The 70,012-nt window shown below is 39.9% G+C and overlaps 8 protein-coding genes across 13 annotated transcripts in view; 4 read left to right on the top strand and 4 right to left on the bottom strand.

Annotated features, from left to right (window-relative positions):
• Anne (polyamine-transporting ATPase anne boleyn) overlaps positions 1-8,711 on the top strand; it is a 14,467-nt gene extending 5,756 nt beyond the window's left edge. The window contains exons 1-11 of one of the 2 annotated variants that reach the window (XM_077404262.1): positions 1-1,599; positions 2,022-2,106; positions 2,198-2,425; positions 2,508-2,632; positions 2,712-2,868; positions 2,967-3,171; positions 3,248-3,586; positions 3,664-4,615; positions 4,729-5,248; positions 5,334-5,515; positions 5,640-8,711. The exon at positions 1-1,599 is cut by the window's left edge and continues 1,041 nt beyond it. In XM_077404262.1, the coding sequence (XP_077260388.1) occupies positions 1,476-1,599; positions 2,022-2,106; positions 2,198-2,425; positions 2,508-2,632; positions 2,712-2,868; positions 2,967-3,171; positions 3,248-3,586; positions 3,664-4,615; positions 4,729-5,248; positions 5,334-5,515; positions 5,640-7,066 (4,344 nt within the window). In that variant the 5' untranslated portion in view covers positions 1-1,475 and the 3' untranslated portion in view covers positions 7,067-8,711. The remainder of the gene's footprint in view (positions 1,600-2,021; positions 2,107-2,197; positions 2,426-2,507; positions 2,633-2,711; positions 2,869-2,966; positions 3,172-3,247; positions 3,587-3,663; positions 4,616-4,728; positions 5,249-5,333; positions 5,516-5,639) is intronic. The other variant, XM_077404263.1, reaches the window with a different exon arrangement.
• A 44-nt stretch (positions 8,712-8,755) lies between these two features.
• LOC143896397 (venom protease) lies at positions 8,756-22,000 on the bottom strand. Of its 2 annotated transcripts, XM_077404264.1 has the most exons (10): positions 20,837-22,000; positions 15,186-15,679; positions 14,350-14,394; positions 12,819-13,070; positions 10,818-10,906; positions 10,653-10,738; positions 10,389-10,526; positions 10,124-10,260; positions 9,721-9,878; positions 8,756-9,583 (listed from the first exon to the last, which is right to left on the bottom strand). In XM_077404264.1, the coding sequence occupies exons 2-10, from the start codon at positions 15,670-15,672 to the stop codon at positions 9,425-9,427; spliced, it is 1,551 nt and encodes a 516-aa protein (XP_077260390.1). In that variant the 5' UTR covers positions 15,673-15,679; positions 20,837-22,000; the 3' UTR covers positions 8,756-9,424. The 2 variants fall into 2 exon arrangements, with proteins under 2 accessions (XP_077260390.1, XP_077260391.1); XM_077404265.1 differs by lacking the exon at positions 12,819-13,070.
• A 5,369-nt stretch (positions 22,001-27,369) lies between these two features.
• Positions 27,370-28,270, top strand: LOC143896159 (CDGSH iron-sulfur domain-containing protein 3, mitochondrial). 2 transcript variants are annotated; one of them, XM_077403758.1, is made up of 2 exons: positions 27,370-27,583; positions 27,803-28,270. In XM_077403758.1, the coding sequence occupies exons 1-2, from the start codon at positions 27,524-27,526 to the stop codon at positions 28,154-28,156; spliced, it is 414 nt and encodes a 137-aa protein (XP_077259884.1). In that variant the 5' UTR covers positions 27,370-27,523; the 3' UTR covers positions 28,157-28,270. The 2 variants fall into 2 exon arrangements, with proteins under 2 accessions (XP_077259884.1, XP_077259886.1); XM_077403760.1 differs by having other exon boundaries at positions 27,537-27,675.
• A 126-nt stretch (positions 28,271-28,396) lies between these two features.
• Positions 28,397-30,362, top strand: LOC143896158 (C-type lectin mannose-binding isoform). 2 transcript variants are annotated; one of them, XM_077403756.1, is made up of 4 exons: positions 28,397-28,961; positions 29,187-29,303; positions 29,478-29,705; positions 29,814-30,362. In XM_077403756.1, exons 1-4 carry the CDS (start codon positions 28,715-28,717, stop codon positions 30,038-30,040), a joined length of 819 nt encoding a protein of 272 aa, XP_077259882.1. In that variant the 5' UTR covers positions 28,397-28,714; the 3' UTR covers positions 30,041-30,362. The 2 variants fall into 2 exon arrangements, with proteins under 2 accessions (XP_077259882.1, XP_077259883.1); XM_077403757.1 differs by lacking the exon at positions 29,187-29,303.
• Positions 30,363-30,502: 140 nt separating this feature from the next.
• LOC143896156 (uncharacterized) lies at positions 30,503-37,284 on the bottom strand. 2 transcript variants are annotated; one of them, XM_077403755.1, is made up of 9 exons: positions 37,002-37,284; positions 36,612-36,810; positions 36,114-36,527; positions 35,788-36,016; positions 35,328-35,689; positions 35,137-35,241; positions 34,946-35,043; positions 34,674-34,854; positions 30,503-34,576 (listed from the first exon to the last, which is right to left on the bottom strand). In XM_077403755.1, exons 2-9 carry the CDS (start codon positions 36,768-36,770, stop codon positions 34,469-34,471), a joined length of 1,656 nt encoding a protein of 551 aa, XP_077259881.1. In that variant the 5' UTR covers positions 36,771-36,810; positions 37,002-37,284; the 3' UTR covers positions 30,503-34,468. The 2 variants fall into 2 exon arrangements, with proteins under 2 accessions (XP_077259881.1, XP_077259880.1); XM_077403754.1 differs by having other exon boundaries at positions 35,328-35,707; positions 37,002-37,282.
• A 4,718-nt stretch (positions 37,285-42,002) lies between these two features.
• LOC143896384 (ras-related protein Rab-8A-like) lies at positions 42,003-46,854 on the bottom strand. Its single transcript, XM_077404237.1, has 5 exons — positions 46,490-46,854; positions 45,353-45,413; positions 44,965-45,103; positions 44,375-44,578; positions 42,003-44,113 (listed from the first exon to the last, which is right to left on the bottom strand). Exons 1-5 carry the CDS (start codon positions 46,611-46,613, stop codon positions 44,015-44,017), a joined length of 627 nt encoding a protein of 208 aa, XP_077260363.1. The 5' UTR covers positions 46,614-46,854; the 3' UTR covers positions 42,003-44,014.
• Positions 46,855-47,172: 318 nt separating this feature from the next.
• On the bottom strand, positions 47,173-50,868 carry LOC143896383 (uncharacterized). The gene is made up of 3 exons (XM_077404236.1): positions 49,410-50,868; positions 48,872-49,317; positions 47,173-48,807 (listed from the first exon to the last, which is right to left on the bottom strand). The coding sequence occupies exons 1-3, from the start codon at positions 49,699-49,701 to the stop codon at positions 48,643-48,645; spliced, it is 903 nt and encodes a 300-aa protein (XP_077260362.1). The 5' UTR covers positions 49,702-50,868; the 3' UTR covers positions 47,173-48,642.
• Positions 50,869-51,363: 495 nt separating this feature from the next.
• Positions 51,364-53,095, top strand: LOC143896385 (ciliary microtubule-associated protein 2). The gene is made up of 5 exons (XM_077404238.1): positions 51,364-51,708; positions 51,903-52,047; positions 52,138-52,220; positions 52,434-52,581; positions 52,698-53,095. Exons 1-5 carry the CDS (start codon positions 51,501-51,503, stop codon positions 53,005-53,007), a joined length of 894 nt encoding a protein of 297 aa, XP_077260364.1. The 5' UTR covers positions 51,364-51,500; the 3' UTR covers positions 53,008-53,095.
• Positions 53,096-70,012: the final 16,917 nt, after the last annotated feature.

Raw genomic sequence — 70,012 nt, forward strand, 5'->3', positions numbered from 1 at the left:
TCGTTGACGTAATTCGCGATCTATTAATAGATCGGTGATTTCGGGAAATCTTAGAATGCACCGATTCTAATAGTATTGCGCAATTCTCATTCGTATTGATTGGTTTGATCGAAGAGGAGAACTTAGTCACGCGCTAAGCGAGCTGATATCGAGTGTATCCAGTAATCTCGTCTACTTAAAAAAAGCTGAGACTCGTGCGTTTCTCGCGGGGGAAAATTCCAGCGTAGTGCGCGTGTAAAAAACCGCGAGCTGTCGCAATCTTTCTGCCGATCGAGATATCCCGACGGCAACCCCGGATACTCCTATAACCCGTAATGTATTTGCGATCGCGCCAACGAGCAGCACAAGGGAGGCACGAGCACATAAGAGAGGCGGTAGGAGCTGGTGTAGCGGCCGCGTGCGGTCGCAGAGATCACGGATCGTCGTCTTCGAGGGCCAAAGGTGGAACGCAGAAAATAGCGGCGAGCCGTTACCGCGATCTAGCGTTAGCACCGCAGCCGCAACCGCGGCCGCTACGGAGCGGCTCCGCAGATAGGGGCGCTTTGGACCTGGTGTACCTGAAACGCGGTATGAGCGAGGGTGAACGAGCGGCGATCACGCCACGAATCGGCTGGCGAAAGCTCACCGACCCTGGCGACTGACACGAATCCAAGAAGCCGAGGGCAGGTCCGAAGCGATAGCACCAACTACCGCTATTCGCTCATCAGCATCCTCGTTCTCCTGCCACTCTCTCGACGACCGACATCGGTCTATGGTTCTGGCACAGCCACGAGACGGCTTTCAGAGTCCGTAGGACGTCGTCGTCGTCGTCGTCGTCGTCATCGTCATTGTCGCATCTCCCGTGCCAGCTTGATGCCGGCCAGATGCCGGATAACGCACCGCTAAGACCCGCTGCGAGGACCTTGAAGAGGGATCCCGAAATGGCGGGCAATCGGTGTCGGTAGCAGACGGGGTTAACGTTCCGAAGAGCGCAAAAACGTTCAAACGGCACCCAGCTCCTAGCTCACCGATCATCTTCGGCATTCTCTCCCTCTTCCCCTTCGTCTTCGTGTTTCAATGTCCCGGCTGAATTTTTAATCATAGCTCATAACGAAACTCTGTCTCACATCGAGCGATCCGAGGTAGCCTCGAGGAGCGCCCGTATACAGACAATAATTCGTTAGGTACTAAGGCTAGTGTTAAATTACAATACGTAGTAAAAAGGACAGAGCAGATAAAGGGAAACAAAGGAGGCAGGAGTCAAGAGAGAGTCCAACGGAAAAATTCTTCAATAATTACATCTAACAATTACGATTCTCAAAAGAATTATAGAGAGGACACTCAAAAGAGAAAAAAATAAAGATAAAGATAAAGATATAGAAAAACAGATACCCCGCATCGCACTTATCAAAGGTAGAATTCCGTTCGTTCAAGAATTTTAGTCCAGTTTCCCTTGAATCGCCTTTCGGTTGAGCTGCATTTTCTTAATCGCGAGGATGCCGCCTACGCCGAACAAGTTAAACCTGAGCTTTACCAGAAATGCTTACAGTGTTTTCGGTAGTCGCAGCGCAGCTACCGCGAACGAGCATCAGCGCGAGCAAAAGACGGAATTGCTGGAGGGTAAGGAACACAAGAAAGAAATATCTCTATCGTATTCTCCAAATTATTTATCACATTCTTCGTTTACCGACAAAATTCGTTTCGTGGTCATTGATACTGCTCGACATTAAATAAACGCGTTGTCCCATTCTACCTCGCTACTTTACCGCGATTATCCTCGACGATGACCGCACAATTTCCATTCTCTCTCATTCCCCTCGTGATTTGACGAGATCGGAGTTATAAAGGCCACGAGCGGCATCGTTGTCGTCAGAAACTCGGCACATTCTGCACGCGCCTCACATCGCATCATTAACAACAAACAGAATCTTACGAAACGTCGCGGAGAAAGCGTTACCCGGACAAAGTTCGCGATTGGTGAACGTTCAGGACGATCGGCATGCGAATGACCCCTCGTTGTAACGATATTGACGTCATTTCAGGTACTAGAGCCAACGGCCTTCTACATTTGAAGAATGGCGTTGATTACATCAATCCCGGTGAAGAGGACCAGATGGAAATTTACGGGTAGGTCACTCATATCGCGTATGCACATAATCGTAGGTGAATTCTCCTTGAATTTCGTAATCCACTTAATTTCCGCTCATTATCGTTACAGTTATAGACGAAACCGCATGCGGACCGTTATTATCTGGTTCCTGATTATCATTACCGGAGGCTTCCTGAGGCTGATATTCCATTGGGTGCCACGTCTCATGCTTTTGGCCACTCATACCAAGTGCTCTTTGGAAGAAGCGGAAACCGTTTTGTTGATCGAAAAGTTTCAAGGAAAACACACGAGTCATTACGTGAAGAAGTTGAGGATTTTGACCGCTCAGGAGATTATGTTAGTAATCTTTTCAATGCATCTTGTAAACGTCAACACCATCAACGAAATCGATATCGTTAGTTATTATTTTATTCCACAGTAATAAATCTTTCCAAGAGGAATCTCTAATCGATGAAGCATGGGACGGCAGTGTAATAACCGCCAGAGAGGAGAAGGAAACCTGCCCGATGTTGTCCGTGCATCTTTCCGGGGGTCAATTCAAACGTGAGTGAATCAGTATATGCTTCTTGAGATCTGTGCGTTTCAAATGTAGGATATTTTTATCGCGAAAAAATATTTTTAGAGGTGCCATCCATAACCATCTTCAATTGCAAGAAGTTGACCTACGTTTGGGACCCGGAAAGATCGGAATTCTTGAAACTGCGTGGCCTCGACACCGACGTTCTTACGTCCACGTTACATCAAGCACAAGGTCTCAGTTCTCAGGAGCAGTACATGAGGTAAAAAAGTCGAACAATTCCAACGTTTTTTAACGGGAACTCGGCGTCATAACGCATCAATTATGATAATTAATTAACTGGACGATTTACATCGACAGGCGCAACGTTTACGGCAACAACGAGATCGTGATTCCCGTGAAAAGCATATTCACGTTACTCTGCCTCGAGGTGCTCAATCCGTTCTACGTCTTCCAGCTATTTAGTTTTTGTCTGTGGATCGCAGACGACTATTATTACTATGCCATGGTCATTCTCACGATGTCAAGCGCCGGAATTATAATGGCAGTCTTCCAGACGCGACGAGTGAGTCACTTCTCCTTTTTTTTTCTAGTTGTTATTTCGTGTCATGATTAAACTTATCGAATTTTGTTCTTCTTAGAATCAGCATAATTTGCGCTCGACGGTGCATTCGTCCGATGTCGCCACGGTCATGCGAGATCGTACGACCAGTCAAACCGCAATAGTGCCGACCGAACGTTTGGTACCCGGTGACGTCTTGGTCATTCCATCTCATGGATGCCTAATGCCATGCGATGCCGTGCTGTTGACCGGCAACTGTATCCTCAACGAGTCCATGCTGACGGGAGAATCTGTACCTGTCACAAAAACGCCAGTTCCTTCTTCCAACGATGTGATATATAATACCAAAGAACATGCTAGGCATACGCTTTTCTGCGGTACCAGAATTATACAGACAAGATACTACGGTAGTGAGAAGGTAAACTTTACAGATATATTTTTTATTTTTATATTTTAGTTTTTTGCTAAATGTAAATAATTGTGCTGTGACATTAGGTATTGGCTGTGGTCATCAGGACAGGTTTCAATACCAGCAAAGGAGATCTTGTGCGATCCATCATGTATCCTCCGCCCGTGGATTTCAAGTTTGAACAGGACTCGTATAAATTCGTTATATTGTTAGCGTGCATAGCCAGCATCGGCGTCGTTTACACAATCGTGACGAAAATAATGAGAGGCGTTCACGGCAGTCATATTACTCTGGAAGCATTAGATCTCATCACTATTGTAGTGCCACCGGCATTACCAGCTGCCATGACGGTCGGACGTCTCGTAGCACAACGTAGATTGCAAAATAATAAAATATACTGCACGAGCCCGAGAACGATTAACGTGTCAGGATCCATCGATTGCATTTGCTTCGACAAGACTGGAACGTTGACCGAAGACGGTCTGGATATGTGGGGTGTGGTGAGCGTATCTGACGGAAAGTTTCAGTTGCCTGTCAAGGACATCGCTAGTCTGTCGTTGTCCGAGGTTCTTATCGGCATGGTTACATGCCACGGAATCACGATAATCGACAACCAATTGGTAGGAGACCCGCTCGATCTGAAAATGTTTGAATCCACTGGTTGGACGCTGGAGGAACCTGATGTATCCGACACATCTAAATTCTCCATGCTTTTTCCGACGATCGTTAGGCCAGCAAAGGACTCCAAGCTTCTCAAGAAACTGCCCAACGATTTGGGCGGTACGCTCAGTCGACAAAACTCCGTGTCTTCCGACGTAATGGACGGAATATCTCTCAGCAACCTCCACGACGCTACGTTCGGTGATTCTTCGACGGAACTGGAACAAGGACTGGAAGTGGGAATTGTCCGGCAATTTCCCTTTACATCGAGTCTTCAGAGGATGAGCGTGATCACCAGGACATTGGGCGCCAATCATTATGAACTTTATTGCAAGGGTAGTCCAGAGATGATCCTCAGTCTCTCAAGAGCAGAATCTAGTAAGTTTTTACGATTGCATAATTCAGTGTAATTTTAATTAGTTATCTAATTTTATTATTTTAATTTTATTAAAATAATGATATCTTTACTTGTTTTTTTTTTTTTTTTTTAGTTCCTTCAGATTTCGCGGCCGTTCTACAAGAATACACGTCCGAGGGATATCGAGTAATCGCCCTCGCGCACAAATCTCTGAACCGTCTTCCGTATGCCAAAGTGCAACGCATAAGTCGTGAAGCCGCCGAGATTGATTTGACATTCTTGGCGCTTATAATTATGGAGAACCGACTAAAACCCGAAACCTCGCCAGTGATCGCCGAACTGAACACCGCTTGCATCAAGACGGTGATGGTGACGGGCGATAATATGTTGACCGCACTCTCTGTGGCTAGAGATTGCGATATTGTGAAGCCAGGCACGCCGGTTGTCGCCGTCTCGACGAATCAGCAGAATCAGCTGAAACCGCAAATCTATTTCACGAAGAGCGATAGTCAACCATCACCGACTTCACCGAACGGTCAGCCCGATCTCAGCGAAATGACCGATTTGAACAGCGTGGTTAGCTTGGAAACCGTCGAGAGCGGCTCTTTCGGCAACACCAAGTTGGAGGACGATATCAATTATTTATCGGACGAGTAAGTATTTTCCAGCATCGCGAGATCTATTAAAATAAATATATATAGGTAATAATAAAACTTACGATTTATCTGATAATTGCAGTGTACAATACCTAAAGAATAAATACGTATTTGCATTGACGGGAAAAACGTGGGCGTTGATGAAGCAGTATTACCCAGAACTAATACCCAAAGTGGTCACCCGCGGTGCCATTTTCGCAAGAATGTCGCCCGATCAGAAGCAGCAGTTAATTCAAGAACTACAGTCCTTAGGATACTACGTTGGTAAGTGCGAACATAAAAGAAAGCCTATGTTCAAAAGTACAACGCACCTTTAATGGAACGACAAATAAATGTGATAACTCGCAATAAATCTGAATAATCTGATACAAGATTTCTTTTTCCGCAGCCATGGTGGGAGATGGTGCTAACGATTGTGGCGCGTTGAAAGCTGCGCACACCGGGATATCCTTATCGGACACGGAATCTTCCGTCGCATCGCCCTTCACCAGTCGCGAGACCAACATCTCCAGTGTTCTAACGGTGATACGCGAGGGTCGCGCCGCGCTGGTGACCTCCTTTGGCATTTTCAAATACATGGCTTCCTACTCGCTCACTCAATTTATCTCGGTGATGCTCCTCTACAGCATTGAGTCCAACTTGACGGACATCGAGTTTCTGTACATCGATCTCTTCATCATTTCCATATTCGCTTTCTTCTTCGGTCGCACCGGGGCCTATGAGGGCCCGTTGGTGAAAATGGCGCCGCTCAACAGCCTCATTAGCACATCGCCGATACTCAGTTTGATCACCCAACTTCTGATCGTCGCGATTTTCCAATACACAAGTCTCTGGCATCTGCGTCAGATGCCATGGTTCGTGCCATTCAACCCAACCGCAACTGAGGATAAGGATGACGTGGGTTGCATGGAAAATTACACGGTCTTCATCGTCAGTTCTATGCAGTACATCATTCTGGCGGTAGCGTTCTCCAAAGGACCACCGTACAGAAAGTCTCTCTTCACCAATTACGGCCTACTCACCTCCTTCGTTTTCCTTAGTCTCTTCTCCATTTATCTCGCGATATGTCCCTTCGAATGGCTAACTACGTGGTTCCAGCTCGTTCTGCCCAACGATCTGGGCTTCCGTTTCGTTCTGGTTGGCTATGGCGTGGTAAATTTCGTGATTGCGTTACTGATTGAGTATCTCTTTGTGGAATACCTTGTGTTCGGCAAGTTGCGCTATCGCTGGCACGACGTGGATAAATCTCGACGGAAGTTCCTAGCCATCGAACGAGACATGGCGCGCGATTCCAAGTGGCCGCCGATTTCCCAGGAGCCACTTCCGGAAGTAGCGCCGAATTTATTAATTCGGCAGAATGTCACCGAGATCAAAATTGAGAAACGGATCACCGAGTCATGCCTTCCCGCCGATACGAGCTTCATGAATACCTCGCCGATTTGCGCCGGTTTCAAACACTTCGGCTCCGCCCGCGAAGTTACTCTCAATCCCAGATCCCTCTTCGACGATTGTCGAAACACGGTGTCGATGCAGACGGTGCCGTGCTTCGAGGACAAGGACTTGTCGACGAAACAACCGGATGCGGAAACTAAAGTAAAACGACGACACAACTCGGAATCGGCAAATGGCATCAATCGCTACGAGAAACCCTACATGAATCACAATACCAATCCCATTGCCACGCTTCCCAGAAATCCTAACGCAACCCCTCAACCGCAGAAGCTGAGAGACTTCAAGGATGTCTTAGTGCACAAGAGCGACGATCGAGTGTCCAACACCAAGAACGTGCTTGAATTAGATATCCTGCCGTCCTGAGGTTCAAAGCACTCGAAAGATCGGTCGAGAGGTAGCTGAGTACCTTGAAATCAATCCAATAGCTAATTAATTCAGAATATTATTCAATCTTCATTTCTAATCGACGCATTTAGGGCATCGAAGCGATAATTACGATCGATATGAGGCATAATCTGAAAAGCCCGGATCTTTGACACAGCAATTTCGTGTTTTAAATGCCTGCTGCTCCTGTAATCTCAATTTTCGATAAGCTCTCCTTCCATCCGGTATTTGTGATAGCCAGAATACGTATTTGATATCAATTATGATGATAATTCGTTTTATGTAAGAAGTGAATGGCGCCCGACTTGAATTTCATACTTGATCAGGCGATTTCTGTGAGTCGATGTGTTTAGTCAGTACAATAGTATCCACGACTTCGGGATTAGTGACGTTACTTAAACTATGTAGGAATAAACCGGACATTAGAACGGCTTAAAGCTGTTTAGTCATTACTTGCGATCTCTCGCTATTTAATTAGACTTTATTATTTCATTATTCTTTTGTAGAACAGCTCCTCTTTCGCTTGGGGAAGTAATTATAATATTTAATATGTAATTTCTAATTTGTTGCATATTTGCGTATGTGTAATTTATTAGATACATTTATCAATATGTAATTTATATAATTATTATTTAATTTCCTAATCGTATAAATCGCTTTCTAACTTAGGATTATTTATATTTCGACTCAGGCCAGGGTTCCTTTTGACCCATTCCTCCTTTATGCCCTAGTCCTCTTCCTCCTTTCTTTCATTAGAATCCGGAAGCAGAAAAGTATTATTGTTATTTATCTTCGAAAACGAGAAATTGTAAATTGTATATTGTATATTGTATGATATGCAAAGCAGAATCCTCTGGACGGAGCGTAGGGTATTATGTTTTAAAGATCTAAATGTTTACGACAACATTTAGCGCACGATCTTAAAGTGAAGCGTGAACTTCGAGAATAAGTCAGCGTAATAATATCTTTTTTCACTATATACAATTCGAACAAATACTTAAGCTAACTTGCAATTTAATCCTCCAAAGTACGTTTAGCTGGCGCACGAAATTGACATTAACTATCTGGCCGCTATTTCCCGACTTGTTTCCCCGATGCATTTTTTATAGCCCCGAGTTTTATTTTTATTTATTCAAATAGCATGATTGTACATAAGTAATTTATAGCGCATAACATATGCGCATTGCATTTTAAGAAACGATAAGATTCGAGAAATAATTAGGAATGATGATTGTGGCTCAATGTGATTGCGAAATTGATTCGTTGCTAATATTGTTAAACGTTTATCTCGAAAGTCATTCCACGATGAAAAATTTGACTTGAACTAGAGATGATGTTGTGCGAGGAGTTTGGTGACATATTTAGGCGTATTACATTAAGTAATGGAATTATCTTGAATATTATGCGACGTTATAAAATAGGCTAAACCGACAGCGATAAACTATTGTCGCTACTCGGAGCCGATTACGTACTGTTAAACAACTAGGTATATCAAGATAAAAAAATATGTACTTACAAAATATGCGCAACGGATATAGATACTTAATTGCGTTGGTTTATCTACAACGCTATATAGTTCGTGTTGAAAAGTAGCGGTTTTCAAATAAAATATGTTTTTAATGTAGACACTGTTTATTCATTTCATCGTTGCTTTTTCTGTAGCGTAATGAAAAAGAATCACAGTGACATTAAAATAAGTTATTTTATATTATATCTATTACTTTGGTAATATAGTCTCAAATTATAATTGTAATATTATACATATAATTATTATAGACTTAGTTAAGAATATTGAAATTGTTTGAAAAAAATAATGCAATCAATAATAAAATCAAAAACAAAGTATTTATTAAGCGCAAATTCATACGCATATCATACACGCTTAATTTACAATACACATTCACAACATTATAATTACAACACACTTGCGCCACCCGCTTGTGTCAATAGAGGTACTTATATAATATCGTATTACACTTAATAGGGAACGTCAAGCCTTTACTCACTTTCGAAACAATATTAACGGAAACACACGAAATCGCTTATTACGAAAACGTCTACGACACGTGAATTTCACCCTAAATTACTTTTACATTCCCATAAAATAAAATGGCTTTAATTTCGCTAGACATGGTCCGTTCTCTCGAAGTCAATTAAAATTAATTCCTTTCGTTAAACGCTTTTGTCTTCGTGTCACACTGATTTCTCAAGCGTGATTTAGACCTCGGAAATCATTTCCCGACACGAAGGATGCCCGAACTTTGTGTCATTCAAAAGTTCGCGGCTCAAAATTCTCAAGATCCTTCTGAGAATAATTCTCCCGCGGTTGAGGACGCGCTACGAATTTATGACATATGTAATCCAGTCAACGGTCTTGGCTACGCGATGATAGATCCCCGGTTGACCTGGTTGCGCGCAGGAGTAACCTGCGGAGACGATGCCGATAAGATACCATCGACCAGTTTTCTCCAACATCAACGGACCTCCACTATCACCCTGAAAATTAAATGGTTTTCTCATACTCCTGAGAAAACATGCTGGAGAAGAAGAGACAGAAGAAGAAGAGAAACAAGGGAACGGAACGACGATTCATCGTTCAAACAGTACACACCCACGATGATGAAATCGCTTACCTGACACGAATCTTTACCGCCGCCACGGTAACCGGCACACATCATCTCGTCATAAATGACGACGTTGATGCCATTGGATCGATGCCACCGCTCGCAGAGGCGATTATCGATCACGGGCACGTCTACAGCCTGCAACGTCTTGGGTCGCAATCTAGAACCTAAATAAAGTAATTCGTATAATGAGATAAATAGCTGACAAAGCAAATTAATATTAGAGTTGAGTGTAGGATACTTATTTTTCCATTCAAATTTTATGTATGCGTATGACTCAATGTTTGTTATATTAATATTGCAAGAAATCATATATTCTGGTAATTGGATCCAGAATTTATAAGGCGAGAGATGAAATTTAAAATTATTAACGGATAAGTATAACACAATTTTTTCACAAGTAAAACGCTACCTGCTTGTAAAGCACCCCATCCCGCGGCCCAACCATATTGTCCCAGAAAATCTTCGTTTTTCTCCGGTAGACATATAGGCGCTATATGAGGCATGTAGTGTACCGGTCGATCCAATCGAAGCACAGCCACATCGAACCTGATAAACAACAAAGAATATGGGAGATGTGAAATCGCGACAAAGTTTACTCTATTTAACGCTGACAGATGTGCATTCGAAGTATTCATATTTTATTTATAATAAACTAGTAACACATGCGAACGTACCTGTCCGCCTGTGGCGTGAATTTGAAGTAAGGGTGTACTCTGATCTCTCGAACCCCAAAAGTATAAGCTGGCAGAGATTCACTCGCGGAATTCACCACATAATCGCCGAGAGTGACCTGGACTTGTCGCGCCGACGCTCTGACATTCAAAAAATGTATTAAATATTCTAATTAGCATCGACTTATATATATATATATATTTACAGCTTAATAATTGAATGTATGTAAAACAAACATATATGCAGATAGATTATTTCTCACTCACTTCGCAACACAGTGCCCAGCGGTGACAACGTGAAACCGATTGACCAAAGTACCGCCGCATCTACTGGAACCGATCCGTATGTACGCCTATTAAAACAAGAAATTAATTTTAACGATAAGTTCGAAAGCCAAGCGAATGGAATCTAGCATTGCCATCGTGTCTGACCTGCCACGGGAAACTGCCAAAGCCGGCGTCGTCGCCGCCGACAATCCTCCTTTGCGCGATTTGTTTCGAGACGACCGGTATGCCGCAACCTGCAAAACGCAATTGCCTGGATTCGCATGCAATTAAAGTGTCGCTGTTATAATTATATATAGCGTGGCTGTCGGGTCTAATTATTTGACGTGACGAATTGCGCTAGAGTTGCCAAATTTTCGTTTCTGAAATAGAACGTAGGTGTCAAGTAAATTAATTCCGGAAAAACGGTAGAACTCTTGTAGAGACAGCAATTGTAGTAAAATAATGCTTATATATGAAGTAGTTAATCGCAAAGCCAGTTTTTGGCGACAAATAAAACAAATAAGAATCCTCAATTATTCTATGTGTACAGAACATCTGGCAATCCTGACTGTGTGCCGCAACCTGTGATTACAATAACGCACAATGACGCTTAAGCGCAGTTCCATAACAATCAACGCCTTTGGAGTCGAACACGCGAACTGTCGAAGGGGTATGCATGCGACAGCGACAAAAAAGTTTCTTCTCCGTTCTTCTCTTGCCGAAATTGGACTTGGAGTAATACGATGATTTTTTTAATAGCTTCTTCTATCCGATTTCAATGTTGGACCCTGGCCTGCATTGCTCGTAACCAAAAGTAATTTCAACGTAATTGAGTAACTCTCAGCGTTACATTGATCACTTACTCAAACATTACCCGACAGATAAAAGAAAAACATTATTCATGATTGTTCATACAACCCCTTAAGTCAAAGCAGTTGATAAAAAAATTTTCGATAAGAGCATATATATATATATAAGCGTAGATTGATATATAATATATTATAAAATCAATAGTTTGAAATTACTTTCCTTGACAATTATAATGACAATTATTATGATAATTATTTTACGTAACCACATACATGTGTAAACATGCGACACCGTTATTTCTTGAATCAAAATCTTTTAGATTCGTTAGATTACTTGAAACTACAAAGGATATTACAAAGATGTTTTTTTTTATTATAATTAGTCGCTGACAAATTCATGCGCTTATTAGTGTATCGTTTTATATAAAATGATCCCTTATGAAAAACGGTTGTTGACGAATGCAGTGAAGCGTTTTATCACGTAGATTATGAGAAAGAGACGGAGCACGGATTGCCAAAGTTTTATGAGCCGATGGCGATGCAGAAAAACGCGTTTCACCATTTAGAAAATTAATCCATGAACGACGACAGCTGTTATGATATCTACATCCATTCGCCTGCTGCACTTTCTACCAATTTCAAGAGTTTGTATTATCCCTTTGTAAGAATTGATCTACGATTTCTATCGTGTAGCTGCTCATTCATTAATTCAGCAAGGATAGTATAATACTTCTTCGTTGAAGCGGACACTTGATTTTGACAAGACCGTTTTTATCTCGTGGCGAAAAATGCAAAGGGACCGTGATCAAGGAAACGGGCATTCATAATCGTTAATAGGCATTTATGGGAATTTAGACGGATAATTGTGCGGAAAACACAATGTTACGATACTGATAAAAATCATTTTCGGACAACCATGCATGGGAAGATAGAAATTCATGCGATTTTATTTAATATGTTTGGACTGTATATCACGTGCATGCAAATCAAGAAAACGGAGAAGGCCAAAGAAACATAAAATATGTGTATGTCAAAGAAGAAAGAATTGTGATATTAAAAGAAAAGAAGAGATTCAAGACGATAAATGGGAAGCATCCGGTAAGGAAACTGTGCAATTTCTCGGGTGATAAACGGTGTGCGAAGAAGAAGTGGGACCGAGTGCGTGCTTGGAATACACGCGAATGTGCGAAGTGTGTGAAATAATCTTGAAATAATTAATGAAGAAAAAAACAATCGACAGGAAATTGGTGGAAGGTCGAAAGAAAAAAAAGAGAAAAATAAAGAGACAAAGTAGATGTCATGCTTTCAAGTGCGGTGCTAGAGTACGGACGGCATGCTTTTCGAAGGAAGGACTTACGATCGTCGCTGGCGGTCTCCGTGTACAAATCCAGCGGAAGCGGCCGAGATTGATCTCTAGGCGACTCGATCAGGTTATAATCAGTGAGAGCTTTAGGGTCTTTCCGCTGACAACACGCGTACATAATGCCGCCGCAGCTGCCGTCCAATAGGCCAGCAGTCATCCAGCACATAAGAAAAAATTCGCAGCTCCGTCCGTCCGCGCACAATGTATCGTCGCCTTTCCACAGCGGTCTTTTTTGTTGGCGCGTCTCTGCAGAAAATATGGAAACTCTTCTCTCTCTCTCTCTCTTCCGCGACTGTCAAGTTACGTAGGTACTTAATCGTCCTGAGCGACTGTCGAGCTACTTATGAGCGGCGCGACCGCATTTCCGTCCGGTCGAAGAGGAAATAAGATTCGCAGTTCGCAAGAAGATTCGCAGAAAGACATCATTGTGGTTACTAATCTAATATCAATCTATTTAACTGTATTAGCCGAAAACAGAAACGGTTCCAATAGAAAATTCTTCTCACAATCAGAGACATTGTTAAAAATTAAAAAATTATCAATATTAATTAATTAACTATAGACATAATTGTAACTATTATATATTAATACACTTTGAATAACACGTGTAACCCTAATGCTAGTACAAAAAATTGAAACTCTTTACAGAATGCAAATCTTTCTGATCAAGTTTCTACTCCAATTACTAATGCTCAATGCAATTATAAATTAGTAATAATAGAAGAAAAGAGGTCGTCGCTCTTCTTACTTCGCCGATTACTCCAAGTCTAACTTCGAAAGATGAAATAACCGCGAGTTAAAATCCAGGAACTGGTTTAAAGCTAGCATCGTAGCAAATCAAAATAATATATATTACAATTTTAACCATTTGATCCTTACTTTAATTAAAGACCATATTTTAAATTAAATTTGCATAAATTATTTGAAGAATATAATTTTGGAAAATCTAAGAACATATATCTATTTTTATTCCAGCAGGATCATTGTAGTTAAAATCGTCACATAAAGATTACTATATAGAATTGTAGCTCCATCCGATCAAAAATAGAGTATTGAATAGAAAAGGATTAAACCAATTTTGCTGGAATCTATTAGGATAAAACTGTTCAAGGTAAGTGTAAAAAAATATCGACATGGTAATATTAACCGTTTCTCCGACAGACTTTCTATAGAGAAACATTTGGGCAATCGTAAAAGGACCTCGTACCAATTCAGCGTGACAACGATCTACCGTCCGGCGGCAAAGCGCGACGTCGACGATGTCGTAACGATTTCCGTGTCTTGGACCACGACGGAAGTCGTCGACTGTAATGGAAATAAGTTTCGCGCACCATTAAGAAGACGTTGCGCGACTAAACCGTCCGATTTTTACGAGTTTACGCGAGAGGACGAAGTTACCAAGGCGATCAAGTAAACCGACAACAAAGCAGAAATCGCGAACTTGTGGAAGGCATCGAAAAATTCCAGAAGTAACGTCATTACGGCTAATTCGAATTTTGTGATTCCGCTGACAAGTTGCACGTACCTGTTTCCAATCTGGGGTAATCATCCGGCGTCTGTTTCCGGAGATCTGAAATAAAGATAAGATGCTATTCTGGAAAAGCGCAATTATCGTAAAACGAAAGAAAAAACTGTTTCCTACGAAAAAATAAAACCGTTCAATTTTAGTAAAAAAAATGCATAAAAATCTCGCATAGAATCTGCATATATATATATATATAATAAGGATCGAATTAATGATTTAAAATTAGAAAAAAATATTGACACAAGAATTAATTAACTCCATTCATAGCTGTTTAAGATTTAAAAAATACCGTCTGATATTTTATGTACACGCGCGCGGTCACTATTTATAATAATAAATTAGCGATTATTACGGTTTGTTGCGCTGGCATTACACATCTTATGCGCTTATATGCTCGCGAGTTAGTTCACTCGCTCGCGCCGCGAGATAAGTGTCGGTTCGTTTACAATTGAAATGCTTCGAAAGTTTCATATAATACCTCATTTGCATTTGCACGCTTCTCTAAACACTTCAAAGCGCCGATGAAGCGCTATTTGCACACAACAAACCGAATTACAGAAGCGACGGGATTACACGAGCGCTCGAAGAAAATGAAAAAAGTAAAAGGAAAATGTATTTATTTTGCATTCAAAAAATAATGAGCAGCAATAAATACAAGCCTGAAACGTTTCAATATGTCTAAGTATAAGTTTCTAACCCATAATTTCTAATACTGCATTTAAAGTATCGAGAACATGATTTGACATGCACGATTTTAAACTATTTAAATATTAGAAATTATGCGCAATTTATAGTTTACCAATAAGTTATAATAGAGATAAAAAATATAATCTTACCTCTGATGTCATCTTCGAAATCTGGCAGCTGATTAGATTGCTGGAAAAAAGATGCCGCGCCACCTCCGATCGGCGGTAGGAAATCGTTGTCGCGAAATATCAATCGCGGCGTCCGATGGGACATCACCGGTCTATTGTAATCGACGATCGTGGGAGTTCCCCAAAGAGATTTGTGCTGCCTCCACGAACTGGGGAATTGAGCCTGAGGAACGAAACGCGCGACCGGATGCGGCGACCCAAGGTTCCTGCCGTGGGGTGATATCGGACCATTCTCGAGGAGATAAGTAGATCCCGTCGGATATCGCACGTATCTCCGCCGGCGAATTGCCACGAACCCGGTACGATTGGATCTCCCCCCATCTCTTCGCACGTCGATAGCCGAGAAATCGGAGTTCCTGAAGCGCCGCACCTCGCTCGCCATCAAGCTCGAAAAAAGACTCAGGACGACTGCAGCGAAAAGCCAATGACGCGGCCTCGATGCACCCATCGTTTTACTGAAGGATTAGAAATTATTGCTCAAGATCAAGTGCTCATTAAAATTTAAAAATTAAATAACATAATGCGCATAATATAAATTATTATTTATAAAAGGATTTATTGTAACAAGATGTATTTTGCATATATTTTATATTTCTAAACGGTATCAGGTAAGAGACGCGCGTCTGAGCGATCTTTCCGTATGCTATAATATTTGAATCCTAGACAATCTGTCACTACTCAATTCAGAACCGAGGATTTTCTCCTCGGAGTTTCACGAGTCGTTAATCATCATCGGGCGCCATATTAGAACTGATTCCCAGCGAAAAGAAATGCACATCACTCGAACTCGCAGCCAAGTGGAATTGTCGATGATTCTGGTCCAACTTCGAGGAATGCCACGCTACTCGTACCCACATAATTATCGGTTCACACAAATAGTGGTTTCGCGGTGAATCGAAGAACTTTCTTTTGGCACTGAACCGTCCATGAACACATGTTCTCGTTTATGAAGCGATAAAAATGATGTAGAGGTAGATATAACGTGGGATGTTTTTAGAAGATGAGAATTTTTAGGGATTATTTTTCTTTTCTATTTACTGATACTTTTTTTTTTTACTAAGCTTCTCAAAAATATAATCTACAATCGCTCGTAACGAAAAGTGTCTTCAACCTTCAACATCTTAGCAAAGAATGAACCATTATTTCTTTTAAATTTAGATTCTGTTATCTGCAATTTAGAGTTGACAACTAGATCTTATATGACTCAACGCTTGGAGGCAAACGAAACAAAGTGGAAAACAACTTCCGCGTGAATTCCTCTTGACAGGACGGGGACGAAATCCAGTTTGCGTCACGCTCCTTCGTAACGAGTGAAAGTAAAGAGGTTCATCCGGAACCAAAGATCATGGCATTTATACACGAGGAAGATTCATCAAACGTGCTTAAATTCACCAATATCTCTATCGAATGAAACTATCGCCTACGAACGGCATTAGCGAGAGAAAACGACGTGCTAAAAAAAACTTTAGCAAGGCTTCCTCGTACATTAAGGCTTCCTCTAAGGCCTGAAACTCTGTTTTTAACCGCTCATGTAATTAAAACATTAGTGCATTAGCTTCTTAAAAAATAATTAATTTTGTATTACTTAAATAATCAGTAGATTCTTATATTATATAAGGATAAAAATATAATAAATAGATTTTTTTCAGATAGATTCTTTCAAAAACCAAATTTTCACGCGCCTTTGATTGATATTGATTGATCGTTACCTCATGTTTGGCAGACAAATCGAGAGCAGCTATCAAACCGTTAGAAATATTAAAAATAAAAATAAAAGGGGAAGGATATAATTGTTCATTAAATAATCTTGATGGACGGCCTTGCCGGGCCAGGGCCAATCGTGGCAGAAAAGATGAACGGTTCGATGTGTTAGTAGGTCATTGGCTCTACGTCGCGTGGATCCACCAGAAGTGAAAGTATACGTCTTGCGTGCACGACAGTGTGAAGTTCACGTTCACGCAGTGCCATCCGCCGCCCCGACGACGGAAGTTACAAATCGCTGCTCACATCGTTCTTCAAAACCTCCCACCTTTTGTTCCCTCTACTTATTCCCTTATTTGTTCCCTGCGAAACGCCACGCGAATGCACGCGAATCCGTTGCACACAATGATTTTCACCGTGAAAGTGTTCGATTACTATAACGTGATCCCCTTTGCCCAGATCTTTAACTTGCGTTTTCCCGACATTGTTGTTTTTCTTTCTCTCGCGAATTACAGATAACGAAATGCTATGATTTTCTTTTTAGATTTCCAGCTCCGTCAAGCGTATCTCAATGGATGTAAAAGACAGATAAAAGTGTATTAAATTGTGAAATCGAGCTGTAATGTTGAACACGCATTCTGTGTATACTGACATATTATATACGTTATACTTCTTTTCTCTCTCGATGCTAAATACTTTGTTAATAATTTAGTTAAATTTGATTTTGTTAATATTAATATTGTTACTTCACCTTTTAATTCATTAAAGATTAAAGACGTGCAATTAATTTTTGCAACAGTTAATAAAATCGCTAATTCTATATCATCAGTTGTTTACCGCGTCCGTTTTCAGCTGTCAGTGAAAGCACGTATGTATATGCAAGCACCCACATGGATCGGATCTCCGATCACATCCCTTTTCTTTTCCCGTGCGGTCCACGCGCAGCCCGCGCGATGCGGCATATCGAATTCCGTATGTGAATCAACGTTAAAAACACGAAGACCTATCACTTTCTCCTGGCGTCGCGCAGGAGCTCGCCATTACTTTCGCCCAAATCGAAGGATACTTAATTATTCTCTCGTGCGCGTTCCGCTGAGCTAGGATCGGTTACAATTTTTCTTCGACGCATCGCGTACACCCTAATAGCTAACAACAATAGAATCGGCCAAGCATTACGGAAAAAAGCTTTGCACGCGCCGCCGAGCCACGACGATAATGTCGACGATAATACACATAACGCATCCGGAATTATATAATATAAAACTAAATAGTATCGCATCTCGCGCTGAAAAATGAAGCGCATTACATCGTGCGCGCGTTATTAAGCGTATCAGTGGTATCTATTACCGGCGCGGAATTAATTTTCCGTATAATGTAATGCATAAGAGAATAATTCGGAATTTGGTATCGAAAAATATTATATTTCAAAATTGTGTATTTTATATATACTTCAATAAGTACTCTAATCATTACACGCGTACCTATCTAATGAAAATCATATAGCCGAGGTTCTCCATAATAATAGCAATAATACGCAATGTTGGAATTTACAGTTATTTAAGTACGTTTCCAGGATCATTTCACTTGTCACTTGTCGCTCTAATTTTGCCATAATTTTTTTTCTTATAAATCAACAATTATCAAACTGTCATATTTAATTACCATTTAGATAATAGCTAACTCTTAATGTTGCTGATAATATACTCTAGCTGTATAAAATGTAGACCAAGCTTCAACCTTCAAATTCGCGTATATCGAGTGGAAGGATTCCTTATCTAGCAATCGCTCATTCGTTGCTGTAATCGCACCGGATATAGCATATGTGGCAGCTTTTGTTCTTTTTCGTCTTTTCTCTGCCGAAGCAAAAGCAGGTTGAGAAACCGCAGGTAAAAACCTTGAACGGACCCCGATATAACCCGATATAGATATTCGAAATTCGTCTTTGTGCTTAATGTGTTTCGAAAACACATCCGAGTTTCCTTTCGGAGGATAGAAACCGGTTTCTTCTCCGAAGAAATCTTGACGTCGCAACTGCTGATCTTATTCACGGCCTTGAAAAGAGTAAGCATTTTCGCGGTCTAATTCACCGATATCATTCGTGACGAACACTTTCCATTGTGTAACGAATCTTTTCTCGTTAGCGGCTTCGTTTCTGGGCCGTTTTCAGGCTCGGAGATGATGGATGTGCAATAACAACGAGCAATTGCTTTTCAGCGAACAATTATGTAAAAACCGCGTACGCGAAAGGAGAAAAATCAAAACAACGATTAATCGAAATATTTCTATCAGTTGTTTGCTTTGTGGAAAACTGCAAGATATATACTTATACTTGCTATCACGACGCGACGCTTAGAATAGTTAAATGACGTGAGTTAAAAGCCTACTCGTCCAACGACTCTTCGGAGCCCACGTTTCTCTCTTCAGACTTCTATTAAATTCTGTTACGTAAACCACGAGAAGTGTTTGGGCAACGCGTGTACAACGGTACCGAAGCGTGCATCCTCAATGCGACGTCGCGTTTCATTTTGAGAAAGAACGGAAGTACTTTCACTGCCTACGAGGATGGCAGTTTAAAAAACCTTCTCTGAGGCGCCACGTGACGCGAAATTCGTGCTTTAAACCGGCGATCACGCGCTCTTGCAAAACCGTGTCTTCTTTCCGAAATCAGCGAAAAACTTTCTTTTCGTATAAAATTAAGGAAAATGTACTGCTCTCGTGACTGTTTGTCGACCGCCATTTTGTAGCTTTGGAACAAATATCTGTATAAATCGTGTTAATTAATGCAATTGCTTGATAAAGTTGGAGTATGCAGGTGAAATCTCCGCGCGGGAGATTTCAATATAGACAATCCAGTCACGCAAAATCAATTATTTAATTATAAGAAGATATACTTTTTTAAAACCAATTTTAATATAATTACGAATTATCTAAAATTGATCTTCAATTGAAGCATTCTTTTCTTAACAGCCTTCTATTATTAAGCCTATTATTAAGAAACCACTAATATAACGATTATTAAACTTAATGATCATATTATGTTGAAATCCAAGTTGAGAATCTGGCACCGATTGCTTCCATGCATCAAAATCACCGCACGCACCGGCTTGCGCTTTTCGCTTAACACACTTTTTATACGTAAGAAACGGCTGATAGCCTCTCTTTGAAAAGATAGGTGCTCTCCGCGAAGCCGATCTTGCTTTCTCCCCGCTTTTATATAGTAACTGCCGTTTAATCACACATTAAGCTTAATGAAACAAAACGAAACTGAGCATTCCGTTCTGCGTGCCTTCATCCATCGCGCCGATTTAGACAATAAATCGAATAAATTTGATCTGCTTTGAAATGTGTTCTCTGTGTATGCGATTTATCGTTCGTACAATTAAGCGCGCGAAGAAACGCCCCGGGAGAAAGTTTTCATTTTCGAAATTGAGTTAATCACTTTATGCGGACCAACTTGTATTGTTAAAAAAAAAAGAAAACACATGTGTTTCTGATCGTGAGATAGATCTTTCAGTACGTTGGGCTATGTGTTTTAGAAAACACCTGCCTCTAATACTGTTTCTCCGTGATAATATACTATACATTATAATGAACTATACGATCTCAAATAAACCTTAAATTACATCTTGTTACAAAAGTGCACAATCTTTTCTCCTTCAAATTGTTTTCTCTCTGCTAAATAAGTAATATTCCCCTGCTCCAGTTTTAAGAAGTATTTTCTAATCTTCACACCAAAGCTACAGGGTTCATTAAATTTTGTTTCTGTCTAATTCATGCGAACTATTCCCAGATTCCGCGCGTATTTTTTTTTTTTTACATCAGCGTTTTAAGATTAGAAAATAGAAAACGCGAGAAATAAAATAGACCAGTCTACGAGAGGGGGAGACAAATCGGCGTGAGACTGCACTCACCGATTCACCAAACGTGACCTTCCCGGATTTCTCCTCGGCTGATCGAAGCAATGCGAGCGATTTCTCAAGGGGAACCCACCAGGGCACTACTCCTGCCGCCCTCTCTTCTGCGACCTCTTCGTCTGCCTCGTATGACCGAGGTAGTCCTCAGCACCATAACACAATTGAAGGTACCGTCGCGACGGGTGGCTGTTTCGAAGAATATCACCGCGAGATATTCTTCGTCGTTGATTATCCCCCAATTCCACGATCACGTCTCACGAAACGCCCGTGCACTCGCGATTTATATATCCAGAATAGCGAGGACCAACTGACGAGAATCTGAGGTTGTACTTCCGAAACTACTACGAGAAGCTAACTTCGCGTATTCGCGCGTTATCGCAATGCGATAAGGTCTTGTCACTTCGGTGACTAACGAGGTTGCCTCGGCTAAATCTTCAGAATGCCGTCTAGGTTCTTCACAGATCGGGGTTCCCGTCAAACTTTGAGATTCCCCTTTTCCATATCTTCAAAATGCCGCCGTCGCGAGTATGCCTCTTTCATTTTTTCTTCACTTGCACTTGCTTTCGACAGACAACCGATCCTATCTTCCACATCGGAGATTTTTCAATCTTTCTTTAACGGGAAAATCCAACACTTCGTGGACGACCGATGGAGCGTGTCGATTACCACAGGGTGGCGAAGCTCCACGCCGTGTGGAGGGCTCGCACCATGTCTCTATCCTCTCTCGTCGAGGGGCCCCGAAGAACGCCTGCTCGCCTGCTCGTCGTCGGTGTCTGCCGGCACCGCTACGTCTGCTCTCACTTTCTCCGTCGAGTAGTTTCATTTCGGTACGTAAAACTCTCTCGCAGCGTTTCCCCACTATGCGTACGAGGCGACAGCCACCGACGCCGCCATCAATCCTTGGCATTCGAGTTAAAAAAAAAAAGACTGACCGATGCTCACGGGTAGGACTCGCGATTGTCCTTCGATATATATATGATCCAGAATGATTATTTCCCTATCCACACAGCAAAATATATCGCCAAGATACCTAAAAGATATCTGAAGATATGAGAATATCCCAGAGACATCTCCAAGATTATAAAAACCCAGGATTATTATTTTATCTCAGATATGATATCTGATTTTGCATATATATCGGATATCTATGCCTCATTTAAAAGCAGATATGTTATATACAACCCAAATAGCAAGAAAAAAAGAAGAATTCTTTTTAAATTCTCGATTTATAAAATTAAGGTATATGTTCACATATATTCATATATAAAGATGATAATGCATTTGATAATGCATGATAATGCATTCGCCTGTTGCACCGCATTAAAAGTTCAAAAAATAATACATCTCTGATTCGTAATATTTCTCCACGCTTTATACTAGGTCGCTGTGAATATTTAGGAAGCAGATCAAGACAATTAACTGCAGTCGAGAATGTTTTGAGAATGAGCGTTGTTTTACTGACCATTGTTTTACTGAAAAAGAGCATGAAAAAGAGGAAACTTGAATTTGGGTGTTACAAATAAAGTCTCGTTCTTATTATACATATTTAATAATGCAATTTAGTAATTGCATGCACCACGTTCTTCAGATTGATAGATTAATAGTCTAATTAAGATAATTAATAAAACATTCGCACGATCTGAGTTAATGCTATTTAAATCTCTAGTGGAATTGTTTTGTAAAGTCGATTTAAGATTTTAGACAAATCCTTAACTCGTTGAGGCCGACAATTCAATCATATTAGAAAAAAGAAGGTGCCGTTTCATTCGAGATATTCCCGTTCTCGCGAATTTACGATGGGCATCGGGAAATCGTTGCGCGGTAAATTATTATTTAAGCGGTGGAGAAAGTCGGTGACAAGTTGAAGAAAGGCGATGGGACAATTACAATAAGATTATTTTTCGGAGCAGTGCTCTGATGTGCTATTGTCATGCTTGGATTCGCACGGAGACGAATTGCGATTATCTCAAGAACTTTGCGATCGACGAACGATGACAAACAGTCTTAATCACTTTTGAGATCGGCCTCCGTCAATTATCATAACATTCCTGCGCGCTGATCGTGTAAATTACGGATCTCGTGGATCCGTTTCGGTAATATTGCGATTGCAAGAACGTAAGACGAGAATGTGGCAATCAATTTTTTTTTTTAACGACGAGTTAGTCCCATAAAAAAACCGAGAAAGTGACATTTTATGATAAAAATGTGTGCGCGTTGATTCATCAGTTGATTCATCGATATATATACGATAACTTTAGAATCTCAGACAATTTTTCTAATTGTAAGTCAAAGAATCGTGGCGATATCTGACTTATAGAGTTGCTGCAAAAAATTAACGCACGTATTAGCAATATAAAATAGAAAAATCATACTATAAAAACTTGTACGGTTTATGTGTATATAAACGTTAAAAATTTATGCAAATTATATTCTAGCTGAAAACGAAAGTAAGCGATGCTACATACGTCATGTACGTGTTATTAGCTCCTTTCTCCTTTTTGACACCTCCGACCTCCGACTAAGACATTGAATTATATTTTGTTACATGAACTAACTCTTTGTGTAAACGATCCAGCTGACCACAGCAAGCTTGAAATGTCTATACATCCGCATTAGTGAGAGTGACAACATAAACCATTAAATATGCGAGATCGAGTTCTAGCGAAGTGATAAATTTCCTATTGCTCGTAATTAGAAATTTCATTTCAATTCTATCTTTTTGCTGTAACATTTCAACTTTTAATTAATTTTTAATGTCGCCAAATATACGATGCTTTTCGTGTGCTTGCTTTAACACAACATAAAAATAAATGTATTATTTGAATCTAATTAATGAGGCTCGTGAGCAGTGAATTGCATCCATTAAAAAGGAAAATCGGCATGAAGAATGTGCTGAATTAAAATCGAAAGTGTTCTTCGACTAGATTCTGTCGTAGAGAGCGACTCGCGACTGGGAATGTACGCAAGGTGTGCAAGAACTTGGTCGAAACCGGAGAGTACGATCGCGAAATCATCGATGCTTCTTTTATTTGTCTAGATAAGTCGCCTTATAGCACCCGCTTCTAGAGTCAACCAAGTATAACTTTCTCCGTGAACTTCGAAAGTCCGGTGTATCCATCGCGTTTATCGCGACTCCGCGACAGGTTCACGAACAAATTATGTCTCTCACCGCCGGAAGTTGGAGAGTTTCTTCTTCTTCTTCTCTTCTTTAGATATCACTCTCTATAACGATTATTACCCCGCGCGGAAAGAGAAATTTAGATCTTTCAGAGTTGCATGTTTGTAATATGTAATAATTAAGTAAACAAGCTGGAATATCAAAACGTTTATCTTTTATTTTTAAACTTGTCTAAAAGCAATTATAGTATTTTTTTAAGTAAAATGCCTGATGTACTTAGAAATGTTTTAGGTATATATTATTTTGTAATTGGAATTATATCGGATCGCATGCAATCCACAACTCCTAAAAGATCGATGCACAAATTGTTAGCTGTTTCAGACGCGTGCAAATTTGTGAATTAATATATAGGGAAATATTAATATAAAGAAAAGAAAAAAAAAGGAAAAACAGGATCATGTATTATTGTGCAACGTTAAAGGAAGCCCAAGATACCATCAGGATGTAATTAGGCGACGGTGCGACATTGCACATCAGTCTTTTGCGCATACATGACATGCCCAGGCAACTATTGTGACGTGAATAGATAAACATCGATGGAATGTAATGGCTAACGCACGTCAGTAATATTAACCGGAGGAACATTGCGAAAATGATGCGTGCAGGCTAAAAGAATGACGTCGTAAGTACAACACACGTCATTACACTGATGTATTGGCGAGCATTGAGTAACGAGTTTATCTAATAAGCAATCATTTCCGCAGAGAGAAAAAAAGATAGACGACGAATGCGGTTGTATCCTCTGTCGAAATCGAGGATGTATATTTGACGAACTTATGATGCGATAAGCGATAAGCTCGTTAGCAACTTTGTTGCGCGTCATTATAGAATAGAATCTATGTTGCGGACGATAAGCGCGTATATCTTTAAAACCGGATATAAATGGTGACCAACCACTCACGATCGCATGATATCAAAAATATAAAAAAATTCTTATTAAAAAAAAAAATCAATTTATCATACTCATACATTTTAAATCCATTATTTATCGCTTATTATGAAGAGCAATAACATAACATAATTTTGTTAATGACTAAGAATTAATAAAGATCAGAGTATGAAAAGTTAAAAAGCGTAACATTACTTTATATTCGAGATACATTAGGTAAGTTTAATTCTAGGAATCAAGCTTATGAAAAGAAAATCTTCTTTATCTCAAAAATCGTAAAACAATCGTCTTAAGTGGCTACTACTGTATGCGCAACACATAAGAGTGACGTTAATTAGAGCGATTTAAAAGGAATCTGCATGTAATCTTCCTCGTAAAAGGAAAATGTGTTATTATGAGTAGACTCCTCCCTCGTATTTGCTCCAATAATTTGCAAGGCTTATTGCTTCATAAATGATGTATTAACTCTGTTAGAAACTCCGTAAAATATTGTGCATCGTGCGTTAAATGTAATATTGAACACGTACGGGTGATCTCTTAAATAAAGTACTAAAGCGAATTGCTCTTAATATGATATCAAACGGTTAACTAATCTCTCTCTCAGATCTGCTTTATTTCCATCTTAGTTTTTGTTTTACTACATTGATTTCTCCTCTTGTATATCATAATAAATTAGAATTTAATTTAAAGTAATTTTGTAGAATGTAAATAATCTTTTAATGAGACGAGGGAGTCAAGATGAAACTCCAATCCTCTAATGCATCGCTAGTCACACTAACTTCCTTTCGCGACCCATATAGATCGGCTTGGCGAGTACAATATGTACGGCGAATGTACACAGCCGCGTATATCGACGCAAGTGTATACGCAAGTGTACATCTCTATGCGCGAAAGGGACTTTACTTTCTCAAGCACGCGACCGGCGTCACTCCATCGGCAGCTCCTCTTACTTTCTCTCCCGCACGTTTTAAAAGTAGGTCCCAAATAGGATTAAGCGATCTTTGAAGAGTCTTATACCACTCGATCCGCTACTTGTGTTGCACGGCGCTTTGCCTGCGGTGTGCCGCTAATTATATAAACAAATTGATAAAAATTGATATAAAAGTTACGACTGATGTGAAAGCGCGATGTGCAATCTGTGGTTACTTAACCGCAGTGTTATCTCTGTGACTGATAATTCTTTCGCACTTGTTAATAAATTTAATTTAAAACCCATCTTTTTTCTCAGGAAAAACTTAATTAAAAAAATCAACACATTAACATTTTCCATATTGAGTATTCTACGTATTTTTGGTTGTGTTGATTAATTTCTACTCGAACGCGGTCTCTTTCCGATACTCATCGCTCGTTACCACGCATTTATCGTCGGCTTTCTAATCGATAGACGCGTGAATCTCGGAGGGATAACTATGGTGTTCGCTCCACTTACGTCTTCACGGCGTCGTGAATGGTCAATTACCCTCGCAAATGCATCTCGCGGCGGTGCATTCATAAAATGCAAACTACTTCTCTTATCTTCGTTCTACTACATAAAGGCAGGCCGTTTCTGTGTCTTCGCGCACATCTTTTTAGCATGTTACTCGTTTATTTTGTTATGTTACATTCGCCTTTTTCGCGAGCACGAGAATGTCGGATTGGCTCATTCGATATATGCCGCTTAATTAAGATAATAACAAGTTGAGATCTACATCGTAATCCAGTTTTATTGGCCGTTTGACTTGGATTAAATATTTGCCTCTAATTGCATTTACGTGCGCCACGCGATCGCCGTGCGATGTAAAATTTTATATAATGCGGTCTCAGAAGTATAAGTCTCTTTTTTTTCTTTTATACTTGTCGCTTCTCATACATGTATGTACTTGTCCTCCTCACTTTCAACGAAAGTGAATGGGACGCGACGACGTTTCTAATCGGCCAATTTGCATCAAAAGCTACTTGCGCGTAATCGAATGTTATAGCTCCAGTATCAGTATAACGATCGTAAATGTCACGAGATGAGTTAGAGATTGATATGTAGATCAGTATATGTAAATTCATAATTTCACTCATGTGTATATATATGCGTGCAATAAGATAAAATTCACTAAATTAATCCGCTTGATCACATTATTGCATGATTTTCTCACTTTCTTATAAGATTTATTTAGCTTTTATTTGCAATAGTGAATTGTTAAGAAATTCAAAAATTTCACAATAAAAAAATTATCGCGAATTTTTATTACTTCTATTCTAAATCAACAATTAAATATTGGGTTCTTGCTCTCGAAATTTAACATTATTTAAATATTTAAAAATACTGACATTTGCAATCTTAGGATTCTCTCTAGTGGTAAACTTCATCATGGTCGATAATGTTGATATTCTTCTTTACTTGCTGAATAACTTGTGGGCTACGCAGTATAGTAGTATGCTCATTGATGCTGGATGGAGAGGGCACAACCAGACAAAAAAAAAAAAAAAAAAAAAAAGAAAACACGTTGCTGCAGCTGATAGTGCTCCGCTCGGCAACGTGGTCGGCGTTCGGGCGTTGTTGATTTGATACTCTCTTGAGTGCGATTGTTGCTCTCAGTTTAGTGCGTGTTGCTACGCTCAAAAGTGACTAACGTAATTCAACGAAATGAGCGTACTAAATCGATTTTCGCGACTCCCACGTCCGAGCGGTTTCTATCACAAAAATGTACGTCGTCGATATGACAAACAAACTTCTGCTTTATTGTTCGCCTTTAACCTTCTCCCTAACCTGAACTAATGTTCGTAAACAATGATACGGTAAAATTATGATGACCTAGCTGTTGAAATCGACCTAACAATCTAGCTCGAAATTATAGGCCTCTTCTAGAGGAAGTAAAATAAAATTTGCTTCGCTCTTAGCTCGGCATTTTCTCAAATGTTCCAGGTCTCTCGCTTTTGCACAAAAACCGACGGTCCACCGATACCCACGAATGCCCTGAAGGATACGTACAGTGCCAATCAACAATCTGGAACCGGAGTGATATACGACAAAAAGCCATTTAGAATACACCTCCAAGCTGGCAAGAATTACACGTGGTGTCTCTGCGGACGAAGCAGAAACCAGCCGTTCTGCGACGGCACGCACAGAGACATTTTCCTCAAGATAAAGCTCAGACCTATACGTTTCACTGTTTCGGAGACTAAGGAATATTGGCTGTGCAACTGCAAGCAGACGTCGAACCGACCTTTCTGCGACGGCACGCACAAAAGGCAGGACATACAGGAGACGAGAACATAAAAGACGTGAAACTGTACTGTTGATATAGCATCATGAAAATTTCGAGATAAAGATTACTTTTATGATATGCCATGCCGTTTGTAGATATCTCGAGTCGTTTATATAATATACATACACATCTTTGTAATTATTATTGTTACAGGAATACGTTTCGTTATTAATAAAAATATCTTAGATATCACAAACAAAAATAATATTCTGTTTCTAAAAATAATCCTATTTCATTTCTTAGAAAATAATGCTTGACCAAACTGATGAAATAAAAAAATATATAGGACAAACGTATAAATTGAAGAAGTAAATTATTAGAAAATAGTAGACATCGAGGTTGAACCGCGATATCGCTTTTGTTTTATCTTTTACTATGCACGACTTCAATGCTTCCACAATTGCACAATTATCTTGTCCGATTGATGTGTACTTCCGAAGTCGGAAATACGTAACATTTGCATTTCCATCGTCAGAAAGAAAATGCAGAACGCGCGTTACATCAGTCGCAGTGCGTCCACGGTGCTCCCCGAAATAATTAATCGTATTCCCTTTTAAAATATTTACGAAATGCCAAGCGTTAACTTGATATTGTTTTTATTCGTTATATGTGCAGCGTATTCATTTATCTACTGCGATCACTGCTGCTTAATCAATCGCCACGAGTTACCGCAATACGATCTAATAATGAACAATTCGTGCTCGAGTCAACCGATCATATCGCGAAGGATAGTCTCCAACGTGAGCGACTGCGCAAAATTCGCCGCGTCGAAGAAAGCCCTCGCCTTCAATTTTATTTCCTCGAGAAACCGCACCGGTACGCGAATGGCAAACATTTAAACGTAATTGCGACGTGTAATTATGATCATTTCACGTGATAGGCCCTCATGATTATAGCGGAACGTATAATGCGAATTACAAGTGCAACTGTGCTGTAAAACGCGGTGTAATTAGTCGGTTCAATTAACGTGATTAATTCAACGTACGTTTCGTGTAATTTCCCTGGCGTATATTCTTATGACGTTTCTTTACTGACACGCAGGTGGGCGAGAAAACTCGTGTCAAGCTCTCCAATGTCCCGAAGATTACAATATGACCACCCTCGTGCCTACCCCAAATTGCAATTATTACAGCATGTACCACATTTTATCTCCGCCCGGTAAATGCAATTTTAATTATTCACATCAGAGCCCGCGTAAAGATCATGCCATGAAATTTGTCCATTAACACACACAAACCATATTAAATGTTATATATATACGCGCCCGCGAATTTATTTTTCGAACCGTAAGCTCTTTCGACGTGTTAGTAATTAAATATTATTTACTTTCAGTGAATGCCACGATGGAGTGTATTCCCAAAGCGGGAATGTTCATGCTCTCGTCCGAAAGTCTGAATTATACGGAGGCACGAAGTTTCTGCCAGACGCAAAACGCATCGCTCGCGCACATAATTAGCGAGGAGCGCACAGAAGGCCTCGGCAAATTCGTGTCACATAATCTTACCAGATTCGTGGGTCTGAGCAGCGAAAACAAGGAGAGAATTTGGAAGAACGAATTCGGTAATTCGTGACCACATATATGTCTTGCTTGCAGCGAGATAATCTTTCAAGCCGCATACCGAAAGATATCTCGACAGAAAACTCTGAAAAATATATGATTTTTAACAGGCGAGTCCTTGTCTTGCTTCGACTATCGAGCATGGGGCGAGGGGGAACCGTCGTATTCGAAGGGCTGTGTCGCTCTCACAAAGTCGCCTGCCAAAAACTCGCTGCCCTTCTGGAAAGTGATACCTTGTCGCGCATCGCTGCCTTTTATCTGCGAACTCTCGCCGTTGTCTCCGGAAGAATCGTCGAAGCAGCGTCGTAAAACTCATAAAAATCATCGTCGCACATAATACGATTGTATTAAATGCAATTATACATTAAGAAAAAATAACAATTGTACATTGACATAAAAATAAACTTACGCGAACGCAAATCATTAACTTTTATTAAAGAAACTCTTACCTCGATCTGAACGACTATTGAAGTAGAAACAAGAAGTATACTTGTTATCATATGTGGCGTAGCAGGCATTATGCCTAACTAATTAACAATTTTGTATCTGTGACGCTTGAAAAGGACCTAAACCCAAGGTCGAAACTTAGCGTTCTGTTAAATAAAGTTGGCCAGTTGGGTCGAATTAAGTATACCAAAGTTGAATTTTATCATATTATTATATGTATAGGATTAACTCAAATCAATTCTCACCGTCTTTAATTCCCACATACAATACGGACCATTCTTGTTCTGCTTTTGTATTGCGGAGATATCATTTAGCAGTGAGTGATAAGGTCGGAATGAAGGCAGACATTAAATATGTATAGAGATTTTAATGTAGGATTACAGGACTCCAGCATTGCGTATATAGAGAGTGACTTCACTCTCCGATGGCTTTATTTACAGGTACGATTGTTAATCCGAAGTATGCACGGTTGGACACGTTGACAAAGGAGGGGAAAATATATTTATATAACTCTCACTCGATCGCGCTGCGCTTACACATGTATATGTACATAATAGGCCTAACGTTAATAACATTAAAAATCGTTTCGCTCGGGTCGTTAACTCCAGTCTCCTTACGTTCTAGAGCATGCTTTCTACAGGGATATCACTTAGCAACTATGCAGCCAAGACAGCTGTACGCTGCCGCATGCGTCCGACGCTTTTCGACAGGACATTCATCGAGAACAAGCGTGATATAAAAGTGATCTCGATAAGATTCGATGTCGAACAACACGCAATCAGAAATAAGTCTGCCATTATATTAGTCTTAACAACCTCATTAGCGATATTTATTCGCCATAGCGCCGTACATAGTGATAGATCGAAAGAGAGAGAGAGAAAGAGAGAGAGAGAGAGAGAGAGAGAGAGAGAGAGAGAGAGAGAGAGAGAGAGAGAGAGAGAGAGAGAGAGAGAGAGAGAAAGCGTGTGAGGGATAGTTGCATCGTGATTAATACACGATCGATTACAATCTGTCGATTTTCACTGGCATTAGGTATAATATTTGGGACGCGATACTTTTAGAATAAAGATTTCGTTACGATCGTTTCTCGCATGTTCTCACTCGATGCGCAGAATTAATGCTCAACATTGTTATATTTACAGATTAACATTTTCTCAATGATTCTGGAAACACCCATTTGCATTTCAACGGTGACGAACGGAAAGGCGTTATAAATTCCTAAGTACACGTCTAATTTCTAATTAACGCATTTATATCGTTTTTTTCAAAATGGTCACATTAACATTAAAGTGGTGAATGATTGTGTTTATTTAACGATTGGATCGCAAGAGATTATTATGAGGGAAGACGATGTACCTGCAATAGTGCGAAACTATGACTAACTGATACTTGACAAACAACTGTTCGTTCTAAAAAATATCTCCAAAAGACATAAAATGCAATCAAATATTTTAATTCAGCTCCCACGGATCCTGATTATAAAATGACTACTCAAAACGTATAAATTATAGAGAAAAAAATCAGCAAAAGTTCTCCCGAACTCGCTTAAAACCTATTATTGTCACGCGTTACACTTGCAAGAAGGTGCATAATGGTGTCGCATTCGAAAACCGAAGCTTTGTATACCATGTGAGTGAACATATATTCACGTAAAAATTGTCCCGTTTAAACGACTTGATCTGCAGCGAAATATAAAAGTATAAAAAGAGGTGATTATACAACGACGTACAAATCTAAACGTGGTCTCGTTTATCTTGAACTTTCTTTTATAAGCATATATGGTCTCAGTATTAGATGCCGATTGAGAGAGTTGCCCTTGAGAGTTCTAGTTAAAATGAACGCGTTACATATATATTATGCAAATTAATACAATCTTGTACGGAGTTGCCATGCAAGGAGAAGCGCTTCAAAATTATCTACGATACTCTACAAATATAAAGAGGTACCTCCGTCGTTAAAAGCCATTGCGCTTCGTTAATTAGAGTTCGTTAATTAACTTCGAGCTATTCTTGCGATGCCTTGCGATTAAATTTTCGAAATAGCATATGTATGTCGATAAAAGCGTGCTTTAAATAATGAATGATTTAGATCAATATATCGAAATGATACCTTCTCTAAAAATAGAAGGAAAAAATCATGTGCAAACTATTCAATACATAAATTTAATTACTAAAAAAAATATATATATATATATATTCAAATATTATAGTCTTATGAGAGATAATTAAGCCAACTTATGAATTGCATATTGGTATCTTTCTAATGTTCTTTCTAATGGGGACGGATTACATGTAAAATAAAAACTTACGTTTGAAATAATAATTCTTTTTACTTCATCGTAACTTTTCCTCTCTAATTTTAGAAAATATTTCACTTAACGTATAATATAAATTTTTTTTCTTGCAAAATCTGTTGCAAAACTTATTATGGCTGTTAACGTACATTATGCAGTTAAAGTATATTTGCGAGACATTATTAAGTGATTGAGCCGCCCCAAAATATATTTCGTTTTGTACACGAACCTTAAACACTGTGCGGTACATTGATAAATTGTAATTCGACCAACATATACACATTCGATTATCAAGTAAATATGATAATTGTACTGCTTTTCAAACCTGCCAGGTTCCGCAGTATGGAACTATTGATTGCTAAAAATTAATGGAGACGAGAGAGAGAATAATATATATATATATATATATATATGTATATATATACATATTATTCAATGTATGCATATCTGCATAAAAATAAAGTCTCTTTTATATCAACCTGATTAGAGGAAATAGCTTTCAGTCCACTATTGTTAGTTAAAGTATTAAATATATTTTATGGAATATATATACTGATATAAAAAAGTAAATAGCGTCTCGTATTTCCTCTCATATATCTCTAATCTTTTCTCATTAGATTTTACACCATATTTACTTAAAATTCCATTTTCATAAAAAAAATAAAAACTTTTTTTCATATTCAACACGTTTCGCGATTGTATCGAACAAAGCTGCTAATCTGTCGTTCAAAGCGGCCTACAATGCATTCTTAGTTTTATCGTCCTGTCATGATACTTTCATGATATTTAGGACAGAACAGAAGTTTTTTCATTCATAAATGTTTCTCTCTCGCTGTGCCTCATTCCTATATGTATATTATAACCACGTGACGCTACGATATATCACATATCGTGCTATTAGCACCGTTTCAAAGACATTCCGCTCCGGAGCGGAACATGCTTCGATAAGCGGGTGAAAATAAATGGCTCGACGCGAACGCGTCGAATTAGACTTGTACGAGTCGCGTATTTCGGTCCGCAGTCCGGTGATATTTCTCGTGAAAAATCAACGAGAATCGCTTATCACTATCGTTGAATGAGGCATCTCGGAAATGCAATAAACAAAAAAAAATGCTTACATTGGCACTCAGATTATTAAAGAAACCTACAGCAAATCATCACACATTGCAGTTATCGCGAGGCAGCTGCGTTCGTTGAATAAAAAAAGAATCACATAATTCTTACGTCTATCGAACTACGAATTTAAGTACTTTTCTATCCTTTTCTCCAAGTAATCTTATCGTCTGTGATAATAAAATTAAGAGAGAGAGATAGTTAGCAATTTTTCGTAAATTCTATTAAAATATATACGTAAATAAGTAACATAAAACAATGAATAAAATGCAAATTGGTACAAGAAAAGCACAGGCACCCATCTGGAAGGACACTTGCGCTATTTTTTCCTTCTTTCTTTTCTCTTTTTGGAACTTTACGTCGCAAGATTTTTCGTGCTACTGATAACAGGGAAGTTTTGTCATAATAATCTAGAATATGTGCAAATGTACATTGAAGATTTGCGTCTCATAATTTGATATGTGTCGTGAGTTTGAAATGAAAATTGTGGAGCTTAAGCTGCGCGATTGCGAACGTCTAAGCATCCGTAAATGGGTTATGATTATCAAGAGAGTGATCAATTCCGGCAGTTACAATGAGATCTGTTAAATTATCGAAAATCAAATAAAAAAGAAATACTTTTACAGACGAAGAATGTCATATGGAATGTTCCGTTTTTAACCGGGTCACGCGAATACTGCATCGACGGAGCAAACAATAAACGTATACTACCAAATGAATAAATATATATACGTGTGTGTGTGTATATATATATATATATATATATATATATAACAACAGTAATAGCAATAAACGTTATTCTAGCAGTATTAGTTTCTTTCTCATTATGTGATTTAATGAGAAAACAACACAGTGGTAGTACGGGCAGATAAATATAATATTGATTTTCCTCTCTTAACACCGATACACGTATTATACTTTGCTGTTAACCGATGCGTTTGCGAGAAGAGGTACGAGCTGTTCGGAGAGCTGTCCTATTGTCGCCTGCAATACCGCTTGTTTCTCCTCTAACGCGGCGACCTTGTTGAAGCAATTTATATTAATATCGCGTGTCCTCGCGTGCATGCAACGTACTGAAATGAAAATTTAATAGCGTATGGATTATTTTAATATTTACCCTTTCCAATAATTTACTGTAGAGGGCATACGGCACGTAGGCAGGTTGACCAGATGAACTAGGACTTTGGTCGGCGTGGGGGCTTGTTTCGGCTCTCGGACTTTTATCTTTCGGTTTGCTATCGTCGTTATCGGTATCCTGTTTGTTAGTGGAATCCGCGGTATTTCCTTGTGTCATTAATCTAACGAGCGATAAGATAATGTACATTATATTCGCATATTCGCGACATAAGTAACGGATTTAATAAGTCGTCAAAAAAAGTCGAAACCTACCGCGAGAAATTTCGTTCCTTTTTAACTTCCACTTTATCGACTCGCTCTACCGTAGCGGTTTTTCTCCTTTCCATCTGATTCATCTTCAATTCTTCGACCTGCAGGGAATCGACGATGATATTAATATAACGATAAGATTAATGAACGCGATATATATTCTGTTTATTTTATCTCTAAGAGTGGCGCATTACCCATGGTGCTTTTCTTCTCGCTTTTGCCGCAAGCCCGTCCGTTTCTTCATCAGGTATTTGTTCCAACGTGGTTCCATCGGTGCGTCCATTAGACAGATTATCTTCCTACAAATTATAAAAGATATTAAAATCAATACTTTTTTATTCAGAATTTAATGCACGATGTTAATGCTTGTTTTAAGTCATAGTACCAAAAGAGCGTTGGCAACGGTTGGCAGCGTCGAGGACGCGCTTGCGTTGGATCTAGCAGCGTGGCGTAGATGCTGCGACGAAGGCGGACGTCGCCGAGGCGCTTTAGCGCGAGAAGCTGTCAAATGCGAAAGCGGAGTGCCCTCCCCTCGTTCTACGCCGTCCAACTCCTCGCGACACTCCGAAGCGATACTCGTCGTGTTGCTGATCCCGTTATTATTTCCTACGTCGCTTACGAAACGCTTTAGGCTCGATATAATCGAATGGCTACCGGCCGTTTTCTTATCGCCGTTTCCGCTTCCGCTAGATGTCAACGACGACGTTGAGGTGGACGACAATGTAGATAGGCCCTTTTTAGCAGCGTCTAGAGTAGGGAAGTGATCTAGTAAAATACAAAATTGCATATGTTATACCCACGCAAAATAAATAGTATCGTTCCGATACGAAATAATCATATCTTACCTGATATATTACTCGAATGTACATTCCTGGTATCCAGACTTTTTCTAACGTGCGCTTTCTCGACTTTCTTCACTTGATGGGAATGTCTAATGATCGACTTTGCACTTAGCGACGATGTTTCATGCCATTGGGAATCTTGTTCCTGGGATTCGTTTTTTATACCAATCACTTCGACAAAATTGTCAGGGAACAAACCAACTTGTCCCCTCAATTCTCCTTTCCACCAACCCTATATAAATTATTATACATGTTTAATATACTAATCATGTACTTACTGTTATTATACGTTAATTCGTTAATTAATACTAATCAGATGGATTATAAACCTTGTCCAGCGCATCCTTAGAGAAAAGGGTGATTATATCTCCTTCAACTAAAGTAAGCTCATCCTCATTAGCAGCCTCATAGGGAAAGAGTACTCTACATATTTCCTTCTTGTCTCTCTCCTTGTGCCTCTCTTGTTCTTCGGGAGCAGGTGCAGAAACAAAATTTGAAGGAAACACACCGACTCTACCTTTGAGGCGACCTCTCCACCATCCTTCCTCCACTTCTCCCAAAAATTCTATGGAGTCTTGCGGCACTAAAGTTAGCTCGTCCTCGTTACAAGGTTCGTAACTGAAGAGGACTTTGCAGAAACGTCTACCGGAGCCATTCCTTAAGGTGACATTCTCGTCAGATTTCGTGCTGCTTACGGTCTCGCTGCCGTTATTTCCGCTGGCGGTCGAGGATGAGTCCAATACCTGCACGCCAAATATTTCCGCGTGAGAATCTATGAGTGTACAGAGATGATAAATCAATAAAAGGGATGATTCGATGCGTAATACCTTAACAAAGTTATCGGGAAACATGCCACGCTTGTCCCTCAGGGTGCCCTCCCACCATCCTCCAAGCATCATCTTGATCCCAGTGATGATGTCACCTTTCCTTAGCGTCAACTCGTCATCCTCTTGCGCCACATAATTATACTCCACTATCGCTTCCATGATTGAGAGAACAGTCTCGACGAGACGGCGAAAATTATTCCTGCGGAAAAACAGCCTTACAATGCGACGAGGCGGCAGAGTTCGATCGGCTCGAACTGGTTTGATTATCGCGGCGCCGACACGCCTCGGTACGATCGACCGTCGCGCAGAACGTTGAGAGTTCGCGAGAGAGGAAAGAGAAACGAGTCGCGCGCGCGGAAGCAAACTTTATAAACGCGCGTATATACGTACGGGTTACGAGGTGACGTGCGTTCTCGGACTGCCTGGGTGCGTTTCTGTCTGACGGACGGTCCCGAGCGGACTCGCGTACTCGCGCATCGCAATGCGGTCCGATGCAACGCGACGCAACTCCGGAGATTAGCACGACGCGACGCGCGGCGCGGAAACGGCCCGCCGCGTGACACGGAATTTAGGCTTTAGGACCCAGGGCGGAGTTGACAGCTCCTCGTATCTGTCACCGCGGCCATCTTACGCTTCGGAGACCACGGCTCGGCAGCTCCGATCTCCGGGGCAAAGCGGTGCGCATGACACCTGCTCTAGAGGCCATCGACACGGAACATGTCGTCCACCGCCATGCTTAGTCGAACGGCGGGACAGGCGGCGCGCGTTGCGGAGCCTGACGTACGGCACACAATTTTTACGAGTTCGATGACATTTGCCTTTTAATCTTGGAATTCAGCAGTCCGCATCAAATCGAAGCTAGTTACAACGAGAAATTTAACGAAAAACGAGGCAAATATATTTTATCTTCGAACGTTCGCAACCACGACTTCGGCACGTTTAAACGAGAAGGAATATGGTGGAGTAGCCGGATTGTTCCGCTCGAGACTCTGATGGGCGCTCGAACGAGATGCGCCTCGCTCATCTGCCTGCGTGATTCATCTCTCGACGCGACGCGCTTGTTTGAATGGACGCGCGTTGCTTGCCGTAATGTGAGCCATGACGCGCACGTGCTTTAAGTTATATCGTGTGGCGTATGTAGTCTGCGCACGTGCTACTATTTCACATTGCTATTTCAGCCTAGTCAAAACAGATCCGCGAAAAGATATGCGTTTTCCAGTAGATCAGCAGAATATCTTTTAAACATCTATTGAGGGACAATATTGAGGATGTTGGCCGATGATAATATAATGTATTATCTGTAGCCTTGGAGAGATTATTTTTATTTCTTTGTTTCCAGAATCTACGGGATTTTTCGATATATCGGACATCTGACTTCTCCTTATCGATCGTTGATTCCGAGATTTCCGAGTCTCTCGTTTAATTTTTTCCACTGTCACGGCACAATCGCGATCTTGAACGTCGAATGACGTGACACGCGACTGCCGGCCTACGTCCCGCGTATCGTGCAATTTGCGGACGTGACAATCCGCTAAATCCCGCGTTGACGAGCGCGAGCTCGAGCTCGAGCGTGTTCTCCATTTCGAGGTAGAGAGAAGACGCGAGACGCAACGCAGCGCAATGTGCGCGCTGCGCGCGCGTATACCTACCTGTCAACGGGGGAACCTCGCGCTTCTCCGTGGGCTTCCTGGTGCGTGCGATTCAGCGCGGGCGCTCAGCTGGAAAACGGTGCCGTGTCGTCCTCCATTTTCAATGCGCTGATTCACGCCGATAATCGTTCGCGTCTTATCGCTGAAGACTATCACGTATTGGCGATGCGCGGCGAATGCTAAAGATGTCCTCCGAACGTGTGCGTGAGTCGTACGGTTGAGCAATTCGTTTAACACACTTGGGTCACGCACTCGGTGAACCGTTGCGTTACAATCAAGCCTCACTTTCCTCCTTACTTTTGTCAAGTATGAGTACTTAACCCGGTTATTTCTTCTGTTCCGCTTGTGTCTTTCGTGTTCTTCGGCGATAAACACTGATTAAATTTTTCTCTCTTCCTTCTTTTAAATATCTCGGAATAGAGCTTGTGCTCCGATAAGAAGAAGGCGCGGTATGTTGTAGGTAAAAAGTGTGTATCTTTATTTATTATTGATTCAGACATCGAGTTGAACAAGTTGTTTCTCTATACAAACTTAAAAACTTCTCTTATACACTTATACATTTAGATAATCGATCGCGAAGTTTGAATTAAATTATGTAATAACATGATCATTCTTTTGAGGGTGAGGTGATAAAATGACAAATGAAACATTGTAAAAGCTATCGTTATATCGCACGTTTAACATCCCCACATTTATCTCCTCGGTAATCGGACAAAGTCTTCTTGCTTTGCAACTTTGAGCATCGATACGAGAAATTTTTAACAATTTTTTTTACGAAGAACGTCGGCTTGATTTGATACCAAATTTAAAAAAATTGCCAGCCGAAACTATTCGTCCGCGATCAGCCACTCTATTTCATCTCTATATATCTTAACAAGATTCGTAACCAAAACACAGCTGATTCCTATCGAAAAACTTTCATCATATCGTTGAAAAATCGCAAAAGTCGTTGAAAATCGAGAGTTGTAAATTCGCAGAGCCGTAACTAGAATGCAAAATGGAACTAAAGATATTTTTGATTTTGCATAATTTATCCTAGAATCCAGACAAAACTGTAGAACCGAATTCTATAAGAAATTTTGCGAAATCAGAAATCTCTACAGACTAAGAATGCCACAGAGATCTGTGCGAATACAAGGTAGGTGAAAGGGTTTCAGCGCGAACGCGTGATCCCGATATTTCGTCACGCATATTTTTCGTGGAATCTCAAGGACAGGGTTACGGAATGATTGATTTGATAAAACACCGTTGGACTCACGATACGTGAAAAAAAAACGCTAGTTACGACGCTGCACGCGCGCGCACATACGTGGCAGTTTAAACTAAGTCATATAAAAAGATTCTCTTTCAAGAGATTCTTCAGCCGAAGACCAGCTTCGGACGAGAAATCAAGCACTTCGATGAAGCAAACGATCCAGCGTTCCTAATTAAAAAAAAAATTTGTACAAGCGACTCTACCATTCACGTGGGCGACGCCGTTCTTACAAATTGGCTCCTGTTTTTTACTACTTTCTCCACATTTTTTGCGAGAAACAAGCACCTGCATTTTTAATGAAAATTCTACATTTGAATGCCAATTCTACGTCGCCGTATTTATAACAAATTTACGCAAAAAATTTCTACGTCTCTTGCCTCTTCGCGCCGTTTTATCTCGACTAGAAACATTTATTTTAAAAAAAGATAATGTCATCGTCCACAGGTGCTTTTCCTCTCGTTACAAATACTCCGCGGAACGAAAATTAATGATAGTCTTGACAAATCATGCGCGCACCTAAAGAAGAGTTGACGAGAATGGAGCACATTCGACAACCAAATTTCTCTAACCGCATCTAATCTCCGATAATCCAAGGTTTCCCAAACTTTTGAGATATATACACTGGTCCTTTGACAACGATACAGACATTTGCTTATTTCATCCAAATTTTCATGATCGAATTAAAAAAAAAAATTGCTAAATATTTTTGCGACATTAATTTTTTGACACAACTGCGACTTCAGATTCATTTAAAAGCGATTTACGCGAAATCTCGTTTAAACTCGCGGAAATACATTAGTTTCGTTGTTTTGGTACGCCACATTAGATTTTGAGAAAATATGCATCGAAAGAGTTCAGTCCACGTCCGCATTTTAAGTTTGGGAAATCCTGATTGCTAATTAAAGGGCACATGTAGGTTGCTTAGCGAGCGAAACAATCGAATTCCATAGTATTTTTATACAAATACGCCGCGATTTATAAATATATAAAAGCAACAAATATACATATATACCGTCGTTATCGTGTGTGTATATATAATACATATATGTATATTTATATTTATATAATATCGTCTTGCACAAAAATGTGGTACAAAGCCTATACCGTAAAAGCATTACGTTTAGGATTGCGGCTGAAAAAACAAACGGTGCGGTGCCGTGGCGATCACTATAGGTATTCCGTTAACGTGCGCGATTCGCGAAGTGATCTCATTTCGTCGGCATCATCGTTACAACGTCGATCGATCGCGACGGATATAGTGCGCTTCTCGTCTGAAGAGTGCACGCGCTCTTTGGACTCTCGGCTGTGTCGCGATGCAACTTGCAATCACGGATGCAAGCGTGCGAAAAAGCGCGAATTGAGTTTTCGCAAAATTTCGCGGGCGCCCTCATTATCGGACCACCGGGAGATGTTTAGAGTTACAAGATTGCCATTCGCAAAGCAGTTCGAATTGCACGTGAATGGAGCCTGAAGCGGAATTGTGATTGGGTTGTGTATATAAATCAGAAATCGTAGCAGTGGAAATTGTTCGCGATTCTCCAGAAGATGAGAGATTCGATTTTTAAGATATATGTACTTACGAATGAGAAAACAATAATATATCGCAAGTATCTGTCGATTCTCTCTCGCATAATCCCGAAGATACAATGTTCTCGGAGATAATAATGAACGAGATTTTAATTGTAGCTTCAATCGGGCTTCGACCATCACACACATCGCGTTACCTTTCCATAGTTTTCCTCTCGATCATAAAACGATCTGTTACGATATCTCGTACAACGTATCTATCTCCTATCTATATCTTTTCCTTTCGTTTTTATTTTCTTTCTTATAATCATTGATAGGCACAATAAAGGCTTTTATGTTTCTGCCAGCGTAAACGAGAAATATGAACGGTGAAAGTGATTTTATCGAAAGGCCGACAACCATCAATGTTTTGTTAATTATAATGTGATTCTCGATACAATAAATACGAATAATTCTCTAAACAATAGGGAAAATATTTCTTGTAATGTGAAAACGACTCGCGAATAGGATTGAAGGTTCAATCAAATCTTGAAGAACGAATTTTTATAATGAACCTTCTTGTTGTCGTTGAAATAGTTATACATTTTATTATATGCCTTATATATATATATTTCTTTTTCAATAATTATATTTTATGTAAATTCTTATCCAATTTATTTTCCAATCCCATTTACTATGACGCAATCAGTAAATCTGCCTTGCAAGTAAACGCATCGACTAAAAAGTAAATAAAAATCGAAATAACTTAATTTTATTATATAAGTTTATTTAAGAAAACTCTCTCAACATTTAAAAGTTAGAAATCGAACGATTTACGCTACGTATTAAAAACATGTACGTATTGCAGTGTGCTACATGCCAGCTAACATAATCTCTCGAACCTTAACGGACCTTAAACCCTGCGGCCGCAAATATGGCTCGTGAAAAATGCAAGGATGCTATTATCATTTTTTCTTCCCCCATACGACTATTACGTAAGTGCTCTATTTTTTTATGCGAAACAAGATTGGTGCTGTGACATTCTGTAGTAGAATGTATTGCATTATCGCGAAACGTCGAATATAATACGGATCACGGAAAATGTTCCATCACGATTATCAAAGCGCATTAATTAAGCGTGGATTATCACGTGTGTGCACCGATATGAAAGGTTTGATATACAGATGTCAAGTGCTCGTCTCGATTCGGCCTTGTTTCGAAACTTCACTTCAGGCTCTGAGAACAGGCTTATTTTTTTATGAACACATGAATTAACGATTCTTCTTTTGGGTACAAATAGCATTTGCTATTAGTCTTACGCTACACCATTTTCTCAAGGCAGAAGGAAAGTTTTATTCGACATCAATGTGTAGAAACAGTCAATGTTATCTCTTTTAAAGAAAGCTTCGCGTGCGATAGTGCAAAAATCGCGGTCTCTTTGATATATTTAGTTAAACGAAACATTTTAGAATACTCCAGAATACTTCCTTGAATATTTCTTTAACACTCATCTCTTTCACTTAAATTTGTCATTTCCAGCAAATATTTTTATAACTTTAAAAGATTAAGATTGAATTTTTGTTTAATTCGTTAAACACTTTCAACTTCGAAAACCACATGTTTATTAAAAAATTATTCACATCTCGATATTAAAATAAACATTATTCTTCATAGTTTGGTTGTTAGTGTTCGCTTCGAATACTCGACATAAAAAAAATTGCAATCATTTATGCAAACTTTGGCATCTGTGCATCAAATAATCCCGACGTAATCGCGCAAGTCCTTCCCTGAGGGAAGAACCCTGGTCCTCGTTGAGAGACATCGGTAGTAATCGCAAGTCTTATATAGTAATATCGTTTTTTTTTTTAGACGGTAATCACAATGCGCTTGACGATGTCTTTCTCGGGTAGACATACTAGAATAGTAATACGTCGATTACTGCAAAAGTGTGCCATGCCTTAATAGCGTCGAGAAGATGTTTTCTTTTAGTTAGGCCTTACCAAGCGAATCTAAGTGAACGTTCTTAAACTGCTTATGATTATACCCAATGAATGCGTCTGATCCGCGAAAGTCTAACATCGACGAGATTTTTCGAAAAATTGTTCGTAGACAAATACACATTTCGCGATCCTTTCGTCGAATTTCTGTCTCATAAATTTCTGTAGTCTTTTCTCTCCCAGCTGATCTGCTAAATATTTTTGAATTACGTCAAACTCGCGCGGAATAAAAATCATCAGTTTACTCGGAAGAGTCAACCGATATTCGTGGAACCGGCCTACAATTAATCAGATCAATTATATCGACGCGTCTGATCGATGATACGTTCAGGCATTCCGATTACCTCGTAGCAAAAGCTCTTCGTCGAATCTCTACATTCGTACGAACGTGACTCGCGTCAGTATAAATAGACATCTATGACGTAAAATCGCGTATCATAGATAGAACTTTGCGATAATCTCAAAACTCGTAACTCGGGCTTAACCGTAATGTGCGTGTACGTGATGTGTTTTCGTATTATCCAGAGCGAGAGTTTACCTCGCACGGGCGACAAATGTTTCCTAAATGGTGTTTATCATGACTGTGTGACGACGATCCAGGATCGCGGCAGTTCACATTTGTTTCGTGCTACCGCCGCTGCATTACGCTACGACGCGCGACATCGTCATTCGGACTTTCGCGCGTAATAGGGTGCAGGGTTCTTGAGATAATACCTATAATATCCATTGCGATTATTGCAGATGGTGTGGTAGTAGCGTGAATAATTGCCACCCTCGCAGGGTATATATACGAACACCTTTCGCGTCGTCCAAGTCGATTTCCGTTCGACGATTCACGACCGATTCACGATCGCATATGTACAGGTATGGACATGAGCGATTCTCCCTCCCCTTGTGCACGATGAACAGACGAAATCCTTTGTCCCCGGATTTAATTCTTGGCTGCCGTCGAAACTTCCAACCGGCAAGATAAACCTCCGCTGATCGTCCATCGAACTAACAGCTGCATCTCCAGGCATCACCTTGTTGAGACGGTGACTGCGCCTTAATTATACTGTCCGCGCCTTCTCTCTCGGAAGCCTCGAACAGGCTAGCCTGCAACGCAGTTGTTCATTGCGCTAGTAGAAAGCTCGGTCCCGTTAAGCTTACAAAAGATAAGAGAGGAAAGAACCGTTTCATAGAAATCTCTTCTATTATATTCCCGAAGAAAAGTTTTCGCTTTAACTTACTTGATGCAGAATGTAACTTTAATAGTAATAATGTAAAAATTATAGCTTTTAAGTACACTTGAAAATATTTTTTTTAAAACTATGCAGGAATACAATGGAAATGATTCTTCGTAGCAATCAGTCTTACCCGGCGACCCCGTTGTTCCCGTATTCTTCTGGCTAGAGTGAGGAAAGCTTCCTCGATGTTGATGTTCTCCTTGCACGATACCTCGAAGAAAGGCATATCAAAGTTTTCAGCGATCTTTTGACCTCTCTCAGCTTCCACAGCGCGATTCGCGGTTGCGTCGCATTTATTGGCCGCCAAAACTTTTACTACGTCTGGTGACGCATTCTGTGATGCAAACGACGGAATTGCTTATGATTCATGCTCTCGTATGACAATTGCATTAGGATGACTTCGGATCAATTACGGAAACGTTCTTTTGTGTAAAATTAATTTTTTTAAAAGTCTAATTTATTAAACTCTGAATTTCACACGCTTAAGTGGTCGATGTAGGTACGTGCAACTTGTGATCTTCTAACATATTTTATCAACTTTCTTCAAACTTTTCCCACTTGACATTTTCGGATCGTAAATTTCAAGTAATCTTTTAGCACTTTAAATTCTTGTTCTGGAGCTTCTTAAGATCTTTATAAACGTGACCATTTAAAAAGTAATTAGCGCGAGTTTATTTCCGTTCGCGTAATGTTCTATGTTTAGAATCTTTTTAATCTTACTTCTTGGATATTTCGTAGCCAGTACGACAGATGGTTGAAACTCTCCAAACTAGTGACATCGTACATCAAAAGGATACCCATGGCACCGCGATAGTACGCTGTTGTTAAAGTTCGAAATCTTTCTTGGCCAGCGGTATCCCTTTAAAAAAAAAGATGTATTCACAGATATGCTTTCTGCTATTTCATTCTGTTTTTATATATACGACTTGTCATTTTACCGTTTTACACATGCAGATTCTATTTTGTAAAACTCAAGAGAATTAAAAATAAAAACTAAAATTCTAAATTTTTTTTAGAAAAGAACTTACTCTTTTATTTAATTTTAAAACGTTACTTGACGATTAACTATCTATTAAGAACTTACGAGAGAGGACTAATTAATACTTACCAGATTTGTAATTTAATCGGCGTTCCGTCCAAGTTAATGATCTTTTGTTTGAAGTCAATACCTGCAGATATATTCGCCATTTACATCTATTATGCGTAAATATTTTCGGGATATTTAAATACCGAGCAAATTCTAAAGTTCAAATAAAATCAAGGACTCGTGATACACTTTAATTATGTTTGTAGCACGGAACAATTAGATGCTATTATTAATTAGATGGCCATTGCAACAGTTTGTACACCAGACTTTCATATATTCCTCGCGTGCAAATAGGATGATTAAAACCTGATGTATGGAGCTGAATTACTCTTTATAACGGAGAACAATAAGCAATTAGTTAGCGAATAGCTAATTAAAATATTTTTACACAAGCAAGGATATATCTTTCGAACATTTTTGTAATTATGATAACTTGTATCGGGACAATTGCCAGAAATAGTTCGGCCTGACAGTAAATTTAAAATTAGACAGTTGCATCGCAACATCGAAGGCCGGATGTAACCGCATAATCAGCTGATCGATGCTAACTCAATATACATTTTACGGAATATATATACATTTAAGTATGCCACATTCGTCAATTTGCAAGTTCACCTAAATTTGGTAAATAGAGTAATTATTACTGTGTGTGTGTTTGTTTGTTCTTATTAAAAATATAAGTGATATTTGATTTAAGTTCATCATCAAAGAGGATCAAAAAGATAGTTGACTCTGTCTCTCATTGTTTCACAAATGGAAAAAATGAGGACAATGCATTAAACGCGTTAAATTAGAACGATGTCAGAAAAATAAATTGTGGTAGAACGTATTTTTTTTCCCGATAGTATGTAAAATCTACTTTACAGACAAAGACGTGACCTCATCGATAATAGCCGAGAGTTAATTAACGCCTACGTGTGTCAACGATGTATGGAACCCATACATTGGTTCTTAGTACCCGCGGAGCAAAATTAAAGCGCGTGACTTTATTGTACCAGAGAAGACGAGCTGTCGCAAACCAATCGCAACTGGCGCCAAGATACGTCACAACAAGTCGTTGAAACGACTCAACAAAGCGGTTTCAGAGGCGGTCGCCGCGGGTGAATGGAAAACCCGATGTATATTTTTACGGTCATACGCATACGCGTGTCTCCTCACCTATCGTCGAGATGTAAGTATCGTAGTACCGTTCGTCGCAATAGCGATGCACGATACAGGTCTTGCCGACGTTCGAGTCGCCCAGCACCAAAACCTTGTACGTCGCTGCGAAATCCAACGCCATGTTTGCCGTGGGTCTCGGGCGGTTTTGAACTGTTGTTGGGTCGACAACAGAGTCGTCGGCCGGGGTTGTTCTTAGCGAACGCCCGGAAAGATGGGGGTGGAAGATCGATTCGAGGCTTGCGCTTTAACCCCCCGTATACAGTAGGGGTTGAAGGTGTCCTCACAATCGTCTGTGACTTTTCGTCGCTCATGCGCGGCTTTTAGATATTGAAAGAGCGCATAGTGTGGAAGATAGCGCGGATGCGTGAGCATGTATGCGTGTCGAAGATGAAGCCGCGAAGATCGACGGAGCGACGACGGTGTCTATTGGGAGCAACATGCCACACCATAGACGTATATGTATAACACATGCAACATACAGGAGAACGCAAGAAGGCTGTCTCTTCTATTTTTACGTTTCTCTCTCCCTCGCGTCCGAGTCTCTTCCTCATGTATAATAAAATCTTGCGCGTCTTGCAGAACAATTCGATCCGGCGCGGCGACGCAAGAGTTCGACGATCTGCGTAAAGAATCTGCGTGTACGGGGATGTATAATAGGGATGTTGGAAATGATTAAGCAATTAATGGAAATTAGGCCGCTTTATTTTATTCGCGTTATTAATCGGACCGAGATATCTCTTCTGCAGACTAAAATCGTCAGACTAATTATAGTTATATCGACAATTGCATATGTATCCTTCGCTCCGTTCGATTCCTATATAATAAAATATTATGGGAAAATTCGAAAATTTATGAACATTCGATCGCTCAATACGATCAATTTACTCTATTATACGTATCGCAATACACTATTTTGTTCTTACGACAAAATTCCTATTTCCCTTTTTCTCAAATATATGCTACAATTATATCTACAATATATTACTATAAGAATTAGATAAAATGACGCTTGTAACGCTTGTAACGCTCGAATACTTTTCGGGAATGGCTTTGTCGCAAAGTATGTATCCTACAATAAATATATATATGTATATATATGTATAACAATAATAAAATTAGTTTTGATACTTTGGTGATGTAAGTTGCACTCGTTAATCAGGCCACATTATCTACCAGGATATGTGTCTCTGCTGCACAGGTAATATTGAACGTTAATCGTCAAAGGCTTCATTAATCAAAGTAAACGAGCTTCTAATTACCAGATTAGAAGTAAGATGTCAACGCGTTAACATTGTAGATATACGACGTTAAAAAACTAGAATTCGCAAATCAATATTATTATTACAGCGTGTGTGAATTCTTTTTCTTTGTATTTTAAATAAGTATTATGAAATAACCATCTGTGTTTGCCGTTAAAATACGCGAGAATTGCTTATCGCCTTAGTTAACAATAATCCGGTAAATAACGTATTATGTGTAGGCACTTTAAGCATTATAACTTGTATAAGAAGTTAGGACACTATTTTTGGTTAGCATTGCCTGTAAGTTGTACAATCCTGCTTACGATAACGTCTTGCTTACGTAGGCTATCTACATGATATGTTCTTAATTAATATAATACTTAAATTTACTTCGAGTAATACTTCAGACGCTACCGTTCGCAGTTTTAATATTAACAAAGTCTTCAGCTAATGCAACTTTTTCTGTTGATAAATCTCATATAAGGACTTGTTCGAAGTTGAAATCTCATCATTACATAAATACTAATCTTTCATAAATAATAAAATAGAGTTTAGTTTTACGTGAACAATAAAATACGTACAATAAATGTCATGGCAACTTGACACGCAAGAAGAGGCACGTAACTCAAGTTTAGTCGAATTATTTTCAGAATACATTCTTTAATGATAATACTATCACAAAATATGTCTCCAGGACATCTTTAACATAAAACCTCATCTCGTATTCCCGCAATTGATCTGTCACAGTGTCTAAGAGACGTTTGGCGTTCATGTTAGACCGAGTTTTTCGCATCACGGGAATTTCCGCTTTCAGAAAAAACATTAACTTAACGAAGGCCATTCTCGTAGGAAGAATGGGATCGAATCGCCGCCCATCCCGCACAATATGCTGTCCTCGACAATGTCGTATTACAATAGAAACGACCAAATGCATAATCCGCACATCACGATGCTTAACATGTACGCTAACGAGTTAGGAAGATGGATATTGTAAATACTTTCCCGTTTAATCAGCCATAACGGAACGACGACGTGAAGAATATCCGGTATCATGAAGCCCAGATCGCGTATGACCTTTATACAAGTTAAAGATAAGTTACGAAATGTTTCCTTTTCATTATTATTCGTGGATTCTTACCTGGTGCGCGTGGCCCTCTCCTCTAACGACATTCTCGAAAAATTGATCCCACCCGCCAGCTACGATATGCAGAAGGGCTATCGCGGCAATGCCGAACGCCTTTCTGTGAGTTATGGGATTCTTCTTATCCGCAAGATAAACGACCCAACAGCTGGATATCAACTCGGTGATGGTAAAGAACAGCTGATGATACCACTGGGAATAGAAGTCGTCGTTCCAGTAATTAATATAAATCCACCACGAGTAATAATTTGAGAACAGAGCGGACGAGAAGAGGAGCATCATGGACTGTCTAAGTCTCTGTTTGATCGCCAGTCTCGCCAAGTGCTTCATCGTCTCATAAAACACGATCACTCCGATGACGATGAGCATCCATATTTTCAACATGTTCGAAGTGGCATTGAAGTACATGTGTTTGTATGTAGCGATACCGGATTCGTATGAGCCTGAAAAAAAAATTCAGTTTATAGGGTTAGGTCTACGATCGTCGATTAGCAGCAATTAAAGATATTTGTAGAATTGTCGCAAATTTCGTTACCTTTAAAGACAGTGTCCCAGCACGAGCAGGAGCAGTATCGTTTATCTACGACCCTTGAATAATCCTGCCAGAAATAATACAACGTTGCAATTTGCAATGGTGGAATTGTTAAGGGTCCTACGATGCCCACGAATCTCGATCCGCTTGTTACAATGTTTTTACACAGAGCACGTTTCAACATCTTTAATGGAGCCATTTGTCTTAATTGACGTATTACGAATGAACGGATCAGAATTTTGCTTTTTATTTCACGAGTTAAAATTCTCTCCCTTATCACATATACTGCTATCATCTTATCTTATCATATACTTTTATCATATTATTGATAAAAGTGATACCTAGCTTTGTGCATTGGCACTTGTGGTCGTTAAGTACTCAAAAATAACACAAAAACACTTTAACTGAAATGTTTAACTATTATATGTTTTACAATTTTATAAATAAATCTGACTTTTACTTTGAAAATGCTATTATATTATCTTCACTTTGTATAAACGACAATGCTCTTTGCATTGTCTGTGCATCTCTTATATAAAATCATATAATCCTCTGTATTAATATCTCTAGACATTTTTCTAAATTAATATACAGTGAAACATGTGAATGAACTCTACAACATAGGATATATCTCTACATATAACGAGTCCTTAAAAATGAAACGGCAGGTAATAAAACAAAAACTCAAACAAAAAACTGTTCAACACATGTTTATTGCAACAACACGTGTTTATTTCACACAATGCGCATTGTTGTTCGTATACGCCACACGGTGCAATCTGGTGTGGAGATTCCTCGGTTCGTCAAGATTTTTCAGCTGTTACGTCATGGCGATTAAAGCGTTCATTTGGGCTACAAGCTGCACACGAGCAACCATCGTCGGTGCTCTCCGCGCGGGGGTACCTTCGACTTCACATGTCAACGAAGTCGACAATTTCACGTGTAGGGCCGTTTAAGGAATGAACGGCCAGAAACGGAGCAAACAGCACCCTGTTTATGTCCGTTAGGAAACGCCATCTTGCTCCAAGTTGCTCGGCAGAAACTTTTACTTCGGATGACAGGAAGTAGTCCGACTGCAGATACGAATTAATTCTAATCGTTAGAGCGTGGATAAAAAATATTAAAATTGCATGAGATCTTCTTTTCTGATTAAATTAATCTATTTATAATTGCAAATATTATTGTTAAATAAAAGCAAGACTTTGTTGATCTGAAGTATCGACGACCATTAATTCAGTGTACTGCATCGCTAGGATACGACGATTTCTGTTAAGCCATTTTGATAAACATTCTGATTTTAACGTTTTCAATTCGAGGCGATTATTTTGTCTATACCAAATACGAATTATCCACAACTTATAAAAAATTATAAAATAAAAAATGCTGATGTTATCTGAACATTGTTACAGTTTATTATACCTCGCATCTCGCATATTTCTCTTCCATTATTTTTAACCTATAAACCAATAAGGAAATCTTTTCTTCGCCAGTGAATAAAATAAAAGGAGTAGTAATAATTGACACTGACCGGCAAAGTAGGAGTATTAACAATTGACACTAACTGGCATAGGTTTTTAAAACCTTTCAAAAAAAAATTTTATTAAAAACATTTCTCTTTAAAAAACATGTTCGCAATAATAATTTACTAAAAAATTTATATATAAAGGCAGTAGGAGATAGTATCATCTCGCATTTATGATATTATTTAGGAAAGACGAGACTTTCCTAGACACTGCTTTTAAAAATTGCTTTGCTTTCAAGCATTTACACAAGAAAATGCTAAGAAAATATAAAACCAAAAGTTTTCAATCGTGTCGTTGTCGCTATAAATGGCGATGTCAATGTCTGGTGCCACGAAAAGAAAAACCACATCCTCCCTTCAACAGCGGAACAAAGCCAGGTAGTAAAATAGGTTTGCATCCCAAACTGAAGGCGCTTGTATTAATGTCACCAGCTGTGGGCTCCTACGACCCTCGACCGATCGATCGTAAATCCGTAATTAGGTAAAACACAACCTTGATCTCGAAATCATATGAGAGTTTTTAGTAAGTAGAGGACAAATTGCATAATTGCAGTTGGAAAAGGCAACAAGAAATGGAAGAATTCTCCGCTACAATAGGTGGCAAAGTGACAAAGAAAATTGCGAACCAGAAGAGTTTGATGAATGGACGTGAAAGTCATGAGATATCTCGTTGGCCGGAAAGTGTTATGGATGCGCCCTGTAAGAGTTCGCGAGCGGATGCTGCTTTTGGAATCGTTCCGCGATTCCAAACAAGTTATACATCCACCACGCCCGGTCCAGGTAAGATAAGATTATCTTTCGAGAGAACAAATCAAATTATCTCAAGACAAAACAACAAGAATTTCTTCAAAATATAGTTCCATTTTTTGTCAGATTATATTTAAAAAAAAATTCTCTGAATTATGTTTTAATTAACAATCGTTTTATATTGTCTCTTTTTTATACCTGGCTGACGTGTCTTGTATCTTCTTAAGGATACACGCTGAGAACGCACAATCCCTTTTTCTATTTGGATCAGAAAAGGTTAAAAGGTTTCTCCAATATACCTTCATTCGAGTTCGACAATTTAGTACCTAGATTCCGAGAAACTGTAAAAGCTTGGTCTTTACCGTGCACTAGGTAAAAGTGGTGTCACTTATAACACAATTCTCTTGAACTATTTTTTTTCTCTACGATTTAAAATAGTAAAAAAATTGATTTTTATAACAGATACAGCGTGAAACATCCAAATTCGCTACAAGCCTTTCTCGAGAAGATCACGAGTAAAAAGGGACCTTACAATCTTTTCACAGGTGTCAAAATAGCATTTTTTTTTTAAATATGCGCGCATTATTTCATAAGCGTACTTATTTCTTAAATGCAGTTTAAAAAGTTTAGGTACTCGATATAATGTATGTTATCTCGTATCAGTATCTCATAAAAATTCAGAATGTCTTAGAACTTTATTTACAAGAAATACATAACAATTTAATTACAAAGTCCGTACGTTTTACTTTCAATTTGAGGACCGAGAGACGAAACTACTATCAAAGGATATTGGGCACGTGCAAAGTTAGAAGATCAGAATGATTGGCCACGAAAATTGCCAAGTGAAATGGACAAGTTCTCAAGCAAGTCCAACTATTTCAAAGGAAGATGGTCCACCAATCCTAGGTATTAAAAAAAACCACAGTAAAAAATGAAATATAATAAATAACGATATCTAATTGTAATTTCTATGTATCGTACAACGGTACAAAAATTATTTTGAATGAAAAAATATCTTAAAGATTTACAAAGAAACCCGTTACGAGGATAATGTTACAAAACATCAGTACGTGTTACAAGGATCCTGACGAACCAGGGCCTGGTCATTATAATCCTCGAACGCCCCGAAAACCGCGTTCATTGAAGAAATATCCCTTTGATAGCAATATAGAATATGCACGACCCGTTCCGCCAAGTGACATTCGTCCTGGACCAGGAAGATACAAGATTAAACAGGAATATCACGTAAAAGGATACGGATGGACATCCGTTTTCAAGAGCAAAGTGCCTAGAATGACTGGCATTTCTCCATCGTTATATAATGATTATTAATTTCTGTGAACACTATAGTATAACAAAAAAATATAAATTATGTTATTAGAGAATTCTCAATGAAGTTCTTAAAAGAACTGGAGTTCGATTACTGTGTAACTGTGATTACATTAAAAGCAAAATTTATTATATATTGCATTTATATTATATTACAATGTAAAATTTGACATATATGTATAGAATTAATTCCATGGCAATTATCGATCGGTGTAAGTTTCATTACGTCAAAAGTTACCGCGACACAAAATCTACATGGATCGCGTGATAGCTTCTATCCGCGCGATGAGATCGACGATTGCTCTACTGCTAATTTAAAAGTCCAATGATCGTCGTGACTTATCGCGTGGATTAGCTCGAACGACATCCCGTTTCGTTGTTTTTTCCATCGACGGTGTTCCTTGATGCAAGAGGCGCGAGATTTCGTGCCAGGTGGGAAATGGTAACAGGAGCCCCGACGAGGTAACGACGCACACTCAGCGATTATCCCGGCTGCACCGAATGCATAATTTGTACGTACGCCACGAACTTTGAACCGGTTCCACAAACGCATCCCATATCGGCCGCCTTAAACGGACGCGATTACGTTTAATTGTTTTTGAAAGACCACCCCTTTCATTTAGATCCTTGCCACACACGTCATTCGTTTGTTGTGGAACGCCCCGGACCCTCTCCTTTTCTTTGTTTGGGCTTAATCATCGCAATAAAACACGACGAAATTTATTAGGTCGTATATGATCGTGACGAGCTTGCAACGGCGAGAAATCGCTGCGTCCACGGTGCATGGCGACTGGTCACCCTTACGCAATCCTGGATCGTTACAACGCGAAGATCAATGAAGCGCGAATGAAAGAAAAACGTATCGCGAGGAAAAATATAGCGCTAGTTAGGAAACAGCAAGCGCACCAAAGAAGAATTTATCCTGTAAATTATAATCGCATCAAGATATGCAAGATATACTCGCCTCATCAGAACCGAAAGCAGTGAAAGCACGTCACGCGCGCGCACGAGCTTGAGAGAAGAAATGAGAAAAATTTCTCGCGGCGTGCCATATGGCGGATAATTTTGTAGATTGATGGAGGATTTCACGGAGCAACTGACACCCAGTATATGGGTTCCCATAGGCGGATGCCGCTATGTAACACGGCTGTCGTGTAGGATGCTCGCATTAGTTGCAAGGGCGAATTAATCGGGACGCAATTGGGCGTTAATAACTTTCTAATTTACGGCCGACGCCGACGCCAACGCGTCTCTCGTAAGATCGATCTGTGCCGTTGAGTTCGTTCACCCGCGAGATTGCGAGTGACAAACCGTGTTGAAAAACGCGAAGAAAAAATCTTGAAAATGAAAATAAAATAAAAATCTTTAAAATAGAGACGATGACCCGTCTCTCTGTTTCTGTCCTTTCTTATCTCCCTCATTGCTCCGAATCTTTTTAGCGCAAGCTTCGAATGATAAGTCAAAATTTGTCAAAGTTAGACTAAATAATTCGCTGAAAGATATAAAATGTCATATTTCTATTCTTCGATTTCACGCTTCTAACATTCTGGAAACATCTCAATTCTAACGCGCGAATGGTCCACAAGTATCCTCGTAGGACGTTTCAAAGGAAACATGTCATTTTGCTTCAATGGCTATAAGCGACGCCTCTCCTTTCTTTTCTCTCTCTCTCTCTCTCTCTGCATGCAAGTCGCGTGGCACAAGCTTGACCCATTTTTTTTCCTTATCGTTTTCACTCGTCTGAGCCAGATTACCCATAAATCACCAGAACAAAAGATGAATACGTTCGAACAGTGGCACTTTTCCTTCTGTCACTTACTATTAGCTACCATGCTGGGAAAAACGTAAATCTTAGTCCCATTCTATATCTCGATCCTATGTCTTAGTTTCCCTTTCTCCTTCTTTCTCTGTCTGTTTCTTTAAGAACTTAGTTTTCTTGGGAAAAGGCACGTGCCTTTTTAATATATGTTCAGTCTATCTATATAATAGACCAAGAGACAGTAATTTACTGGCTAAAGTTCTAAAAAAAATATATCAACCACGAAAGTGCACGTTTTTTTTTGACAGTTTTTTACAATAGTCCATTGAAAAAGAATATTTTTATCGTTATAATACATATAATGCCTCATTAGAATAGCGTGTTACTACTGGTGTTCATAAAAGTTAATGATGCACTCCTCGGAGACGTGCGGGCCTAACGCCACCCTAGTGGGAATTCGAATTTCTGAAGGTCAACCACGATCTTTTTTAGAGGGTGAAATAAAGCAGGAGAAACAAAAGAAAAATACTGAAAATTTATTACTGAAACTACAATAAAACAGAAAAATATGTTTTTTGAAAACATTTAAATGGAAATGGTTAAAGAAGAAAAAATTGAATGGAATTGTTGTCGTAACAAAGCTCGATAGAAGAAAATTACAAGAGACATAGCTAAAGGAAAAGACAACGCAGGGGAGAAGACGTGACACGAAAAGACTCCGGATCTACCAAAAAAATACGTTACCGAAACAAACGCAAATTCGATCGAACGGAAGCGGCGGTCACGCACTACGCACAGTAGATTATCGATGCACACGTGCCTTTTGTGAAAAAATTCCGGCCCGTCGGATCCCTCCCCGCCCGCATCCAGGAAAACGGCCATCGAGGGAGGTGTGATACGTTACAGCTGGTTAAACAGCTGCGGGGTGGAAGGATAGCCGTGAACGCCGCGACAAATTTCGGCAGCAGCCACCAGAAGGCCGCATATGAAACTGGAGGAGGCCGCTCTCTTTTTTTCCTTTCTCTCTCACGCATAGTTTTGAATTTCGTTCTGGATCTTCACCGTCCGATAAGATCGTCGATAGCTTATCAACGAGAAATAGCTTCACGAGGCAGACAAATAACCAGAAATCTTTCACTTTTTACAGTAATTAATAATGTGATTATAATTATATTGTATAAAATTTATATAAATTTTATATAAATTTATTAAATTACCAAAGAGATATAAATAGCTTTAAATAAACAAGATATGTCGCGTTAAATTCAGAGACAACGCGATTATAAATTCGAGACGTAAGGGAGACCAGGGATAAAAGTAACACGGGACGAATGTAACAAACGCGCGATTATTAAATATTTTTCATTCCTATATACGAATTTGTCTGCTGCTATATAACGTTTAAAAACATCTTAAGCGGACGAATTTAGTTATTTTTGTCCCTGGTCTCCCCTACGTAGCTTCAATATAATAGTAATAATAATGAAAGTCTGTAATTTCGACGATGAAAATAGTTATAAGAAGCGCTCTCTCTTTGTTTGTACGCTTTAACACTTCTCAACGACTCTTCGCGGGCAATAAAATATTAGTATTAAATTAAATTCGCGGACATACGTACGAGACGGTTCGACACGTACGACAGTTTATTGGTCAATCTTACATTGACAATTATTATTATTACGATAACGTTTGTTTAAGTTTCGGGCTAACGACGATTTGACGGCCGTTCTGTATTTAACACTTCGACTCCGACAATCACGATAACGTTGTTAAGTGCATCTTAAAACGAACGCTTTGTTTTAACGCAAATTATTTCTGTTCTATATTTAATATGCACGTATAGTATATATAGACGATACTCCTTTGCAAAAAAAATAAAATTATTATGCGTACTATATAATCAAATAATAATTTAGGGTCTTGTTTATGAAGAAAAGGAAGTAATTTACTTTTCATATCTTAGAACATATGTTCTCTTAGGATGTACAATATAATAATATAACAACAACGGCGAGATGATTAATTACGACAGTATTTTAAACTGTTATTTTCGCACTCACAATCCGTGTAGATAATTTCGCGGATAAATTGCCACATACTACAGTAACAAAGGTGGAACATTATTGTAGTAACGGTACAACGAAAGGTGATATCCATCCGCTCATCTATCTCGAGAGAACCGTCGGGAAAAAAATAGAATCTGTCGAGTCACAGGGTTTCGAAAACGATAGGGCGAAGTTTAAAGGATGCCGCAACACCAGTAGCCACGTTATTACGGTTACCTATACACGCGCACGTGCATTGTGAATCCCCGAAGGATCGCGTGACAGATCTATCTTACGGCATCTACACAGTTAACTTGTTGCCATTGTGCCACCTGCGATTTGCGACGCTAAAGAGTTGGTTATAATGAAACGTCGTGACGCTACCAGATTCCTATAAATCATAATACTTTAAAAAGAGGCGGGATTTCATCAAATATAATGATTATTCATTTTTATATTATTAGATAAATTATTTAGAAAATTATGATAAAAGTAATTTATGTCGATTTATGGTAATTATCTATTGATATAAGTTTATACATTTAACTTATCTAAATTATTTTTCATGTCATCTCAATAATATATCATATTTCGGAATTTGTTAAAGTTCAGAATTTATATATCTCGAAATAAAATTGACTATTCAGCCTGAGTTCTATCTGAAGTCCGCGCCATACGCTAACGGCGTTGCCGTACAAATAACAGCCGCGTGACATACGGAAAATTTCTAGATTTACGACTTTTGCACGCAGAATCGCCGCTGCAAAGCTCGCGCCGCTCCCCGCGAGCTTCTCTCTTCGTTGCGTAATTTCTCCTCCTTCTCTTCCACTTGCCATCGACCATCTCCTTACTTCACGCGCGGCACTTTGTGAAAGCGAAAAAAATAAGACGAAGGAACAAGGAAGTCGTATTTCCTCCCAGGTGGAAGGTCCCTTTGAGAATACCGCGATCGCGCGCCGTATTTCACTTCGAATTTAGTAAACATCGTTCCACCTTTGATCGCGTTTATGCAGAAGAGTGACCGGCCGTAAAATAACAAGCAGCAGATCACACGTGGAATTACCGCATATTTCGTGCACTGACGCAGTAGCTTTATGATGACGTGAGTTCCAGATTAATCGCGGAATGGAGATTCTCAGGAAATAGACATCAAGCTTTTCAAATTTTCAGATTCACCGAAAATTAACCTATATAGTTCACCCTTTTATCATTGTACACAAAAAGAAAGAATAAAATAATAATATGTATTATAAATAATATAAAAACTATATTAATACACTACAAATTTTTATTTGTCATTGTGGGTCCATAATTTATTTCTTCCTTTTTGATTATTGTCACATTAGTTCAATTTCTTATAACTGTATTTTTAACTGTCTCTCTTTACAATTTACTTTCTTCTTTTTATTTTCTTGATTTTCTTTCAATACAAGAAATGTATAATTTCTTCTGCCATTATAAACGAACAGTTCGTTTTTCGTGTGCTGTATAACAGGCTAATCTTTCATCGGATTAAAGGAAAGTTAGACTGTCGTACTAACAGGAATGATTTGCGATAAATCAACCGTAATTTCAAAAATAACATAGAATTGTGCGTTTCCGACGTGCAATTCTGATCGCGCCAGGATTCAACTCTGTTGATTCTACAATCTTGTCGACTAGCCGTTACTCTCACGATCTCGTTACTGCAAAATGGCGCCGTTACAGAGCAGCAAAACTCTCGCTATTGACGAATGGTCCGGAAGAAGCGCGAAGAGATCAGCGAGACGAAGATCTCCGATAAAAGGTGTCCGAGCCGTCAAGATGACGCGGTGAGAAAAAACCGGGTGGTTGGGAGGATGAGATTGGTGTTCATCTTCGGTGCGAACAGAACCGAAACACCCACGTCTCAACGTTCACCGTCCGGTTTCGCCGTGGCTCAAAGTAGTGGGGTTCGTCAGCCCGCCTTCAGTCACGCCTACACCTCACTGCGATCGACTGTTGCAGCTGCCGATGGTAGGGCGCAAGACAGTTGCATCGTCGAGGCGTGAAGGGGGCTGGCAGGGATGAAATTGCACGGCAATTGCGGCGTCGCGCCCGGATAATTGCTGCGCTGCATATACGGCGCGCTGCCAACTGCGATATTCTGCGCTGCGTTAACGACATTTCAACTCGCGATGCAGAGTGTAGCTTCGCTACAGTATTAAGTGCAATGTATTACGTGCGTATTTGAAGTCGTATTAGAGTACCGTATCAGTAACACACGGTATTATGCGATTCAGTTTTATTGAAGGATTGAAGACTATCGCAATTATTACAGAAGATAAAAACGCTGCGGTCATTCGCGATAATGATAACGAGCTATAAAAGTCTATGATGAACAATAACATAATTTTAATTACACTGTTTCCAGAAATCAATCTGAAATTAATATTTAATTTATTGTATATTTCTAACTCATGTGTGTGTTCAGGAATCTACAATTTTTTTTAAAAAAAGCTTTATTTAATTATCCCCACTCAGAATGCGGTTCTTAGGAAATTGCTACTCTCAAAGCTGCAAGTCGCTAGAACAGCAAGCTAGAAGGACGAGAGCAGCAAAAAGCAGCAGCATCTATTACAAAAATCGGTCAATAAATATAACTAATTGCGAGCTAGTTAGTTATATTTATAATATAATTAAGGTTAGTTTTTAACTAGGCAAAGAAGTTTTATTTGAGAGGACAACATTATAATTTATTACCTTAAGAAAACTTTAAAATATCTCAAAGAAAACCTTTTTGTAATATTTTTCTTCTACCAAAGATGTCGGATAGTAAGAATAATATACTTTGGTCAGCCGACAAAACGAAAGACTATTCATAAAATTTTTAATGATTTAAACCTGCAATATAACAATTATTGAGTAAATATCGTCAACTACACTTTTATGATAATGGGAGATGAACGACGACCATCCAATTTTTAATGGTTCCGACAATATAATATAACTATTATTATTTAAATTTCTTGCTTTGATAAAAACGGACTCCTGCAGAGCCTCCGGCGCCCATCTCTTCAAAAGGGATACTAACACGTTTCATCTTATGACATTTTACGTTTGAATGCCTTCAACCCTATGGATAGGTAATAAATTTACAGCTGTCCTTCCAAATTGAAGACAAATTTATAGTTGTCGTAACTCAAAGAATTTTTCTATGTCAGTTTCAAGGATTTTTAACATCGGCGCCTATTTTCACAATACTCTTTCATTATGACTTTATAAAGTAATTAGAAACAGAAAATAAAATTTTGGAGTAAAAAAATATCTGCACACTTATGAATGCTAATTGGAAGCGTGATACTGCTTTTATTAACCCTTAATGCTTTAGATGAATATATGACGGATGATTTTATTCTCTGGATATTCAGATATGCAAGAAAAAATATTTAATACACATTTCTACAGATTTTGTTGCACACTTTGCACAGAAAGTATTTAGTTTTCAACTTCGCATTAAAAAGATTTATTTCATAGTTTTGTCGAAAAGAGAAATTCTAAGACAACCGTTTGAATAGAAATCTATTTTTCATCAAAACTATTTTTTATCAAAAGATTGAAATAAACAGGTCTAACAATAAGAAGAGAAAGTTTGCAAAGTATAGTTACCAAACTAAATTACTATTTTAATAGTATCCTGAAAGCCTCAACTTGTAGAATTTTTATCAAAGGACAACTATGGCAAATCCATTTAATGGGTGTGGTTTTTCGGTGTGGTCACATCTTGACATTTAAAATTCTCTGAATAAGCATTTCACTACAGTAATGATACCGCAAAATATTTGAAAATGTCACAAAATGTCATCTAATAGATTGTCGGCTTCTTTGTCGTATTGTATTGTATCTATTAAATAGTATTCGTGAAAGCCGAAGAGATTTATAATCACTTTTAAACCGATAAATTATTTTCGCAAGTTAGGCTCCTTTTTGAAGACCCTAGGATACTATTAGAAAAAATTTTTTTTTTTTTTAGAATTGAAATTTAGTTTGGCAACCACAATTTGCAAACTCTCCATTCTTTTTAGACCTGTTTATTTCAAAACAAATAATAAAATATTAAAATAGATATATAAATTGAATTTAATTTCTTTCACTGACAATGAGCATGCTTTAATTTTTAAGAATGAAAAAGATTGTGGTATATTATTTCACACACGAGATGTTAATTATTTTATAATTTCTACAATATTAAAAATCTAAATCATAAATTTCTTTTATTAGGCTAAATAACGAATAAGTTTTATTTGTAACGCTCTCGGAATTATAACGCAACATTTGTAGATTTATAACGATTTTGCGCAAGACGGATATTTATAAATGATATGGACGAGGTGTCTTAATGGTCAACATAAGTAGCCTGGCTGTCATAAAATTTCCCTTTGACTTTGCTAGGGCGTCACGATGATGGAGAATACATTTAGATACGCTAACTAATTATAGCGCCGTCTTCCGAGCATTATATTTTCTTGTTAATCAAAACGTTTAGTTTTCTTTTTAAGCTTCCCTTCGGAGAACTTGAACTGGCGAGATTTCTGTTAGGAAAATTCAGCCGATGAATATGAAGCATACCTGGAATTTTCTTTACGACTTCCGCCATCTCGATAATTTTAACGAGTTGTTCGGGGGAGTCAAGTGTTAGAGCGGCGCGAGAAGGAACATCGTCGTGGTTACTTTGATATTGAACTGACGTGTTCGAGTTAAAGTCGCGGCTGATCACGACGAAGAAGCTTACAAACGGTCGTGCAAGGGTCGGGCCGCGTGTATGCGCTCGCAATTAGGCGGGTAGGAAGTCGCCACGGCGAGATAGGCGAGTCGAACGCGCGTTACCACGGATACATTCCGTACAGAAAGCGTATCTCATTAATTGCCTCTAATAATAGGTGGGCCCGCGCGTGATCCGTTTACTTATACAGCCACGAACGAGCATTTACACACCTGACGGCATCCGTGAAAATGCCATGTAATAACATCCACTTCGTGCCGCCGAAAATCCGCGCGTTCAAGCGGGACGAAACGTATCACTGGACCGATAAGATCGCGCGTGATCTTGACGCATCCGTAATTTCACGCGCGGCCACTATGTAAGCGAGAGAAAACAAAACCGACGTAGTACTTATTTATAGAAGTTCCGACAAATTGTAAGTATAGTAGCTTACAACGTAAAACGACCTGCAGCCACGACACGATGTGTTACACTATTTCACTGCAATCACGACGTGCGTTAGATTTCATTAATCTTGTCGGCTTTTTAGCGCTGCGTTTCATTTGTCTTGGACGAGGACACGGAAGATGGAGTCGAGAGCGAGGGGCCCAATTCTCCACGTGCATCTCGAGACGGAGAATGCACGAAATCGCGAAATCAGCGGGACACCGCGTGGGTCGATCGTGCGCGGGCCAATTGGGTCCTAATTTGGGGAGGGTGTCGAACAAAAAAGGCACGTAATTTTCGTAGCGCTGATCCAACTAGCGAGCGAGCCGACGGAATCGTCGTGAGGTCCACCGGTCCGGGTCGTCTTGATAAATTAATTTACACCGGAAACGCCTGACAGGGAAATGACGTCATTACCTGCTACCGAATAAGCTAATCCTGGACCTTTTGTCTACGTTCGTTCTTCGTTCTTACCACCAACGGCGAATATTTCTGTTCGATGAATGGAAACCTGATTGCACTGTCGTGATCACAAAGAAACGTGAGAAACAAGAATTATGCGAATCCTGCTTAGAAGATAAAATCTACCGTGTTATGTTGCGAACATGGTTCTTAGCATTTAGAACCAGATCGTGACTGTACAATTAGGAATTCAAGATGAGCGTTAAACTACACGTGAAAATATAAACCATCTAAATACCTGATCGACGCTGATCATAAAACTATCAACTTCGATAAATTAATAATAAGAAAGAGTGAACGAAGCATCGCGTCCGAAATTTTATTTGATGAGAAATCCAACGTGTAAGTTCACATGTGAATTCAGGATAGGTGTTGAAAAGGTGGTCCCTGAGATTCTAGGAAGAAGAGGCGCGGTGTCTGATGCTATAAGTAGCATCCTGTATCACGGAATGAAGCCAGGGGAACGGGAGGAGTAGATCGGAGGGCGAGGGGAACGCCGATCTCATTTCGAAACGTGAATGAGCCGGCGGCTACCTCAAACGAGCGCTCGACTCTGCCTTTTTTCTCGCTCCTTCTCTCTCCTCCCTCTTCCCTTCCATCTCTTTACCTCTCCTTCTCGCGGGCCTTTTTGATTCCCGCCGGCTACACTTGAGTTTTTCCCGAACAATGGCGGTCATCCCGCTGTCGCCTGTAACACAGAAGCCGCCAGAAAGCGATGGGAATGATGTACCACCTATCCGGATAATGACTAATCAAACCATCGGGAGGAGACCCTTGGGTCCCCGCTATCTTCGAGCACGTGCACCGCCATTTCTTCTCGAAAGTCTCATAGATGCGCATATTCTTTATTTAGCGGCCAATTAACTCATTCGCTTATAAATTTTATCAGCCCGATATATCAAAATTTCTTATAATATTAAGTTAAAACAAAATATTATCGTAAGTTTTATATAAATATACATATAAGGATTACAGTCGCGTTTGACACTGAGTATGAAATATACGTGCCAAAAAGAATTATCGGTTTGATATGGTTGTCGAAGTATCATACGTCGCGCATTAAACTTGAATATAAATTAGAAGCTACATATCAATTATGCTTCTGAGCGATTAGAAAGTCATAATAAAAAAATTATTTGTTATACACTGATAATTAAATTACAGTAGAATTATAAGTAGAATGAAAGCTTATAATATAAAAATAATAATATATTAATATAAATTGTATTAATAATGTATGTTGTGTAATGGAAAATCATTGTAAATGTAAATGTTTCGTTATCAAACGTTTGAGAAATTATACGTTCGCACATCGTTATACGTTTGTCGAGGTTTCAATCGATAGCAGATTCTATCGATTGATCAAGTTCTTCTCGGTGTGGTTATACGTAGGCCGTTTATGCGGCCGTTTGACTGATAAAAAAATGGCGATATAACTCTTGCGTAACGAAGCGTTTTAATAACGCGTCCGCATGGGGATGATGCTCGATGCCCTCGTCGGGACCGGCGCGGCGGTTAATTAAAACGATCGCTCGGCAAGATCCGGGGATCATTTGTTTACCGATGGCGCGCGGGGAGTTATCTCGCCGTTACGATCGCGCCGTGTCGGATCGCAATTAGCTACCGGATTTAATATACGGAGAAATCTCGGCTCGAGCGAGACGAGAAGCGACGAAGGGGAGGTGAGAAGAATCGAGGACCGCCGTGCCGGATCTCGCGGTTATCGCGGGATGGGAAGAAGGGACATGAACGAAATGCTCCCGGGAAGAGCGAGAGAAATAAGTCGCATTGGTGAGGAAAGGAGAGATGATCAGTTTTAAGGTAGAATAGAGACGAAAGGGAAGAGAGGGAGAGAAAGAGAGAGAGAGAGAGAGAGAGACGTAGGGGGCAATTGAGATGGAAGAAGATCCGCGGGGCCCGACATGAAGAATGAAGTAAGAAATGGAGCATCCACCGAGAGAGATAACGGCTTCCAGTCGGACAAAGTGACGGAGGTAAAGAAAGCGGACGAGAGAAGTGAATAGTTGTAAAGAACAAAATAAGGCTGCTCGTGAAAATTAGGTCTCATGACGATCGCGAGAGGACAAGAGTGCAAACGTGAATTACTTTTATAACAATCTGACAGTAGTCTGATCCAAATATACTATACTTCGAGAATAGATTTTTAAACTTTACCATTCATGTATCACAAAAAAGCTTCACTTTCGGGCCTAAAAAATATCGGATAACGGCCGATCGACCAAGTCCTGAATGCGATGTCTGATGAGATTTGCGGGCGTGAGTGGAGGTAACGTGTGAGAAATCGTGCGTCGCACCGCCTCGATGACTCGGCGTGGGCGAAAATCAGCGTGCCCCGCCTCGAGGACCCCGAGCAAGGGTCCGCATGATTAGAACCGGGCCTATTTTCCCTTTCCCGATCGCGGCGGCCCCGGCTGCGAAACAGAAGCGGCGAGTGTGTCCGTCGTGGCTTTAGGGAAGAAGCCGCGCTCGGTTAATTACTTCGGACCCATTACCGCGCACAATGCAGGCCCCGGTGATTCCCGCAACACCTCTTCTTGCTGCGGCATCAGCCCCTCGCTCGTCCAACCGGACGGCGTGGCTCAAGATGAGAAAGCGCGCGCGGGTAGCGAAGAAGGGCGACGTTTTTGTTTTTACCTAATTTGCCCCGAGAGAGAAAGAGAGAGGGGTGCGATGGGGGACGAGCCGTCGCCTCGGCCGCCATTTCTTGGGACCCTCCAGGATACTTCTCGTCCATATACCCACGGAAAGATGTACAGTCATCGACGCTTGATCGAGCCGACGCGACGCGGATACCCGTCCTCTTCCTCCTCCTCCTCCTCCTAGTCCTCCTTCTTTTCCTCCTCCTCGTTCGTCTCCTCTTCGTCCTTCTCGCTGTCCTCTTCATTTTCTTTGTGCTCTTCTTGCCGCTCTTTTTCTACAGTGCCTTCTTACCGCTGCCAGGCGTTATATTTCTTGAACAACAAAATTTCTCGATCGGACCTCGCAATATCCACTCGATATCCTGATCATAAACGGACTTGCCAAACTTTTATCCTCGCTTGTCAGCACGCCGAAAAGATCTCGCTTCGCCATCGTCGATCATTGCAACATTCAACGACTGCCTTTTCACGCATAAAATATGAACGGAATTACTCACAAAAAATTATACAATTTAATTAAAATAATATTTTATTTTATATTTGTTTTTGTTTATTGGGCTACGCTCACATCTTTCGCCCACGTCTTTCGTATAATCATGTCGTTGCGTCATGTCGTACGTGCTCGTGCATCTCTGTGCGCAATGAGACGTGCATCTGCCGACCAGACAGCCTACAGCTACCGCAGGTACTCGACTTGCATTTTTCGAGAGGACAATCCCGGGAGCTATTTCTGTCTATTGTGACATGCTGTTCGTGAAATTGCATAAGAAAGCAAATATTAAAAACCATCGACGTGGCATCGACGTTATGTATCACTTGTGATCTTTCTTCTTGTGCTTAGATTATAGGTAAAATTATGATACGAGCGGGGGAATGCGACTATAGCTCTGATGACCATAAGATACGGAGTTAGACAAATCTCAAAAATACATTAATAATATAAATAATAGCGTTTTAGTAATGTTAGGACAATTAGAAAATAAGATGTTTATGAGAAAATAATTGTGACTGATACAATGGCTACTTCTCGAAATAAGATTGTCCATTTATTTGAATGTACGGGCAGCTGCTGTCTAGTCTCATGTCTCATTGATGTAATGCTGGCTCACACATGGAGAGAAGATTTGGAGCAGGTTGATCGGCGCTGAGGCGGACAGTAGCTCGAAAGTTTAATTAATGACGGCCAAGTCCTGATTCATTCATACCTCGAAGAATCCTGCGTCTCGAGCAAAAAGGAACCAAGTCCGAGGTAGCGGTGCGGCCAAGAGGACCAAAACGACAAAGATTTCACGTCGCGCGAGAGAAAGGAAGAGAGAAAGAGGGCGAAAGGCAAACGGAACGAGGGGAAAGGAGACAGAACAAAAATTGAGGTGCATTGTGGCCGTCGGTTTTTTGCTCTATCTACGTCTACGAGCGACGGACGCTTACGGGGAAAATTTCATATTCGTCCATTTTTCTTCATCGAACCAATTCCAGAAGCTTAATTACTTTTCACCTTCACAAAGCTTCGCGGCCCACGGCCGCTCCCGTGGCCTACTCCGCACGTATGTACTTATACATTTATCTACCTACATATATCTATGTATAGATATAGCTGTGATCTCGTTTTAAGATAAACGTTATCCTGCGTCCTGCGACAAGGCACAAGGCGAGACAGAGAAATAAAGAAAGAGAGAGCCCACAAGTGTGCCAGCAAGAGTATAGATTACAATGACGATGAATGCGGCATTTTATCGTCGTGGTAATTAATTTTTTTTGTATTTCGACAGACTTTTTCGATCCCTTTGCCGCTAGCGATAAGAAATCTTAGTACGTGTGACATTGTGGTAAGGGTGCTAATTGGGATTAAGACGTGTATCTCCAAAAATTGGAAATAAACAACGTTGGGGAGAGCTTCAGGAAGCACGAGGGAGCCCGAGGAGCAGGAGGCGATTGGACGGAAGTCTTGTGTAAATACATAAGAAAGCGAAGCATTAGGGAGCGACTTCCCCCGGAGCGTATAAAATCAGTAATTTCGCCTTTAGACGAGATCAGACCCTAAGTCATACATGCTGATGCGTTCGGTGCGAATGCGCACGGGGCCTTAATGCCTCGCTGCATCGACGCTCTGATGGTCAACAAAAACCATGCATTATCGCGCTAACTGCATGATCTACGAAACTCTCCAATAAAAGAAACTCGAAGGAATATGGTGATTCGGTTCTTCTCTTCCTTTTCTAACAAGCTGTGCTTTCATTTGTAATATCAATATAATTATTCGGAAAATTACTAAGTAATAATGGCAATACATTAGTATAAATAATCTAATACACATGTTTCTCGAATAAGAATTATTTTAATGTTCCGTAGCAATTATAAAACGATGTTTTCCGCCTATTTTGCTAATCGGGAGACACGTATTAAATACACGCGAATTGACTTTCTGCACTTACTTTGTTTTATTACATACGTACGTCGAGAGAATGCGAGGCAATAACTTTTGCCGCACCCCGCTCGCAACGCGCACCGCAAAGTGCAAAGGAAGTCGTACCGCCGACCTCCCCCTTCGTTCGCGCCTTATGTAAACATTAAAGTCTATTACTTTTCGATCTCAATTTCGGACCGGACGCGAAACTTTTTAATTTACACGCGCGGCAGAACCGCCGCTGCCGTCAAGCCGAAGCCGGGGCCGGCGGGGGTAGTGCCGCCGCGATATAGAGCTGGAACGCAGGAAAGAAAGAGAGAGAGGGAGAGAGAAAGCGAGGTGGCCGTATTCGCAGCTCTCGCGTTACAAACGAAGCCGACACCCACCTGTGTTCGGCTTTTTCTTCTCCTCTTTTTTCCGTCCTCGCTCGTTTCTGCTGCCTCTCTCGTTCCTTCCTCCCTTCGCCGCTCTCTTTCCACGCCACGTAGGAACGATGGAGGCCGCATCCGAAAAATGTTATTAAAATTTACTGCGCGATCATTGCCCCGCTTGATTGGATCCGATAAAACTCTGTCTTCGGGATTTTCTCCTTCCCCTCGCACGGGATTTCCATCAGCGATCGGAACTGTCACCCCGATGCTTCCTGTTACACGCGATTTACGACGGCATGGCAGCCGCGCGCGCGTTTGGTTTTTCGCGTGTCACTCGCGCGAGTGCGGCGCGTGCATAGCGCAGTCTTCGGGCCTTCGGGCTCAATGGGCCGTGTCGCTATATGCGGTAGCAGGATGACATTGCTGCACAGGATGGAATGCAGCGACGTCATACTTATCAGTCGCAATACTGAAAAGATGTAACGATTTACATCGACGGTGCGCGTACGCAATTTTGCGCGGGGCAAGAAGTCGATATATCAATCCTGAAAAATACCTTTAGACTCTTTATTGTGTGTGCCGTGTGTGATCTATGCTAGAAATGAAATATAATAATTATATTACGAAACCGCAAATAAAACTCAATTTTCTAATGCGTTAACGTAGCTTTTTTACGCGTACGCGGTAAAAAAAAAGTGGACGAGATTAACGTATACAGAGCGGCGCGACTTTACGCGCAATGTTTGCACGAGTGGTAAGGATCGCGCGATCGGTGTGAATTCTACGCACGATATTTGCATAATAAGTGATGCGGCCCGTAGATAATAAAGCCGTAATGCGTCGGTTCTCTCCGCCGGCGCCGCGCTGTTCCGAGAAGGCGAGCTCATCCTCCGTATTTGTTCTCCGTGATGTTACGTTAATCACAACCTCCATTACAATTTGCATAAATGTGCGTAAGGAGGTGAAAAAAATTTACATTTGAAAGGCTGGCGGCGCGACGCGAGCGAAATTTATCGGGCCGGATAACTGTCTACGCGGTTTTTCTCTCGTCAGAGAAGCGGAATCTAAATTGTAAAGCACTGGTTAATAACGGATGTTACGTCTCTCACGTTTCTCACCTGTAAGCAATGAAGAAAGAAAGGTTGTTCATGCTGACTACGTCGCGCTACCGTCCGATCACGTACGTTGGTTTGCGTTTCGCTTCATTGCATCGCTGTTCGATGCTGTTCGATGCAGCCGATAATAACTCAATAACGATTACCACGCTAATCTTTCGATCGTTATTGTCTATGGCGAATGATTGTAAATACACAGTTTAATTCAGCTTTAATAAAATAATAAATTAATACGTGTATGTAATTAAACTATAATCTAAGGAAAAATAGTTTTAAATGTGTAGTTAAGTATACATTTGTAGTTTGAAGCGCCATTTCCAAGACCTATTGACGATCCATGCTGACAGTAAAATATATCTTCGCGTTGGACCAGCATCCCAGCGGACCCTAAAATACCGTAATTAAGGCCGATCGCACCGAATCACACGCCCACGCGGGTACTCGTCATACTCGTGACAAAGTAAAATTTTCAATTGCAGGATACGGCCATTAGCGCGAACCGCAGCTAATCCCACAAATAGAGCGTGGAGGACGATACGGCCGCGGTGGGGGTGTGCCGGCAACGGCACAAAAATTAATCATCCTCGCGTTAATTGGCGGGCATGATTAAGCGATGGTCCCTCACGCCAGGTTGACTTTCGTCGCTCTTTGCTGTTGCCTGTGGTTTTACACGCGATTCTGATCTAGATAGAAAACGAGATCTCTTCTTTCGTAAAAAATAAGATAGTAATGAAGACCGGATAGGAGAAACATTTACAAATTTATGTCTCATAATTTTAAGATTGACCAGCGTACGTTAATAGTACGCGAGAATTTACTTTAACGTTGCACAATTAATTGTCATCATAAATATATAACTCGTAAGAAAATATGTGTGTATAATTTCTAGAAATAATCAATTGCTTTTTCAAGAAGAAAGAGTTATTTCATATTTTTTCCATCTTTTCCTGCTTATTCATCAGCGACTAATAGCCTCGAAGACGCTCGCGAGGACGCGACGGTTGTCGGCGTTATCGGGTCGAAAG

Source organism: Temnothorax americanus, unplaced genomic scaffold (assembly GCF_048541705.1).
Source record: "Temnothorax americanus isolate GAGA-0224 unplaced genomic scaffold, ASM4854170v1 Scaffold18, whole genome shotgun sequence".
In the NCBI taxonomy this organism is placed as follows: Eukaryota; Metazoa; Arthropoda; class Insecta; order Hymenoptera; family Formicidae; genus Temnothorax; species Temnothorax americanus.

Coding starts and splice junctions, on each gene's coding strand:
- LOC143896397 (XM_077404264.1), bottom strand. CDS start 15,672: ATGGGTGCATCGAGGCCGCGTCATTGGCTTTTCGCTGCAGTCGTCCTG. Junction 14,395..15,185: donor TTTCGAAGATGACATCAGAG/GTAAGATTATAT, acceptor TCTTTATTTCAG/ATCTCCGGAAACAGACGCCG. Junction 10,261..10,388: donor TTCACGCCACAGGCGGACAG/GTACGTTCGCAT, acceptor GTTGTTTATCAG/GTTCGATGTGGCTGTGCTTC.
- LOC143896159 (XM_077403758.1), top strand. CDS start 27,524: ATGAGCGTACTAAATCGATTTTCGCGACTCCCACGTCCGAGCGGTTTC. Junction 27,584..27,802: donor GCGGTTTCTATCACAAAAAT/GTACGTCGTCGA, acceptor CAAATGTTCCAG/GTCTCTCGCTTTTGCACAAA.
- LOC143896158 (XM_077403756.1), top strand. CDS start 28,715: ATGCCAAGCGTTAACTTGATATTGTTTTTATTCGTTATATGTGCAGCG. Junction 28,962..29,186: donor TTCCTCGAGAAACCGCACCG/GTACGCGAATGG, acceptor ACTGACACGCAG/GTGGGCGAGAAAACTCGTGT. Junction 29,706..29,813: donor AATTTGGAAGAACGAATTCG/GTAATTCGTGAC, acceptor GATTTTTAACAG/GCGAGTCCTTGTCTTGCTTC.
- LOC143896156 (XM_077403754.1), bottom strand. CDS start 36,770: ATGGAAGCGATAGTGGAGTATAATTATGTGGCGCAAGAGGATGACGAG. Junction 35,044..35,136: donor CGAGAAGAAAAGCACCATGG/GTAATGCGCCAC, acceptor GATTCCCTGCAG/GTCGAAGAATTGAAGATGAA. Junction 34,577..34,673: donor ACAGTAAATTATTGGAAAGG/GTAAATATTAAA, acceptor TGCTTCAACAAG/GTCGCCGCGTTAGAGGAGAA.
- LOC143896384 (XM_077404237.1), bottom strand. CDS start 46,613: ATGGCGTTGGATTTCGCAGCGACGTACAAGGTTTTGGTGCTGGGCGAC. Junction 45,414..46,489: donor TACTTACATCTCGACGATAG/GTGAGGAGACAC, acceptor ATATATCTGCAG/GTATTGACTTCAAACAAAAG. Junction 44,114..44,374: donor GGGAACAACGGGGTCGCCGG/GTAAGACTGATT, acceptor ACTGCGTTGCAG/GCTAGCCTGTTCGAGGCTTC.
- LOC143896383 (XM_077404236.1), bottom strand. CDS start 49,701: ATGATAGCAGTATATGTGATAAGGGAGAGAATTTTAACTCGTGAAATA. Junction 49,318..49,409: donor CTGGGACACTGTCTTTAAAG/GTAACGAAATTT, acceptor TTTTTTTTTCAG/GCTCATACGAATCCGGTATC. Junction 48,808..48,871: donor GAGAGGGCCACGCGCACCAG/GTAAGAATCCAC, acceptor ACTTGTATAAAG/GTCATACGCGATCTGGGCTT.
- LOC143896385 (XM_077404238.1), top strand. CDS start 51,501: ATGGAAGAATTCTCCGCTACAATAGGTGGCAAAGTGACAAAGAAAATT. Junction 52,221..52,433: donor ACCTTACAATCTTTTCACAG/GTGTCAAAATAG, acceptor TTTCAATTTGAG/GACCGAGAGACGAAACTACT. Junction 52,582..52,697: donor AGATGGTCCACCAATCCTAG/GTATTAAAAAAA, acceptor AATATCTTAAAG/ATTTACAAAGAAACCCGTTA.